Here is a 72,089-nt window from a genome sequence, read left to right as displayed (position 1 = left end):
GGATGAAGATGAGAGCCACTAATGCTTAGCAAATATCAGTTCCCTTTAAAAACAGGTGCACTTTAGAAAAGACGATTAAAGCAAATGACCTATTAAGGCAGACACACATTCCTATGAGAACTTAGCTCCTTCAAAGAAACACAAACCAGTTCATTGTCTTTAATGCCGTCTCCTGCCACTGTTGTCTAAAAGCTTGAGCTACATAGAGCACACATCTCAGCTCTCACTAACATCAAAAGGAAATTTAGGTTGCACATCATGCAGCAATGTACACAGCCTGGACCACTCACGCCTACCTAGAGCATAAGCCCGGCGTCCCCCTTTCAGATGGAACTGTATGGTTTGCAACACTTTAAGGGTCACTAAAGCCCAGAGAGCGAGTCAAATACGCTCAGACAAATGGAAAGCTTCTTTCATTGCCCGCCTAGCCATCACGGCATTACTGGAGATAACAATTATGATGTATGGTTTCCACAGAAAATATCAACATTTCAGAAATTACAACGGTGTCGAGATCCATAGTGGGCTCCGTCAAAAGTTTTTCTAGCCTGCTTCAGTTCTTCATTTGTAGTAAGTCTTTGACTCTAGCAAACTTCCTCGGGACCTTTTGAATCAAGAAGACAATGTCTTCCATTTGCACTTGACCTTGTCTTTCAATTGACATCGGCTTGTGAGCCATTTCAGTGATGAGCTCTATGACAAGATCTGGGAGAACATCCACTCATTTCAGGTCAAACCCGTACGTCGAATACAGTAATTCCTTTTGAGAAAAGTCTCATTTCTTTCCCATGTCCACCTGCTGCTCCTCACCCAATTTCTTCATTTTCCTCCTCTAAGGTGGGGTCTTCCTCCTCATCTGCCATCGTAGCTGCCCACTGGCCTCTGATCTAAAGAAATACTTCAGCAATTAAAATTACTTCTTGCTTTGTTGCTTGGGTTTTCCTATTTCTGTTTGCTTACAGTGAGCTCCTGCCAGAGCTACACAGAGAACCTGTCTTGAACTTACCTGCCCCCCAGCTTCCCCCAAAGGAAACAAAGGAAGAAAAGAAGGAAGCCAGGTGGTGGCTGGTAGCTGCAGTGGTGGCACAGGCCTTTAGTCCCAGAACTTAGGAGGCAGAGGCAGGGGGATCACTGAGTTCAAGGCCAGCCTGTTCTACAGAGCAAGGCCTAGAACAGTGAGGGCTACACAAAGAGAACCTGTCCCAAAAAAGCAAAATAGAGAGAGAAAGAGGGAGGGGGAAGAAAGAAAAATAGGTCCTATTTATTAACATTCCCAAATCATTCACAACCCACCCTTGCAGCGCTTCCTGTTACATGCCAAGTAGTGTGCTCTATGCACCAGGCTGTCTTCATACTCTAGAGATCTGTCATGACCCCTCCAGTGGAGTCTGTGTGACAAACACTGTTACACAACCTGAGGTGACAACCCCTGCCCAGGGAGAGCCTCCTGCAGTGGGTCTGATGTTCCTGCCAAGAGTAATTGATTGCAGCCTTTTTTTCTCATTGTGTTGGCATATTCTGTCTTTATTCTTTCTCCTAACCTTACTTCCACACCAGGACCCTTCAAACGTGATGATGTTTCCATGGAACGCCCTAACGTGGGACTGTAGCCAGGCACCGTTCAGGCCTTGAGTTCACTGCCAAGCTCTGCTGGTCTTCTCCACTTATTAAAAGAAATATGTCTAACAGTTATTCATTAGTTAATTATGTATATCATGACTTAGAAGGAAATAAAGTGTTTCACAAAGCTCCAGATAGTGGCGCTCAGATTTTAGAAAGGAGAACTAAGAAAGAACTGTCTTGGTTCCCACACACCCCAGCACACAGGTGCTGAGCAAAAGTTAAATTAGAGAACATTGACTCTTGACAAAGAGGGCACATGCGTACCGATATCAAGCCAATAACTTAAGAATGATGACGTCTGTCCCCGACCCGCGGGTTCAGTTATTCGTGGAGTGGCGAGGAGGGTTGTGACCTGTGAATAAAGAATGGACGAGAACAGAGGCATGGGCCCAGGAAAAACGTTGCTTATCGAGGGCCATTTATTGTAAGGGGGTATCCAAATTTAAAGTAAGCTTCTGAAAGGGCAGGGGGTGGGAAGGAATGCAGTGGAAAGTTACAAAATCTTCTGGGCCAGGCCCAAGGACAGCAGGTGTGGAGTGGGCGATTATTCAGAAGTCTCGATACACCGAATGTTCTCTTTCTCAAGGTCAGGCTGGATCTTTGTGGTAGCCAGGCAGAATAATTATCTCAAGTATGCAGACAGCTGTGGTTTTCAGCCAGCAGGGCCTCTCAGCCACTGGGGCAGGTCAGGCAAGGTCCTATGGCTCCTGACAGACGTCTTTACTTTGCATTCTGTACCCTGTATTGTTTCATTTCAAGCCAATAATTCAAAAAATGACAACACTATTACTTTGCGTTCTGTACTTTGTACTGTGTATGCCTGATTGTTTCACCGACTCCCTTGAATCTACTCCATGGAAAATGTAACCACAATACACTCCCTGTTTCAAAATGTGTATAAAAGTCTAGACTGCTTGCCTAGAAAATATACTCAGATTCAAACTACTTCTGAGTTTGTCTCTGTTTGTCACCTCGCCAAATCCTTGTGCACCGACACTTTGAGAACTCCCATTCCCAAAGACCTATATCGACTGAGATGGTCCATGACAGAGATCTGTCTTAATCTGCTCCCAAGTGATGCAAAGACAATTTCTTTGGAAGGATGGAAAACCTGCTGGATCCCTCAGCATCACCAGATGAGCCCACAGTCACACCAGCTGCAGTGGTTGCCATCTGGGACGTTAGGCCTGTCTGCCGGGTGCAGCAGCAGCTGAGCCAACTGTAGATGGTGCAGCTGCTGCTGAAGGCTGAGCTGCCATACTCTTTTGGGGGCAGCCCTCATCTGAGGTGCCTGGCTGGCTGCAAGGGCCACCCAGCAAGTGCGGCTTTGGTTCTCATGCACTGGTTCCCACCTGTTGGTAACCGCTGTCTTCAGGGATGACTAACTTCCTATGACTATATTTTATTTTGTCATTTAAAGACAGAAGGAAACACTTTACTTTAGGTTGCGTCTACCAATTTAGTGGCAAATTTACTCTGGGTGTCTGCAGATTACTCTGAGGGTATTAGATTCTTCACTCCAGTTTCAATTAGCAATGCAAATATTAATTAGGTTAATCTGTAGGGTAAAAATAATGATTGGCACTTTTTATTGCCTTGTATGTGTCCGTAGCTTTAAGCAGCTTTCACAGCTAAAGCCAGCAATCACTTCTGTTTGATTTTTTCCGTTTTAGATTCTTTGACAGTTTCATATATGAAATTTAGTTATATTCACTCTAGTTTCTTTCTCTCCTCTGATCCCTCACCTACAGGGAGCTTTATTCTTTCCAACATGCCCCCCTGACACTCATGTCCTCTTCTCACACGTGCCTCTCTGGGTTTAGTGGAAATGCTTGCACTAGTGTGGGTGGGAGGCCCTTCACTGGAGCACGGGCAGTGAAATAGTGGTTACGCTACGGGAGAAAATGGCGTCGCTTTCCCCCAACAACCATCAACAGCTAACTCCCAGTCCTTTGTCAGTTTGCATCATCCCCATCGCCTCAGCTTCCCAGCTCACCAGTGTTTATTCTTCCTTTATCAACTCTTAGGATCCACCCAATTATCAACACTGCAGAAATATCTTTAGTTTTCATTGCCTCTTCCATTAAATATTTTGTTTTTGTTTTTTGACACAGGGTTTTCTGTACCCCAGGCTGTCCTTGACCTTGCTGTCTGCCAAGGACGACCTTGAAGTTCTGATCTTCCCCCTTGTACCCCCACATGCTGGTAATCCACATCTGGAGTCCCCACATGTGGTTTTGGGGTACTGGGCAAGCGTCTTACAGACACCCTCATCCCTACATCTTAGTCTGGTGTTTGTACTGGGAATGGGCATCTCTTTTTTGAGGAGGGCTGAGCACTAGTAAGAGCAAAGGTCACTGTGAAGGACAAACAGCCCCTCCTGCCCTTCTCCCTCTCCACTCAGCTCCTCCCTGAGCCTTGTCAGCATGTAGGCACGGTTTTTATCTGTTTCTAGGTCTTCAGCACCCTAAGTGTCTTTCTCAGCAGTTTCTTGCTGTCAGTCCCTATGCCCCTCTGACTGCTCAGGATGGAAACATCTCATCAGAAGCGTTCGTGAGCTTCCTTTCTGGTATTTCATTTGTAATGATTTTATACAAGTTTTACATTTTAATTCACAGTATGTTTTTGTTGAAAAAGAAGCTTTCTTCATTAAATATTTAAGTAAGGATGCAATAGGTGGCGTCTGGATGGCTTTGGTAATAAGTGCAAGCTGCAGGGGCTGCTGAGGGCATAGCATTTAATACTGAGGACGCCAGGTAGGCACTGAGCAGCCACAATCTGGCGATTGCTGTTGATCTTACAAACAGGAGCCGGAGGCCCATCAACAAAGTGGCCAGGACTACGGAATGCCAGAGTCAGGACACAAACCCAGGCAGGACCCAGCTCTGGAGGAATCCGGTCTTCTGCCCCTATTTGTCTCCCTATCACCTCCTGTTCCCCTGCTGCTGCCCGCTTACTGGTGTGGTGTAGGTGGCCTCCATTGCTGAAGCTGGACCTAAGAACAAGGTTGCTGAGCCTGGGGAAGTGATGGCTGCTCCCCTCCTCAGCTGCACTCTCTGTCACCTGTCATCTGTGTGGATGTTCTAGCAAGCAAGGCAGGCGGACACTCTTGCCACCATGCCTCCTCTTCACTCCTGCACCACCCCGCCCACCCCCATGCCCATGCCTCCACCCCACCCCCCATCTCCCCACCCGAACTCTCCCCACTCCGTACAGCCAGCCAGCCTACCTGAGTCAGTCCCACTTGCCCTTTGCAATATCACACTTCTTACCTCAGTGACCCCCATGACTCAAGGAAACACGCACGTTTCAAAGTTTAGATTTTAGTGCATATGTCTAGACCCTAAACTCTCCAAGGGAGAGGACTGCCCAGCTCCTCTGCCCTACACACGGCACACACAGTGTTGTTTCTAGGTTTGAAGTAAAGAACGGGCAAAAGAAGGTGTCAGTCTTCTGGCTTATCACCTACACAGGCATACAGATTTGGAGTCTCCTGGTAGCCGTCTTGTTAACCCGAAGAAAACTGGAGGATAAAACTAAGCAGAGGCTGCAGGTTTCCAGTTATGTTATTTAACCATGCCTGAATAAAGCCGCACCGCGGGACTCCCCAGCTATGTAACACTCCCACATCTGCCGTCTGATGTTGGCTGGGCCAAATGAGTCCTGTGCGAGGTGGGAAGGTGCTGTTTTATCCTCCAGATCCCATTGGAATGGGGTTGGGATCCAGGCTGGATAATCTGTGAGTCCCATCTGCCCTCTAATATTCATTTATTAATTAAAAAGCTCATCCACTAATTCTGCTCTCATGCATTGCGTGTGCGTGCGATGCTAGGCATGGTTCTAGGTGTTAGAACTAGAGAGACAAGGCAGCTTTCTGATGCTCTTTTTCATTTTTTGCATTGTAGTGCTGGTAGGAGTGCTAATGAATAGATAATTGTGTGGCCTCATCAGCACAATTGCTGCCTGTCTCAATTTGTCCGGTAGGCTATCCACTGAGCCTCGATCACTACGACAGGGCATGACGCAGGAAAGAGGACAGCAGAGTATGCAAAGCAACTGCCACTGTCCTCCTGATGGTTCTCAGCATCCCTCCTCTGAGTCACCACATGACTTTTAGGTTCACTCACATCCTGACCAATGATCCTCAAAGCACAAGCCAGGTTGTCTGGTCCTGCAGAGGGACTGGATGACATGAAGAGTGAGACATGGAATTTTTCCCAGCAGCCCCAGTTTGGGAGTTTGGGGCTGGAGAGATGGCTCTGCAGTTGAGTACTCACTGCTCTTTGAGAGGACCTGGAAGTGGATGGCTAACAACCATTTATAACTGCAGGTCCCAGAGATCTAATGGCCTTTGAGGGTACCCACATGCACATGGCACACATGTGTATGCACACACACAGAGGCACATACACACACAGACAGACAGACAGACACACACACACAGAGGCACACACACACAAATATAGATAAATCTTAAAGGAAAAAGTAAAGCTAGCTATTTGGCTGAAACAGACACAGAGTGAGGATACAGTGTAGGCTGTGTAAGGATAACGGATTTTCAGGGGTGAAGAGTCAAAGGTCAGGCTCAGTGGTTGATGCTCTGAGGGCAGGGAAAGCAAAGGCACATTTAGGGAACCTATCAGTCCCAATAAATGCAAATGGCTGCCCGGTGAGAGGTCACTTGCTTCTCTTAATGGGTGGCACCTCAATTTCAGGATTCAGTCTCTAAGGCTGGTGAATCAGACCACCACCATCAGTGCCATCATCAGAGAGAGCAACTGTGGGGCCTCATGGAATAGCCACCATGCGTCTTAGCAGGGCTGTGTTGTTAACGGACCCATTGTTTCCCTGGGGTGAGGTCAGAGGCAGGCTGACTCCCACAGGCAACCTCAGGGCTTGCTCCTCAGCAGATGGCCTCTGACAGTGAGGTGAGGCAGAACCATCAGGAAAGCCTGTACTTCCTCCTCTAAGTTCACTCTCTCACGTTCCCAGAAATCTGTCTTTGATCTTGTAACCTGCAAAGCTTCCGCATAGTGATGAAGAGTCAAGCATATCGCAGTCCCCGGGGATCTGTGTGTGTTCTCACTGTGACTCCCTCATTCCCCTCCCTCGTCAACCTCCCAGGCCAAAGTGGCAGCTGTTTGGGTGTTGACCGTGCTCTGCCCTCCTGGAGCCTTGCTCCTTTCACCTCTCAGAGTGCTCCCTGGGTGAGGCTAGCAGTAAGTAGCAGGCCTATTCTTTGAAGCTATCCTTGCATCTTTTCTCCTGGTGGAAGAAAGGGTGTGGCAGAGTCATCATGCTTCGTTGTCATTACAGTGTCCCACGCCATCAGTACATGACAGACAAGGAAGACGAAAGTCGAAACCGCGCGCGCGCGCGCGCGCGCGTGTGTGTGTGTGTGTGTGTGTGTGTGTTTCTGTGTGGGACATACATGTCTGTGAGTATGCATTCATGTGCATGTCCATGCATGTAGTGGGCAGAGGTCAGTGTTTGGCGTCTTTTTCAGTTGCTCTCCATCTTTTTGAGAGAAGACCTCTCTCTGAGCTGGGAGATCAGCTAGCCCAGTGAGCCCCCAGGGATGGATTCTCTCTTCTGCCTCCCAGAGAGTAGAAGCACAGGTGCCTGTTGCTGTTCCTGACCTACACAGTGGGTGCTGGGATCTGAACTCGGGTCCTCATGCTTGCACAATAAACACTTACCTCCGGAACCACCTCCTCAGTCCCCAACCTCTGTTCTTAATTATTCAGATTACTTTCTCATTTCTCTGGCATTATTAAGAAATGCAGTTAATTATGTACATAAAAATGATCATTTTGGTGTCGTAACATCCCCAAATATGGCTGTGGGAGACCAGAGGATGCCACCTAACTTGATCTCATTAGCATATGGATTAATTTGAGCCGATTGTTTGGGGGAAGCAGTAGACTCTCAAGAAGTTCAAAGCCAGAAGTCACCCAGCTGTGAGAAAAATCTATGTCTTTAAAAGAAATCTTTATGAGTAAATTTGTCCTGTCTCTGCATTAGAAAGAGAAGTATCTTTACATCACTGAAAATTCTTGTCAGTGGGGAAGATAGACAGACCTGCGGTGTGGTGCTCACTTCACTGACCGAGCTTTTTCTGGGCCACTCCGCTGCTACCCCTACCTTTGCCAGCTAGGGCACAAAGACCCCTGCAGCTACCTACCCCTTTCCAGTGCTGTCCAGTGTGTGCCCGTGAGACCTACTGTTGTCAGCTCTGTCTGTGCTTTCTCTTGTTAGTCTGTCTTTTGCTATGTGGGTCTGTCCTGAGGAAGCACTGTGAAAGGAAGGGAGAAAAATCGTATTTTTTCCCTTCTTTTAAGTACAAGAACTTGTATGCGTTTGAGAAATTAAAAATATGTGGCCAAGAAACATGAAAAAACTGATTTTTTTTTTTAACAATGAAGAGGGATTTTTCAACTGCAACATGTGTTAGTTCTCAAGAAAGCCCAGTAGATATTAGTACTTTTTTGGGGGGGAGGCTTTTTTCACTCAGGGTTTATTGAAATATATTCAGCACCATAAAAGCCATTAGTAGTGGGGGTTTTGTTTTGTTTTGTTTTTATGGCTTTGTTTTGTTTTGTTTTTTGAAATAGGATCTATATGCAGACATGGCTGTCTTGGAACTTATATAGCCTAGGAGGCCTTGAACTCACAGAGATCCATTTGCCTCTGCTTCCTGAGTGCTGGAATTAAAAGGATGCTCCAGCATGCCAGGGGTTTTTGTGGCTTTTGAGGCAGGCTGACCTTGTCCTTGCTTTGTAGCTGAAGACCTTGGATTCCTGATTTGTCTGCCATCACCTCCCAAATGTGCCACCATGGCCAACTAATCGGCTTGTTGTATTTCTCTCTCTCTCTCTCTCTCTCTCTCTCTCTCTCTCTCTCTCTCCCTCTCTCTCTCCCCGCCTCCCCCTCTCAGTACTTTATAGTACTGGAGTTTGAACCCAGGGTCGCATACATACTAGGAAGTATTCTACCACCGAGCTATATCCATTGCTCCCAGATACTTTTTTTTTAGTTTAGAACTCGGCTTTAATACATAAAAATCTTCAGATTTACATGATACCTATCTTGTGTCAAATTGTTTGGTTCAATTAAACTCACCTATAACTACTAAACCGCTTTTCAGAGGAGAAGTCCTTGTGGGGAGGGGTAGTGCCCTGGCTTGCCCTTGAATGTAATAGCTGCTGGGTTTTGGAAATTCCCAATTGATTAGTTTTGGCCTTTAAAATTGTGTGTGTGTGTGTGTGTGTGTGTGTGTGTGTGTGTGTGTATACTATGTGAGAGCAGGTGCCTGTGGAGCCCATGAGAGAGTGTAGGATTCCCAGCAACTGAAGTTACAGGTGGTTGTGAGCCTCCTGATGTGGAGCTGAGAAACGAACTCAGGTACCCTTGAAAAGCAATATGTGCTCTTAACCACTGAGCCATCTCTCCAGCTTTTTACTCCTGACCTTTGCTCTCTAGTGTAATCACAGTTACTTTAGCTAGCACCACTGTGTGGTTTGCATGTTTGTGTCGGCTAAGTAGCATATTCAATCCTTTGGCTGTTAGGGTTTTCTCCTCTTCCTCTTTCCTTTTTCTCCTCTTCTTTCCCTCTTCTCCTCTGTCTCCTTCACCCTCTTCTTCCTCCTCCTTCTCTTTCATTCCTCCTCTTTGGTCTCCCTCTTTGACAGGGCTCATGGTGCATCTCAGGCCCTGCTGTCCTTGTCACTGTCTCCAGCCTTCCAACTGTGGGTGTCATAGGCTAGCACCGTCACACCTGGCTTCTTTATTTTTTCCATACTTCATTGATTTGACCGAATTTCACCACCTCCATGTTCCTCCCTCATTCAGACTGGCCTGGATCTGTATACTAGCAGGGCTCGCTGTAGGCCTTGGGTTTGGTAAATGCTTGTGACAGACCCAAGTTCCATGAGGGACTGCCCAGTTCTGACTCTAGTCCCTGCTGTTAACCCAACTCTGCCAAGATCCATGTTATCTGAAGGACTAGAGCCATGATCCACTGTTGAAACTGGGAACTACTTTGGGCAGCTAGGTTTTGAAGAGTCCACCTGCTGCCTTCCATCAGGAGGTGAGAGAGGGTGATGCATGACGGTGCACTTTGGAGGCAGATCTGCCCTTCCCCCACCGAGGAAAGAACCATTTAGTCATCTCAAAGTTAAGTGCACATGCTCCAGTCTGTGTCTCACAGCTTTCTAGAAATTCTAAGATGGCCAAGGGCACAGTGGACAGGAAATTAAATGCCCATCCCATTTGTCTAAATTAAATAGCCGTTCTATAACTTCTTCCAAAATATAGGGAATTTAAACCATGGTGCTTGGTAACACCCAGATGGGGTCTGTAGTAAGCTGTTACATCATAGCAGGAATACATGGGAGAGAGATAATACTGACACAACATCAGGAAACCGAGGAGACGTGGGGCCTAGAAACTAAGGCTAGAGAAGAGTTCGTTTAATGTGCAAGGCTGGGATAGGCTTTGGATATAAAACAAAACAACAATAAAAACCACCTGACTAAATCTCCTGCTCCCCCTCTGAAGGGGGTCAAGAGTCTCTGGAGGGGAAAATGTGGGTGACCTGTGCCCTGGAAGATTCTAGCTGTGCATTGTGGGAAGGTGTTCCTCAGAGGCTCAGGGCATTCGCCCAGGGTTCACCTTAGTTTGCAAGGCAAAGCTCACTAACGAGACCGTCGGCATTCAAAGAGGGACTCCCAGCAGTGTGGTGGTCACAGTACCAGCCGGAGGAGGAAAAGAGTCAGAAAATCAGGATGGGAGGACAACAGCTGGAGATCCAGAATAACTGAGCAAGGACCTGTGCCCAGGGCAAGGTTAGCACATCAGAGTACTGGGTTCTGCTTGTAGGCTTCTCGGACAGTTCTAGAAGAACCAGATGATGACTTGACAAGGAGTGACCTGTATAAGGCACCGAGGCTGAGGGCAGAGTGGGGACAGGCTCTTGGCCTCATCTTGGGTGCTTACTGTTTAGCCTTGCCTTCCTTCCATCTCTCCCCGTCTGCTTCCTTCGCCGACTTCATCTGGGAGCTCCCTGTCTGTCCTCCACCCTCAGCAGGTTCCAGTTCAGCGCTGAGGGCTGATGTGTCCACAGAGCTAAACACCGCTCTTCCTTCAGGGTTGTGTGAAGGCATCTGCCGCATGCATTTGCTCTGAGTGTGAGCGGACTGAAGTGGATCCCAGGAGGAAGCATGGGATCCCACTGTATCTATCTTTTTAGCTCTGTCCACTTAAGTTCACTTACCTTGAAAACGCAGAGAGAGTGACATCCATATCACTTAATGTGACAACTAACAACCTGCAGAATGCAACAGTGTCTGGAATACAATAAGTGCTCTAAAGAATGGATGGATCACATAATAAACTCAATGAAAATGCTCACACACTGTGGGTGGGGTGTACATTAGTATAATTACAATCACTTTGAAAATGACTGACTTGGTGGTACATAATACAACTCAGTCCATGATGGAGGATGACCCAACGATTCACTCCTAGGCATGTTCCCAGATAAGTAAGCTTGACTGGTAGTTATCTACAGAAATGTGGTTGGACTTTAGCAAGGGGACATGCTATGGTCACATTGGGCATCTAGCCATTCTATCATCCACAGAGGCACCTAAAATTACCCAACAATGATCAATAAACCTCAGGTTAAAGCTTTTATTATTGTATCATTGCTCTGAGTTGCTAGCTATTTCGTACCAGTATATGGTTTTTCTTTCCGTGAACAACCTGAGAGAGATTTCAGTGGGTTCTCTTGTGATTTTCCCATTGTCTCTTGTTCTTTTGGCATTTGGTCTCTTCCTCAAATTCTTGTCAGAACAACTGCATCATGCAAGGAACATTTAATTTTACCCTCAAATGTGTTAAGTGGCATATTGGATTAGAGGAAGACATGTTAGATTGAACTTGAGAACAGGTGGCAATGAGGACATGTGCATCTGAAAACCATGCTAATTTGTCCCTCAAAGTCATTTACTAATTTCAACCTGAAATTTGTTTACCAGAAGATTCCCAGTTCTGCTCCTGTTTCAGTTCCAAAAGTCCAGGTTCTAAGAGCAGAACCGGTCATTACAGCATCGGAGGACAAAAAGACGCCTTTGGTCTGACCACATTGCCAAGTCACTTTGACATGAGATCAACACTAAAGATACACTTGGCGGGTGTAAAACAACCCGAGGCTGCTGTTCCTTCTCCTTTCAGGCCTGTCGGGGGGTGGGGTGGGGGAGATGCAGAATATCGTTTCTCTCTTAGGCTCTTCTAGTGGGAGTCAGAACTTTACCCACCTGCCAGTACTATATAGTTTCTCTCAAATGGTATTGTACTAGGCATTTTAGTTGTAAATATTTTCAAAGACACATTGTACATTGGGTCTTTGTGAAGTATGTGTGTGTGTGTGTGTGTGTGTGTGTGTGTGTGTGTGTGAGAGAGAGAGAGAGAGAGAGAGAGAGAGAGAGAGAGAGAGAGAGAGAGAGAGAGAGAACATACATATATACCATTATAGTAAGTGATGAAAATAGAAATAAGGACAAAACATGGATGTGTCTAAGTGAAAACACCCTGGAGGTCTTCTGACAACTCAGAAATACATGTTCAGACTTCTGAATAAAACCTTGCATAGTTGTTTTAAGCATCTACTTTGTGATGTAGAGGCCTAAGCTGTCTCCTGACGAGCTTGGGGAGAGATGAAGAAAGAAATGTTACTTCCTTCTAGCCAGCTAACTTAGGGCTCCCATTTTGGATGCAGTTAAGTGGCAGAACCCCTCTTCCAATCACAGGAACTTTACAGGGAGCCACTAGAGATGCATCCACCAGGAGAATCCACCCATCTTTCCTTTCTGGTCTTTCAGAGGGCTCTGCTCACAGGCTTCACTGAGGTTGAGAGCAAACCCTCAGCGGCCACCAGACAGTGCACTCTTACTATCCCTTACCTACGCTGGTGCTAAGCAAAGAGTAGTGCCCCTTGGTTTTCATGGAGGTTGCCTCCTGGGCTCCATGGATACCAAGGTGTAGGATGCATAGGCTCCTCCTGTAAAAGGTAAGCTATATGCACGCTCACCTGTTATGCTACTTACAACATCCAATGAAATGTAAATGATATATAGATAACAGAATGGCATCATTTTAGTGAAAAATGCCAAGAGAAACAATACATATTCTCAGCACAGAGGCAAATGCTCGCCACTATATTTTATCCCTGTTTGTCAAATTTGCGGGTAAGAAACGCTCGGGTATGGAGGTCTCACTGTGTATGTTATGAGTTATTTCTTCCATACTTCTCCATCTGATAGGGTAAGTGCCATAAGTAACAACACAAGAGCTATCTCTTACGCTGTAGAGCCCATATCTTCCCTAAGTGCACATGAGTTATAGCTGAGAGCCACTATGCCCCCGATTCAACAAAGAAATGATAGTTTGAGAGAATTATTATTTTGGGGGGCCATAGGGCTAACCATAGTCAGTATATTTTCTAGTTTTTTGTTAAATTTGGAACCAGGAAAAAGGATCCCAGGTTACCGATTATCAATTCATGTGCTGTTACAGGTCACCAGATCTTGTAAGATTTCAAGGAAGCCTATAAATTCTCCACAATATCTCAAAAACATAATTAACTAGTCATTTTAAGAGCAACAATTAATGAGCCCCTCACAACTGCACGGAACTACTCCCAGAAACTTGTATAATTTGAGTCATGTGTTTCAATCCTTAACGTCCCCAGGAGCGGGACTGTCTTACAAAGGAGGAAACTGAGACTAGATCAGAGAACCTGAAGAACAACATCACACAGCTGGAAACATGGCCTCAGACTTTGAATGAAGCCAGGCTGTCCCCACGGCACATGCTTTACTGCTTTCCGGGACATCCTTCTGCAGCTGAGCATCTTCGGCCTTCTGCTCCTGGTGGTGCTGGGTGTACGGAAGGCGCCCATCTGGTCGCTCAGTATCAGATGTCTTTAGCCTGCCGTTTCATTGTTCTGTGCTTCTTGCCACAGCTCCCATGGCTTTCCCATGAAATTCCCAGGAATTTCTTGACTCACCACATCACTTTGATCTCCTTGCTTATTTATGTTTTTTAATAACAGCTTTATCAAGATAGAATTTATAAATATACAATTTACGTATTTAAAATGTACAATTCATCGGCTTTTGTATCTTCACAGAGTTGAACAACCATCACCACCATTAGTTCTGGACCATTTCTAACCACTCAGAAAAGAAACTTTATACCCATCACCCTTCCCTCTACAACTTCTGACAAGCACTCTTTCTGTGTCTACGTGATTTTTCTATCATCAATGTTTCGTATGAATAGAATCACATATGTGATCTTTTGTGTCTACCTTCTTACTTAGTATGATGCTTTCACACTTCATATTATCGTATGTCTCAGCATCTCTTTCCTTTTATGGTTTAATAAATGTTTCACTGTCTGAATCTACCACATATGATTCACGTGAGCATCTGTGTGCAAGTTTTTGAGTTTTCATTTCTCATAGGTATAAACTGTGTAGTTGCTTGGTTTCTGTTTAACTTTGTGAGGGCTTGCCACACTACTTTGCTCTTTGCTTGTTTTTTTTAAGCAATTTATTTTTATTTATGTGTATGTATGTCAGCATGCACACGTATGTGCAGGTGTCCCACGAGGCCACAGGAGAGAATCAGACCCCCTGGAACTGGCGTTAAGAGATGGTTGTAAGTTGCCCATGTGGGTGCTGGAGACTGAACTGGGGTCTTTGCAAGGGCAGCAAGCATTCTTAGCCTCTAAACCATCCCTCTAGCTTCCGGTTTTGTTTTGCTTTTGCTTACTGATTGTAAGCACTTTCTAGCCTGCAATAAAAATAAAATGGCCTTGATTCTCAGTAGGGCACCTTGACTTCAGACAGCAAAGCTACCAGATGTTATCTTCAACAGTCAGCATCTATTGGGCATGCACAGTGTCTTTCTGTAGTAGATACCTTACAGAGCTCTACCAGCGACGGAGTGTCAGCAGTCTTCTAATGAGTCTAGGAGGCAAATTTAATAAACAATGCTAACAATAACAGCTTATAGCCATTATAAACTGTACCTCTTCTAAGCAACCCATGAAGTAAAAATATTATTCAATTTCAGAACTCCTAAAATGGTTTAGAGTTTCTAGAGGCTGGTTCTAGAATTCTAGAACAGAAGTCTTTAAATACCACAAGACCTAATTCCAGATCAAGCTTGAATGAAGACAAACAAGCAAGCAAACAAGCAAATTAAACCTTGCCCAAGAAGAAAGCTTCCGAAGAAACGGTGGGTGCTGCCAGGAGTTGAGGCAACAGACGAGGCCATGGTCATTTCCTGGCTCTGTGGACTTCTGATACTAATATTTACATTTTCTATAGGTACACAGAACTTGCTGCCAAATAAAGCATGATAAGGCCAGTAAATATTACCAGAAAAGAGAACTGAAGAACTGTCCTATAACAACATTTTTATTGGGTTTGTTCAAGGCTCCCTGCTGCAGAGCGCCCAGCTGCTGGTGAGCATGACCATCAGTTTGAATGTTTGTCCACCAACTCACTTCAGAGACCAGCGAGGGGGAGACAGAGAACAGCCCAAAGCAAGAAACAGACCCGGTGTTGCATTTTGTTTGTGATATCTTCAAAACATAAATAGGCACATTTATATCCATCGTTGTAAATGATGGCCATTGTTTTTAAAGGATAATTATGATTCGTGTAGTAACGACCTTGCTTAATGTAAGAATTGTGTGTGCGTGTACGTGCACACATGCAGTCTCTTTTTTATAAGTAGAAACCAAACTGATCAGTTTGCTTAAGTAGAGTAGGTAAGAAAAAAAAAAATGAACGTTTAGCTAAACGGTGTATTTTACAATTCTGAGTGAAGGTGGCTTCTCATTTAGATTAAATTGTGAATAAATCATTAGGAAAAGCAAGGAATTGTTATTATTTTCAAGGAACTTTCAAATCACCCTCAGGACTGAAGGCCGGAGAAGGGTGTCTCAGACCCTGCTCGGTCTGTAGCGCCCGGCCATCAGTTGCTCACAACGTCTTCATCCCAGTGGAGAGACTCGACCTGCCGGTTTAGCAACCAACCCAGGAGCTGGATTTTACCACACTAACCACGTCTTCTTTCTCTGTATCATATTTGAACGTTTTCGGTCCTGAAAAGAAGTAAATGTACCCTGGAAGAGGGAAAGTTGAAATGGTCGTTACTGGAGTTAGCTTGTGGATCTCTAAGTGGGAAGGGTTATGATGTAACCGCGCCTGTCGTGACACGGTACCAGTGAGGGGTTGGGGCTGGTCAGCCGACAGTGAGCTTGTCCTCTGCAGGGCTGCGGCAAGCTCTAGACCCTGCCACCTCTAACTTCTCAGATCACTCTCCATCCTTTCCTATGTTCCAGACAGCGTTAGGGCTTCACTATGGTCTTGTGAAGGTGCCCGCACCACGCTTTGTGACTCTGCCACACTGGGCTCAATTTCACAGAAATCTGCCTGCCTCTGCCTCCCTGGGTGCTGGAGTTCAAGGCGTGTACCATCATACGCTGCCCAATTACTTAATTTTTAAAAAAGGACTTATTTTATTTATTATACACACAATGTTCTGCCTGCATATATGCCTGCACACCAGAAGAGGGCATCAGATCTCATTATAGATGGTTGTGAGCCACCATGTGGTTGCTGGGAATTGAACTCAGGACCTTCGGAAGAGTAAACAGTGCTCTAAACCTCTGAGCCATCTCTCCAGCCCCAATTATTTAATTTTTAATAAAAGATTTTTAAATAACTTCTCTTTCTAGTAGGTAATCTGGCTATTTAAATTTATGATATGACTTGGACCAAAAGTGACTCCATCAAGACCCATTTTGTTGTTGTTGTCGTCGAGTTAAAGCAGAGCCCAGATTTTCTGTAATCTCCCAGGAAGAGTTTTCAGTGGAGACACTCACCATTTAATTCCACAGCGGCATCTATTTGGCCACTCACTCCTGAAAATTCTTCCTCAGTGTTTTTCGGGTAGTCTTTTTCCATTTTCTTTTTTCTTTCATCATAGCTGGAAAACATTATTTTGTAAATAAGCGGCTGATGATCATTGACGACATTAAGGTGGTTAGGAATGTTATAAACCAAGGTTAACTTTGAACATATTTGAGTTCTCTGTCTCTCTTGGATGAATGTGTGAATAATCAGTACATTAGAACAAAAAAAAAAATCTGTAATAACTGAGTCTTTGAGTCTTTAAAAAATGGCGTTTGCTGACTTGGTTCCTTGACAATTTCAAACGTGCACACTTTGTATTCTGGGGACAGGAACCCTGCATCTTCTCCCATCCATTCCATCTTTTCATGTTGCCCCACCCTGCAGAACTCCTGGCTCCTGATGGATCCTGGAGGATGGATGGACAACCCTTGTCTAAAGAGCCCACTAGGCTCTAAGGGATAGTTCCCGCACTTGAGCCTCTTATCTTTCAAATCATGTCACCTGAATTCCACTGCTCTTTCCTGGAAAGATGTGATGGAGCAGATAGTAGGATCCTAGCTCTGACATCAGCTAATGTCTTCCTGTGACCCAAGTTATGCTTGTAAAAGCTTGTGACTGTGAGTCAGCCATACTGTGTGGACTCAGGCCAGGTGGTGACAGCTCTTGGTCTTCAGAGACTCCGCTTAGAGAACGGGAAAGTCCATTCCTCATGAGCATAGAGCCCCAGGCTGGGGCATTCCTATGTGCACACCTCACCAGTAGGTCAGATAAGTTTTTCCTGGGTTACTGGGTAGTTTCCCATGGCAGATTGTGCCCACCATCTCCTGAAATGTGCCTACGCCTACATGGGCCAGAGGGAAACAGCTGCCGAGATCTGAGCAGGAACCAAGCCTTCACAGAGAAGTGATCAGGCTGAAAGGGCTGCAGGCTGTGCTGTCCTCAGGAATGCTGTGGGCAGGAGGAGAGGTGAGCTCTCCCAACACCAGCAGGTTGACTAGGGCGTATTACTAGTCTACAGAGACCTTTTATGTAGACACAGGACCAGGGTTCTGCATCACTGACACAGTTATCTGCTTTTCTTTTCACCAACTAAGGACATCACCAACAAATTACCAGCTTACCACCTCTGTCCCTCATCACTATCGCTAGGGAAGGCAGGAAGGACATAGCTGGGAAGAAAAAAGAGTTCTTACTAATGACCTTCCTGGTGCTGACGAAGGATGCTCTTCCTTTTATGGTACGGGGCTGATGTTATCCCATCTGATGGGAGAGACAGAGTGAAGAAAACCTGGGAAACTATACTGCATGATTCCTGCCACATGATAATTCATCAAAATGACTATTGTCTGAATTTGAACATTTCAGAAACATTTTTCTTGCTAATCTACTACATGTTATAATCTGCTAAAATTGCTGCTGTATTTTTCTCATCACTAAAGTCTTGTCTATGAAGGCTGGGTACCAAATTACAAATCGTCCTCTGCAAGTATGATTCTTTTGTTCATGAACATTTGCCTTGTCTAATTTAATGAGGATTAAAGGATATAGCCACGAATTGTCAGTGACTTGGTGACACCATAGTACAGAGACATCTGATGTAGATTTTCAGATGGGCCCTTCCTCTCCACATTCGTGATTGAAGACTCATGTTGGCAAAACCCCTGAGCTTTCATCTAACTTAATGTAATACTTAAAGTGTGGGTTTGTCAAGGCTCCCGGTGCCTTGGCTTAGTTCTTCTGAGAGAGGGTTGTCACGGAGCCTAGGCTGGCCCTGAACTGCCTATGTAGCTGAACTTCTGCTGACTACAGTTTCTAGTGTGTGTGAGGTGGCATCTGTGGCTTGGTTCACCTCCATCAGTGATAGTGATGCAGCCATCTCATTTGCACATATTTGTTGAGGTCTATCCAGTCAGGTCCTTTTGTCGCACTGTACCTGGACGGTGTGCCTTCCTAGAGATAGGACTCTAAAACAGAAGTCATTTGTCAGATATGGGACCTGATCTTTTGATTTTCTGGGCTTCCTCATACTTTCTTGCTAGTGTTCTTTGAAGCAAAAAACTTTTTTTTTTTTTAACTCAATGAAGCTCAGAACCCAGTGTCAAATCCAAAGTAATTGAGCTTATATTTTTCTCTAAAAGTTTTTCTCATTTTAGCATTTATATGTGAGGTAATTAACCACTTTTGGCTTAAAATTTTCATGCTATGAAAAGTCCAGACCCATGTTTTTCTGGGTGGCTCTTTTCTCATTCTAATAGAATTTATTGAGAAAGCTATTGCTCCCCCTCCCTCCCCGCACCCCGAATGCCCACTGCAGCTCGTGAGACATAGGGGTCAAACTCTAGGCCTCACATTTCATCCCATTGATGTATACACCTGTCCTTACGATGGCCACACTTCTTTGCCTGCTGTTTCTTTGTTGTGAGTTTTGAGGTCAGGAAGAATGGACTGGACTGTATATATAAATGCTCCTCATTCTTTCTTCTTTCCCAAAGGTTTAGCTATTCAAAGGCCTATGAATTTCCATGTAAAACTTCAGGTCAGCCTGCCACTTTCTACATAGCAGCAGGGACACTCTGGTATTGCGCTTACACTGCAGATCAATTGAGAAGTCCTGGTGTCTTCAAGCTATGAGGGCTTGCAGCCCACAGACAGGTCGCGTAGTTCCAATTAGAGCTTGCGTGTACTTTTTTCAATAGTTCAGTTTTTAGATAACATGCTCTTCACCTTTTAAAGTTCATTTTTAAATATTTTTTAAATTAAAAAATTTAAAAATATTTTAAAAATATTTCTTTGATACTAAATTTCATGGTTCATTTTATTTTCTTTTCATCCTTGCAAATTTGTTGAATGCATTTGTTAGTTTTAATAGTTTTGCTTTGAATCTTAATTATGTTTTCTATTAAAGGATTTTATCACACACAAAAAGAAAGAGTTTGACTTCCTCCTCTGGAGACTTTCCTTTCATTTGTTCTTGCTTAAATTGCCCTGGCTGGCACCTCCTGTAAACACTTAACAGGCCTGGGAAGGGTGGGGATTTCTGTGTTGTTTCTGATCTTAGTGGCGACAGCATTAGTCATCACCGCCCAGTCTGCGGGCAGCTGTGGGTTTGGCACAGATCCCCTTGTTCTAGCCCAGGAAGTTTCTATTCTATTCTATTCTTTTCTTTTACTGTCATATTTTCTTTTTTTATGATAAAATGGTGCCAGGCTTCACCAATCCCCCTTTCTGTCTTGAGGAAGGCAATCTCGTGGTTTTTCTTTTCTTTCTTTCTTGTTTGTTTTGTTTTTCAAGACAGGGTTTCTCTGTGCATCCTTGGCTTTGCTAGACTCCCTTTGTAGACCAGGCTGGCCTTGAACTCACAGTCATCCGCCTGCCTCTGCCTCCCAAGTGCTGAGATTAAAGACATGTGCCACCACGCCCGGCCCCATGTTTTTTCTTAATCTACCAGCATAAAACATGCCTCTATCTGATTTCTGGATATTAGCATAATCTTACATCCCCATAAAATTCCTTCTTCACTTTTGTGTATAATTATTTTTAAATGCTTCCTGAGCACTTTTGGATTAGCAGTTACAAATAAATGTTGACTTGAAGTTTTATCTCCTGGTGACACATGGCCTGGCTCCATTTTGGAGTCAAGGACTTACTCATGCAGTAAACTAAGTGGTGGTCTCTTCCATGTGTTGGACAAGTCTGTGAAAATTTGGTATTAATTCTTCTTTAAACTTTTTGGTAGAAATCACTGGTGACCTAACTCTTCCAGAGAAATTCGAATGTTATGAAATTATTTGTTCAGTATTATTTCTGTTTGAAATATCTAGGGTAAATCTTGTTTTATAAGAATTTATAAAATTGTTCTTTTAAAATATTTTTTTATTTTTTATTTAAACACATGTGTGCCTATGGAACTTAGGAGAAGGCATCAGATGCCCTGCAGCTGGACTTATAGGAGCTTGTGGGCTGCGCATGTGGGTTTCCAGGTGTGGGGTGACAGGGACAAGAAGTACTATTAAGGAGCATTGGGTCTCCACAAAGACTGTCTGTTGTTTTCATAAGGCTAAAGAAGCATCACCAAAACCACAGGCACTAACAATGCCTCCAAATCTACATAATATACTCAGATTGCTGTGACGACAACTGCCAAGCCTGGTTAGTGATTGCTTAATATGTGAAGACAGGCTGAGGAAAAGTATAGGTGGCAAGAAATTGCCAAACAGGGCAATAGATACAAATTATCAATAATTAGAGCCTAGGGTGGTGGCACACGCCTTTAATCCCAGCACTTGAGAGGCAGAGGCAGGCGGGTCTTTGTGAGTTTGAGGCCAGCCTGGTCTACAAATCAAGTCCAGGACAGACAAGGCTACACAGAGAAACCCTGTCTCGAAAAAAACTCCATCAATCAACCAACCAACCAAACAAAAACAAAAAAAAAAAATACCAATAATTCAAAACTGTGGATAGATTTTGTTATAGTTGCTTTCAACTAAATGCTTTAAAAAAATTTAAATAAGGTACTAGCTGGGCATAGTGGCACATGCTTCTAACCCTATCACTCAGGAGGCTGAGGCAGGAGCATTGCTGAGTGTTTGAGGCTATTGTGACACACATAGAGAGACATTGTTTAAAAAAAAAAATAACCACCTCCTATAAACAAAGAAAGCAAACAATAAGCGAACTACTGTGTTCACTTGTCAGAAAATAAAGCAACAAAAAGATTGAAATGAATAAGTATAAAAAAATGTATGCTGTGCATGAACAGAAAAAGTGCCAAAGGAACAGCTCTAAGGGCAGAACAACAAAAGCCATCTGCCCCAAACAGGGACGAATCACGATGCTGAAAGACTCATACCATCCGCTGGATGTATTTGCCTGTAATCACAGCATAGCCTCCACAGTAAAAAGCAAAGGTTGATAGAACTATGAGAAAACAGAGCATGGAATTTAACATATCTCTGTTGAGAAGGGAGGAAAAAAAAATCAGAGGACAGAACATCTGAAAAAGAGCTGTTTACACCCATCTTCAGTTACAAAATGTTGTCTGTGATGGTCCCTTTGAGGTGCTGCGGGTTGAAGGCCAGGCCTCATCTGCTAGGCCAGTTTCCTCCCACTGAGCTACATCCCAGCTGAAAATGTCCTTTCTCACAAGGCATCGTTTGCTGTGCTTGCGCCACTAGGCAAGGCAGAACCAACGTCCAGTGATTGAGATGATGCAACGTATTCTCTTAGGTAAGACCTGACAAACTTCTCTTTATATTAGGAAATACACTTGAATAACTATCACAATGAAATTTTCTTAAAAAAAAAAAAAAATTTTTATACAGTATTCTGCCCACGTGTGTGCCTGCCCACCACAAGAAGGCACCAGAACTCATCACAGGTGGTTGCTGGGACTTGAACTCGGGACCTTCGGAAGAACAGCTGGTGCTCTTAAACCTTTGAGCCATCTCTACAGCCCTGAAATTTTCTTAACAAGTGGAGTGTGTTTCCCTGTGACAATCTATGAGACATGGTGGTATCCACTGGGACCTAGTCCCTCCCAGCAACTGAACTCCATAGAAAGCCAGCTGTCGGCAGGTTCAATAGTACACTGGAGGCCAAAATTTAAAATGAAGCAAAATTGTATATAACTTTTTAGCTAGACTAACAGTCTACAGTATGGTAATCTTTAGCTATTACAAAGGAAGTAGGGGCTGAAGAAAGATGGCTTAGTGGTTAAGAGCTCTGGCTTCCCATCCAGAGGACCTGGGTTCTATTCCCAGTACCCACAGAGAGGCTCACAGCCACCAGTAAGTAACTCCAGTCCCAGGGATCCAACGCCCTCCTCTGGCCTTCACAGGCACTGCATGCACGTGGTACACAAACAAGCAAGCAAAACAACCGTACACATAAAATACAACTAAATAAAAGAGAAAAAGAAGGAAGTAGCTGGGCATGGCAGCAAACACCTGCAGTTTCCGTTCTTTCAAGACAGCTCAGCTCAGCAGGCGAAGGCATCGCCCCAAGCCTCATAACTCGAGTTCGATATCCAGGACCCATGAGCTGACTCCTGCATTGTCCTCTGATCTCGGCATGCAGGCCGCCCCTCCAATAATTAAATAGATGTAAAATAAAAATAAATTAAAAAAATGTCCCTGGTAGACATCATGTAATTGGGTCTTCTAATCTGATAATCTGCCATACTTGGATTTAATATTGACGAAGTTAGCCTTTTGCTTGCTGTTTCATTTTTTGTTTTTGTTTTTTTTAAAACATATGTTATACTTTTTCCCCTCTATTCCTCCTTACTTGATTTTTAAAATTAGTAAAACATTTCTAAAGCAACATTTTATTTTTAAAACATTTTCTTAGCTTGTGTCATTAGTGGTTACTCATGGGCTTACCATGTGCATCTTTTTTTTTTTTTTTAGTCATTGAGAGTTTTTGTTTGTTTTGTTTTTATTTGAGACAGAGTCTCATTTAGGCCAGGCTGGCGTCATAGTCCCTATGCAGCTGTGGCTGGCCTTGAACTCTTGTCCTCTTGCCTCCACTTCTCTAGTGTGAGGATCACAGGCACGCTGTGTACTATGCTTAACTCCATGCATGTCTTCACCTTAAAAATTCAGCTTCCAGGCCTGAGACCATGGCTCACTTGGTGACAGGCTTGCCTTGCTCACCTAGGCATCCAAGGCCAGTCCACAGCATCCCTACAGAAAGCTGGTCATGGCGGCACACACTTATTATCCCAGTGCTAGGAAGGGAGAGACAGAACGGATCCCCTGCGGTTCTGCTTAGCAAGTCCCAGGCCAGGAAGGCAAGAAAAAGGTAGACCGTGTCAGAACAGCACTACTTAGGGCTGTCCTCTGGCCTCCACATGCACACACACCCGTGGACCTTAATTCAGTTGAGACTGAGATATGCCTCTCAGAAGCTCCCCTGGATTCCCGTTCTTTCTGTGTTCCTTTGATATATATTACAAGCTGTAAATCATTTTGTAGCTATAATTTTATATGGTTGCATGTGTTGTAATGATGCTGGGGGACAAGAACACAAGGACTATCTGCTTTTTTTTTTTTCCCCTGCCACACCAGCCGTCTTGTTTGACACTGTCTGCAAATGTGTGTTATCCTTTAGTGTCATTTCCGTAGCTCAAAACACCTTTTCTTCCACACCTGCAGTGGTGAATGTGTGTGTGTGTGTGTGTGTGTGTGTGTGTGTGTGTGTGTGTGTCGTAGTCCACAATATGATTATGTGCATGTATGTATATGTTAATTAAACTGATTCTCAAATAAGCTAAGAGAAGACGGAAGAGGAAGGACATTTATATTACTCTGTTATTACATAATTACATTTTCTGGTGCCATGTGAATGAGTGTATGTGTGTGAGTGTGTGTGTGCACATGTGGGTGTGTGAGTGTGTGTTGTATAGGATTACTTGCCCTCAGCATAAATAGCTTCATTATTTCTTGTAAGACAAGGCAGTGAGCCACAAATTCTCTCAGATTTGGTTTATTTGAGAATATTCTGTTTCTATCTATGTATCCATTGACCTCATATTTGTTTTAAAGAGGCTCTCTCTATGTATCTCTGGCTGGCATGGAACCTACTGTGTAAAGCAGGCTGACCTCAGACTCACAGACATCCCCTGCCCATTCCTCTCAAGGCTGGGACTAACAGAATGCACCGCCTTGCCTAGCCTCTCTTTGTGCTTAAACATTGCTTTGCTACATGTAACATTTTTGGTTGGGAATTACTTCTTTGAACACTTTGAATAGGCTTTCTGTGGCTTTGTGGCTTCTCGCCTTTGAATTTTAGTCATGTCACATTGCTGACAGAGTGATATTTCTATGTCACATGACATGGTGAGTTAACTGTTTATTTGAGGTATTTATTAATGCCCCCTTTTCTACAGAGTTGACATGGGGCTCTGCGGAAAGCCACAGGTCCTCCCGATGTGTTCTACCCTGCCTGTCTTGGACCTCTCCTCTCCTGTGGCTGAGTGACTCATTGGCGGTGACTTCCCCAGCACTCACCACCGCTTCTTACTGCCTGCCTTACTTCAGTTGCTTTCTCTGCCTGGAAGCCACCTGCCTCACCCACTCCTGCCTGGGAAACTCCCCCGCAGCTTCACACGGAAGCAGTCGTCAGTTCGCCTGGGGACTCTTTCCTGATACCTTTGCTAGATTGCCTGTTTCCTCTTTGATCTGGCTCCCTGGAAGCCACGCCTTCTCCACTGAGCGCCCTCTTACACCTGAACTTGTTAGTCAGTTATCTATAGAGTTACTATGGGCTGTTGGATGATTTGTGGGTACACATCAGGTGACAGGCATCTTTTTCTTTTTCAGTTTGGTGACTCTGTGAAGTTAAGTACAGTTTCTGCCTCTACTTTGCAAATAGAGAAACAGAGCAATTGTCTGACCATCGCCTGACCTATTACTTTCTGCAGAGACCCATGTCATCTATAGAAAAGGGGCATTAGTAAATATCTTAAACACTAGGGCTATCTTATTCCTGCTCATGTCTCTTTTTTGTCTTGTGTTTGCTACACTGGGGACTAAGGACCTTAACCTTGCTATAAGGATGCTGGCGGTTGAACTCAAGGGTTCAGACTTGATAAGGGAACACATTACTTCTGAGATATGTCCGCAGTCCTGCCGCGCTCACTCTTAGCTGGGAATGCTGTGCCTTCTTTTGAGCATCAAGATTTCAGTAGAGAGCCTGTGGGGTACTCATACCCAAAAACTAGGTTTATTGAAGTGATTTAACAATGAGCTTTGTCTTATTTTAAGACAAGTGACTTTAATTTCGCTTTAGTAATCTTACTTTTGCTATTTATTATTTGTTTCTCTATAGTAATTAACCATAAAAATCCTTAAATAAAAGCATCTTCCAGTCTCACAGCCATCCAGGAAGGAGAATGTGGCAGTGCCAACTCAGCCCACTTTATACACAGGCTGTGTCCTCATGACCAGGGCCAAAGGAAAGGAGAGGGGCCTGTGGATATGCAAATCACTCCACAGCAATTCAAAACCCTTGATCATAAGAAATGATGATGCAGACGGTGGCACTCCCACCCCATGAAAACCCTTTGGTACCATCATCCTGTTGCCATTGGTAGATAAAAGAGAGCACTGAAGGGGGCAGGGCAATTAGCCATTGATAATGGAAGGAAAAGAAGCTTTGTAAGAACTCATAAAGACCCTCCCCCCCCCCCCCGCGCTGGTGGGATGGCTCAGTGGATACATGCACCTACAGTCAGGCCTCACAGCAGGAGGTGAACTCTAGGACTCCCAAGGTGGAATGAGAGAAGCAAGCCTGGCAAGTCATCCTCTGACCTCCACGGGGTGCCCTGGTATGTGTGCCCCCCAATAACACAAGTAAATAAATGAACAAACGAATACACAAACAAAGATTCTTCCTTAACAGACAGTCACAGAGAGCCACCTTGAAAGACATGATGCTGACTTAGAGATCACTAAATCAGAGACGCTTCCTTCCTTAACCTCCAGTCCAGAGAGAATCTGAGACTTCTGCCCTCACCAGACTGCCATCCCGCTATACTAGTGGGTGGGGGACAGATTAGAGGGAAGAGAGACTGTGAGAGTGCAGGCAAGCCCTCCAGTGAGATCACACAACACTGAGAAACAGGCCGAACAATCCTCATGTGCACTTCTTCCCCCGGCCCCATGCTCATCCAAGGCATCTGTCCATCTGGTTTACTGAAACTCCCCCATGGGAGTCAGGTTGCTCAGCTGTCAGCCTGTCAGCCGCATTGGCACAGCATGTGTCTGCTGGTCTTAGAGAAAGTCTGAGGAGAGAACTATAGCCTGAAGATGCTGCTATGTCCTCTGATGAATTTCAGGAGTATGTTTTAGACAGAAAGTGTTGGGAGAAAAGAGCTGGCACAGTGGTTTATGCTGGACTTGCAGCCACGGTTCTCTCAGAAAGCTCTCCTCAGTGCTCTGAGCAATGTTACAGGGCTCTCTGGGGCCAGGGAGGCTCAGTAGGGCCAACATTTGTTTGGCATTTCATAAAATAATAGTAATCAAAACATCCTCTCCCTCCCTCCCCCATATATATATATATATTTCCTTTGAATGTGTTACTTTCTTTTGTCCAGATTGAAAATGAAAATATTAGTCAGGTGGGAGAAGATAGGAATTTTTTTGTCAATTTCTTTTGCAAATGGTTACTTAAGAGAGATGACACAAAGCAATGGCAGGAGTAGAGGTGCATACCTTTCATGCCAGCCCTTGGGAGGCAGAGGCAGGCAGATCTCTGAGTTTGAAGACAGCCTGTTCTACAGAGCGAGTTCGAGAACATCTAGGGTTACACAGAGAAACCTTGTCTCAACACACACACACACACACACACACACACACACACACACACACACACACACAGAGAGAGAGAGAGAGAGGGGGGAATAAAGTTAAATGAAAGCTTTCTCAACAAAGTTGGGTGCTCTGCTCCCTCGCTTTCCTCCAGGGCCCCACCATGGACACAAGGTGTTTGCCACAGCCACCTGCTTAAAAACCATTTTTGCTTCTTGTTTGATTTTAAGGAAAATGAACAACAGAAAGGAGAGAATGGAAGTGAGGGTGCAAGCTGAGGTGAGCATTGAGAGTACTTGGCAGAGAGCCTCACATCTCATAACAGTCATCTCAAGACAGAACCTTAGCAGGTAGCTGCCGTGCAGCCCTAAGTGTGCTGCCTGGATGCTGGGCCAGGCTTTATGCAGACTCCTGTCGGACAGCCATGGGGTTATAGACAGCTACCTCCATGTGAGTATTTATGTACTAATATATGTTGAATGACTTCTCCATAAGAATTTCCTTTAAGCAGAACTCTCTCCCCAAAAGGGCCACATTTGTCACCATCTTTATTTTTGCCCCAAATCAGAAGAATTTCTAAGATCTATTTTATGTAATGGTGGAGTCTGTCCAACTCAGGCATTTCTACCGGGTAGTTATGACTCCTGGGACATTATTTTCACTCTTTCAGGTCACTGGGCCCAGTTAATGAATTCACTGAGGTTTAGGATGTTGGTCCTACAGACAAGCAGGTGACCGACTGTATACTTCTGCATCTTAAAGACTTGCCTATGGCCAGAAGTCAGCAGGCCTGCTGTGAAGTTGCCTGTCTTAGGTTTTGCAAAAGATTTTTTTTTCCTTCCCATGAAGTACACGTCAAGAATAAAAGGGTGAAGCCGCACCTGTAGTATTCCTCTCCCACGAAGAAAAGAGTCTTCTGAGGCTTCTTGAGGTACACAGCAGCATCTATTCGCTGCACACGCCTTGGGAACCCGAAGTCGTAAATTGTCCGAGGAGGCCCTTGCATCTGGAATCCCCGTGTAATCCAGTAGTGGGGACCTGGAAACAGAGGTTGGAGTCTAGAGCAGCTCTGTAACACGCACCATACGTACACTTCAGTGCTCTGTAACACGCACCATACGTACACTTCAGTGGCTCTGTAACACACACCATACCTACACTTCAGCGGCTCTGTGACACGCACCATACGTACACTTCAGCGGCTCTGTAACACGCACCCTACGTACACTTCAGCGGCTCTGTAACACGCACCCTACGTACACTTCAGCGGCTCTGTAACACGCACCGTACGTACACTTCAGCGGCTCTGTAACACGCACCATACGTACACTTCAGCGGCTCTGTAACACGCACCTTACGTACACTTCAGCGGCTCTGTAACATGCACCATACGTTTTGCTCAGGAAGTGAGTGTGTTTACTCTATTCTGGACAGTTATGACTGGGGCTAGTTCATGTAGATGGAAGAATCTAGTTACTCAATTTGAATAGCAACAGGCCTCACATTTCCCTGGAGGCAAGCCTACAGTTATACCTTGAGAAAGCAGCAATATTAATATGATTGTGTGTAGAGGAATTTTCATCTAGCAACATGGCGACTCTGACAAGGGATCACAGCCAAAGACCTAGGTCTGTGTGATCCCACTGGAATGATACACCTTTTAATCTCCCTGGCTGGAATACAGACAGGCCCTTAGTACACACCTTCAATCCCATAAACTACAATGAAGGTAAAGTTAGTTGGTAGAAGGGACAACCCATGTTTGAAAATGAAGGGCAGACAAACTGACGAATCAGAGAAAGATTTGACAGAATAAGTCACAAAGAAGATTCTCCCAACTCTCATGAGAACAGAGAGGAAAGAGTTTTTGAATTGTGTTCTGTTTGTGCAGTTCATGTAGCGCAGGCCAGTAGAATACGAAGGAGTGTGCCACGCTGTTCTAAGAGAGAAGCCAGGGGCCTGTTTAAGCTCTCTAGCCCTGGCCATGCAGCACGGTGCCCACTAAACTCAAAGGCTGGTGCTGGGGATGGCTGATAGGCAGGGTCATTCCTTTCCATGGCTACATCAGCACTGAGTGACACCTAGTGCCCAAGCTGAGAAGGAGCAACTAAACCCTGCCCCAAGATCACTGAGGTGACAAAGGTGTGCCACCAAAGTCCTGGCATTTCCTTCCTCGAGGGATCTGTAGGTACCTTTGAAGAAGAAAGCAATGCCCCGCTCAGCCACCTCATAAGCTGCGTCCACGTTAGACATGAGCTGCGGGAAGGAGCTAGTGATGGTGCTGGGCCGAATCCCTGCTGCCAAGTGCACCTGCCTTCTCCAGAAAATCCTATTGGGTGGGGCCAAACAAAACAAAACAAAACAAAACAAAACAATATCAAGTATTGGTTGAGATCTTAAAGTGCACAAACTAAAAAGACACTGTAAGCGACACGGCAGAGAACATCGTGAAACCCCCTGTTCCGTTTGCTAGGTTTTAGAGAGTAACACATCATCATCATCACCACTACTATTTTTATTTTTATTATTTTGAGACAGGGTCTTATGAATTCCAGGCTGACTGTCAACTCACTCAGGATGACTGTTGGTCTCCGGTGTGTGGGTTTCCACCTCTTGTATCCTGGATTCCATGGTGTACTGCTGTCTGATTTTCATTTTTTTAAGCTTACAAAGAGTTTCTTCTTCTTTTTCATTGTATTAGCACCTTTGAGATTTTCTTCCATTTATTTGACAATATTCAAAACATGAATGGTAGAGTAGTGGGATATCCATTGAACACATCCTTTGGTCCCAAAGATCGCTACATACAGATTTCTCCTTCTTATTCCATTCTGATCTTTTAAAAATTAAGATCTCAAAAATAAACTGCAAACTGAACAAATGACTAGGCAAAAAAAAAAAAAAATTAAACTCTACTTGTCATCTGAAGTACTAGAACTCAGCAATGGTTAATAGGGCAGGCAGCCAACATGTTTCTGGAGATCTTCCCAGGTGTTAGGATCTTAATTTTCATGCTGGATCAATTTTGATTTAAACTATTGAAGATGTTGTGAGGACTAAACTGAAGCAGAGTCATCATTCTAATTCAAAATTTGTGCTCGTGGGGACACAAACTTTGATACTGTCTGATGACAGTGTTGGTTGTCATAGTTCAGTCTGGGAAGTGAGAGTAGCCGACGTAGTGGACTTAGCGTGGTGACACTGCTTTAAACAGTCCATGACAAGGTACATGTTCCATGCAGTGATATATTTTATATAGTGCTGTCTACTACGTAAATTATCACTATTTCCCAAAGGAATCTGTTATCTTGAAAACTTTTCATAAACTAGTGGGTATGAAAACATGTTTGATAGACAATAAGACAATAGAACATGGATTAAGTGGCAGATTGGAGCAAAAGATGAATTAAATTTGAACTAAGAATATAAAATGTAACCCCACCCCCCAAGTGAGGCTTGCTGGCAAAGGACAGGGCAGGACGTACAGGAATTATGTATTAAAGCAGATGGATGCCGGCAGTCTGTAACCTAATCTTTGATAAAGAAAGAAAAACAGTAGGACTTGATACGACCAACTAGCTGATATTTATCGCCACTGTTTCTCTTTGTGTGCCTGGTAGCTAATCCTGTGCAGCACAATCAAGATTTAATAGACATTAGTCAGCTAATGTTAGAGGGCTGAGCAGAATGTATTTGATCAAGGAATTTCAGTTTATGAAATTTCCATTTCCCATCACTAGAACGCTAACTAGTTCATTCAATTTGAGACTAACATACTGACAGCCTTCTCCTTGGCCTCTGTCTGTGCCTGTTCTGGTATTTTGAAGGCAGGATCACGGCTTACTAATCTTTTTATCCTGGGGTTTAGCATAGTGCCTGGCACATGTCTAACTTTTGTATGTGTGTGTGTGTGTATGTGTGTGTCGAGGCGGGGTGGGGCAGAATTGAGTTCTGGATCTTGCTGCGTGATAGAACTACCTCCCAGTCTGAATGTTTTCTTAAAAATTTCCTCAAGTATGACTCTTATTTTTGGGAAAATTTTAAGTCAGCTAGGTATATAGGCATATAAAATAACCATGTATATGATAAACGTTTATTGGTGATAAATCACAAAGAATTTTATCTTAATTTTAAGTTTATTTGGCAGAGATATATTTTTTTCTATCTCTCATTAATGAGGAAAACAAATAATGCCCTCCAATGAGCTGCTTGCTGTCTAACACAGAACAACCCAGAGATGCTTTAATTTGATACTTCCATAAGATGGATGGTGACCCTAGAAACATGTTTTTAAAAACCTTTGTTTTTCCATAAACTATTATAAAAGTAGAAAATGTTATACACACAATAATAACACAGAAATTCATAACAACGTCATACCCGGTGCAACCTGTGCATGTTGTGAGTTCAGAACTGAGACTGTGATGAAGTTGCACAGCACAGCACAGCACAGGGGAGCAGTGCCGGCCACACCAGGGACCCGGCACAGGGTGGAGTTTTAGCTGAATTGTTGGCCTCTGCCTGTTCAGAAACATTTCGCTGTTGGCAAGCTTTTGCTTTCTCTACATTCAGTTGCCTGCTCTATGGAGTATTGTGACCTTCCTTGTTCGAAGCCTGCCTAGGCAGATCCATGCCTTTCTCTCTCAGGAGACGCCCTCATCCCGTTTCTCAGATAGTGAGGACAGCTCAGCCCCAGCTGCACCAGAACTCACACCGTCTTCCTCCACATTAGCTGCACCTTCCTTGACTATGCTTCTCTGTCCTTTCCTGCTCCTCACGGAGGAAGAGGTGCCTTTCTCCTGTTCTGGATGCTTCTAGTTGCTCCTAGTTCTCTTGGGATCAGGCCGTGGGATACAAAGAGAGAAAAACAGGACACAGAAGACATGCAGACATGGCCGGCCAGGATCCCCAGGAACAAACCAGGAAAAGTTAGGTAACAGCTATCAGAGGACATAGGAGATGGTTCCAATTACAAAGTGAAATAGCGTAGAAGAGGGAAGAAAGTCCAGACTCCATCCCAGAGGGGTGGTGGTGCTTTGGGGAGCTCTCACGTTCCAGCTGCCTGCCAGACTGAGACCATGGCCTAAGACCTTTGAAAATCTGCTCTGACTTCCAGTAACAGACATTCTAAAGAGCAGAAAACCAGGGAGAAGAGAGTTAAAAGTTGTGCCCTGGCAGAGGAAGGGGAGATGCTAGGGCAACCTGGAACTGTGAATTCTTGAGACTGTAAAGGGCCAAAGTTTCAATGACTAGGTCCAAGGGATCCATGAAGCGGAAATGCCTCTTATCTATACGGCCTTGTCCAAGGACAGGCACTTTTCTGAAATGCTGGAGGCTATTGTTTACGGGAGATAATAAGCCCCAGGCTTTTTGCTTCCCTAAACAAGTTTGTTTGACCAACCACATTGGATGTGCCTGATTATGTGTGTGCCGGAGGGACACCGGGAGGAAGTACGTCAGCATCTACGCTTACCCCTCATTAGATGTACGTAGGAGGTACACAGGCCAGAGAGGAGCACATCAGGATTTGTGATTGCCTCTCTCTGGACCCGAAGGCAAATGCGGTGAATTGGGGGGGGGGTTGCCTTTTTATGCCGCTGCAAACTGTGACTCGGGGCCATTTTCTGGGAACCCAGGAATGGACCTGGCCGGAAAGTCCAGTACTTGCAAGTACTTAAATAAAGTTTGTCTTAAATTGAAGTACTGGTCTTTTTTTTTTAATTTGAAAAAATTTTTATTAATTTATTCTTGTTACATCTCAATGGTTATCCCATCCCTTGTATCCTCCCATTCTTCCCTCCCTCCCATTTTCCCCTTATTCCCTTCCCCTATGACTGTTCCTGAGGGGGATTATGTCCCCCGTATATGCTCATAGGGTATCAAGTCTCTTCTTGATAACCTGCTGTCCTTCCTCTGAGTGCCACCAGGTCTCCCCCTCCAGGGGACATGGTCAAATGTGAGGCACCAGAGTACGTGAGAAAGTCATATCCCACTCTCCACTCAACTGTGGAGAGGTACTGGTCTTACTCTCTGCCGATGGGATAAACAGGGACCCAGAGCAATCTCCACTGTACTGTGTGAGAAACCTGGCCGGCTAAATACCTCTAGACAAGCAGGGAGGAACTTGTGGTGACTGCCATAACATCTTCAGCGAGGTGGGGATCTAATCAGATGTACTGACAGCACAAGGTGGGAAGGATCGTCCACATGGATGGGACCAGAATTCTCAGCCTGGCCAGTGAAAGGCTGCCCAGAGGCGTGAACAGCATCTTCTATCAGACCTGGGGAACACCAGGGACTGGAGAGCTGGGATGGTTTTAGGATACCTGATTGCATCTCTGTACCACTTTTACTTTTCATCCACCTCCAGCCAGGGCTGCCTCATCTTCCCTGACCTTATCCTTTGTTCCCTTTCTCTCCCACCCGGCACTAATCACCAGCCGCATGCTGCCTTCTTCCCGTCTGCTCTCTAATTTCTCGGTGCACACGGTGTTATTGGCGCTCGTTCACTTTCTAAAATGATTGATGCTGAAGGAGCGACTGCACTTTACTTGATCTCTACTGCATCTTCAAAGTCAGGGTACCCTTTGATAATGATGGTTCTGTAAGAGCGGTTCACCCTCAGAGCAGCGCTGGGGCTGACTGAGCCTGCTGCCCAAAGCACACGGGCTGAGGGCTTAACCACTAAGGTGGCTCCCAGTCTAGCAGGGAAAAGTGATGACTTCAACATTACAACTAGCCCGACTTGAACAGCGGAAAAAGTGCTTTATAAAATCTCATATTTTATTAGCACTTCCAGGTACCCGCATAAAATTTAAAAAGGCATACTGTTAACTCTACAAGGCTATTAATTGATGGTATGTAAAATTTAAAAGATTTTCATGATCGGAAGAGAACCGAGAAAGTCTCTACATAAGTTTCAAACATACAGTTTACCAGTATGGGTGTGGTTCCTTCTAAATTTACTCCTGAAAACTTTGAGTTACATACCATCACATCATTGGCTGAGAAGACGTTCATTTTGAGGTTTACTAATCAGTTGCTTCACGGGTCAGGAAATCAACCAAAGTCCAGAAAGTGAAGCTTATAAAAGACAAAACCCAGGTGTGGGGAGTGGTGTGGGTTAAACATGGTCAAGAATGTGCACCACAGCTTTAATTCTACCCACACGAGGAGCAAGGGGGTTACGTCGTCAAAAGCCACAGCCCACAAAGACAAAGACGGACCCATCCTCACTCAGAAGAGAGAGCTTACAAGTGACAGACAGGCAGAGGTCTTGGCTCACCAACTGTCCTTTTGTCTGGATTGTTAATACATGAAAACCAGCGTAAACTAGCACACCACCACCTGTGCTCTTCTAAGGCAGCAGCCCTCATTGGAAAGACAGAGCTTGGGGCTGGAAAGATGGCTCAGTGGTGAAGAGCACTGGCTGCTCTTCTAGAGGATCAGGGTTCAATTCCCAGCTCCCACACAGAGGCTCACAGCCTTCCATTAACTCCTGTTTCAGTGGACGTGACACCCTCTTCTGGCCATCCTAGGGCCAGGCTTGCAAATGGTTGCACATATATACTATGAATAAAATTGAATAATCTTTTTTTTTTTAAAGAAAAGAAAAAGCAGAGCTCCAGACACAATATGCAGGCCGGTGGCTCTTTGATGGGTTAGGTGTGTCTTCCTCCATCCCATAGGATCATGGGAAACGTGATTTCACGTATATGATCTAATGCCTGCAGTTCTGAATTCTTCTCTCCTTTCTATTTTGTATTTCTTTTTCTCCACTGACACCTTGTCCTGTCTTCAAGCATCTTTGAAATTCTTTTTTGAGTCTGTTGCCAAAATTCTTACACTCTTAGCTCTCTAGCTACCCTTTCCATTTTACCCTGTGTACTCTTTGACAGCCACCATTGTCTCCTCCCCCTGCCTCAGCCTTCTGATGGGACTACATTCCCTCAGCCACCCTTCAACCTTGGGTCCCAGGCTGTCCCGCCCAGCCCTCACTATGCCCTGGGATCATTTCTTCCAATTTTACTAGGTTTACTTTTTTTTATAAAGTGAAAGCTGCCAAAGTCAAAAGTTCTTTATGGCAGGCTCAAAGCAAAGCAGAGCTGTGTGGTCATGAGGGAGGCCCTCTCAGACTGGTGTATCTGAGAGAAGAGCTACTTCAGAGACAGGCATGTTGCCTGTGATGGCCACAGTCTAGTACTCAAGAGAACTGTTTGCGCTCTGGAGTTTGGTACTGATCTGGACAACACAAAAATCCATCTAAAAAAAAAAAAAAAAAGCCAAATCAACAAAAACAGAACTACCTCAAGAATTATGGGGGTGAGCCCAGTGCCCTTATAAAAAGAGACACCAAGGTTGATGAAATGGCTCAGTGGGTAAAGATGCTTAACACCAAGCCTGCCAATCTGAGCTCAAGCCCCAAGCTCCTCACTGTGGAAGGACAGAGTCAACACCAAGCAGCCCTTTGATATCCACAGGCACGTCATGGCACGTATGCACCTACATATTAGAAATCAGTAAATAAGTGTAAAAGAGAGAGAACAAAAGAAGTCGGCAGCTGCCTGTACAAACCAAGAAAAGAGACTCCAGAGTGAAACTCCACTCCGAGGTTCCATCTTAACCCCTCAGAACTGTGAGAAACAGATTTTGTTGTAAGTAACCAAGTCCCTACCATGTTCTATGGCAGTCAGAGCACAGTGATTTATTTATTTGTTTGTTTGTTTGTTTTTTTGGTTTTTCGAGACAGGGATTCTCAGTGTAGCCTTGGCGGTCCTAGACTCACTTTGTAGACCAGGCTGGTCTCGAACTCACAGCGATCCACCTGTCTCTGCCTCCCGAGTGTTGGGACTAAAGATGTGCGCCACCATGCCCAGCTTTACAGTGTTGTATTGTGGACAGAAGGTTTCTGGGTACATTCTAATCCCTCTTTCTCTTTCCCCTGCAGGCTGACCTTGAACTCATGATCCTGTTGCCTAGCTCCTAAGTGATAAGGGACACATGCTACCACACCCCAGCCTCTCTTTCCTGAATAAACAAAAAGTATTCTTATAATAATCTCTTCCGAAACAAAGAGCACATCTCTCAGCTGTTGCCCCTTCAGGAACCCTCCATGGACCTCACTGCTCTTCCTTGGTTCCAAGCACAGCTTGGCCTCCTGGGAGCATCCTCACTCCTCACACAGTTCCAACACCTGAGGGTGCCCTTACTCCTGGGCTCAGCTCTCACTTCTGAGTTTCTGTCTTGCAATGATGAAAATAAAGAAAAATGCTTGAGCATTTTCCTGCAGCCTAGGCTGGCCTCAAAACTCTGTACAGACAAGGCTGACCTTGAATTTCTGTTCCTCCTGACTCTACCTCCCCAGGGCTAGGATTACAGATGTGTGCTACCATGCCCTGCTTATACAAGACTTGAGGTTTAAACCAGGTTGTATGGTAGCAACTGCTGTACAGACCTGCCCCTGAGGTGCATTTTGAATGTTGTGTCAAGGCAGATCTGCTTCTGTAATTTTGACACTATGACAATTCTTGGTACCCAATGTGGACCAAATGAGCACTTTTCCAATGAAGGAAAAAAAGTTGCAAATATATTCCTGAGGTCCTCTGTCTATCCTGGTACTATGACATCTCCTCCTCAGTAAAGAAAAGAATGTAGGTGAGTGTTGCTATGTTTCCATTTTCTTCCATGGAAGCACAGAGGTACCGTGAGGACAACTGTCAGCCTTTCTCAGAGGCCAGAGTCTGGGGACAAAAGATATCTACCATGACAGCTGACTGACATTGAAAAACCTGGAGGCCTTGAAACTCAGGAGTTTAGGAAGAGCTTTTCGTTAGAATTACCTACCTATGCGCAGACCTGTTCGATCGTCCATCCACCCCCACCATTAGCTTCCCATTCATGCATGCATGAATTCACCCATCTCTCATCTGTCTCATTGTGGTTAACCAACATCAATGAACTCTTGCTGCTCCTCTCACTAGGCACATGATAACCAACAGCTGCCCGATACACTTGGACTGGTGCCTAGAGGAGCCATATTGCTATTCTTTAACTACTTTCTTTCTTCATTTCTTCTCCACTGGGGCTTCTTTTCTTCTTCTTCTTCTTTTCTTCTTCTTCTTCTTTTCTTCTTCTTCTTCTTCTTCTTCTTCTTCTTCTTCTTCTTCTTCTTCTTCTTCTTCTTCTTCTTCTTCTTCTTCTTCTTCTTCTTCTTCTTCTTCTGCTTTTCAAGACAGGGTTTCTCCATGTAACATCTCTGGCTGTCCTGTACTCACTCTGTAGACCAGGCTGGCCTCAAACTCACAGAGATCTGCTTGCCTCTGCCTCCCAAGTGCTGAGATTAAAGGCGTGCGCCACCACTCCCTGCATGGATTCTAATCTCTACCGCCAAAGCAGCTGTTTGGTGAGCACTCAGCAAAGTGCCCAGACAAACCAGTACTCCACCCACAGTTATTTGCACAGTTGTGTATCTCCTAAGACCCCTCTGCTCACCCTACTGCCCCTCAAGATGGCAATAGCATTTCTGCACTATCTTTAGCCATTGAGGCAATGGTATTGGTTGGCAATGGGCTGAGGCCTGAGGGCTCCTTGGTCTTACCGGTCCTTGAAGAACAGAAGCTCCTTCCCCAACATTGTCACTGCATCGAAGGATGAGCTGGAGTCGCAGAGGTCGGGGATGGACGGCTTGTGAGATGGAATATGAGGAATGGTGGGCTTTCCTGGGAATGTTTTCCGGGGTCCTAGGATTCAAAGTGTAAAGTGATGCCAGCAACTCAGAGCATGTATGCTTCTACTCTTGAGAACTCTAGAAGCCTGCGCACACTCCCACTGCAAACACCAGCGTCTGGAGGAGATGGCTATCCATGGTAGGGAGACCTGGCTTTGAATCTCAGCATCTCTAGCTGTTAGTTGTGCGATATGAAACAGATAATTTAGTTTTTTTAAAGCCTTGGTTACATCAGTTGTAAATTGGGAAGGGTACTAGTAGGATCTACCTGTGACTATTGTGTGACACTTAAGTAACACCTTAAGTATAGTATTAAGTATACATGGCTAATAGTTAAGTTTCTTAACTATTAAAAGCTGATGCCTACTGGAAAGTCAATTTTGTCTATGGGTGTGGACTTTACTAAGCCAAATATTGCTCAGGCAATACAAATTGGACTTAGCGGGTTGTAAAATAAGGAGGCATGGAGTTGGGAGGAGTCTATGGGAGCCCATGAATCTGGGAGGAGAGAGCAGAGGTGTGAGAAGTTAATGTGATCAAAAGGCACTGTATATATGTGTGAAATTTTCAAATAATTAGTGAAACGTATTATGTAACAGGTGATTGCTATTTTTATTGTTACACATAATTAATTTGATAGCTAAAAATATCTTAGGATCCTTACTGCCTTTGCTCTTCAAAACTGTCACTTATGAACCGACCTTGCCATGAAAAGGGCATGGATGACAAGTATGACCACGTGTCATAAGCAGCAGATTGACTATATAGTCGAGGGGTAGATTATTAGCATCATTATTGCTACTTTTAGGGAGCTAAAGACTACTTATCTATAAAGAAGTAAGTGTGTGTGTGTGCTATAAAATATATTTACCACCTATCTTCCAATGCATAAATTTTAATTTGCTTTGGAAAATTAGGCACATGGACTATTTTCTTTGGCTTTTCACAGCCAGAATGCTCTGGAAGGGAGAGGTAAAGGCATCTTAGGAAAGATGCAATGTTCCTAAATGCTGCATAAGCTTTTTTCAAGCAGACAAGGCTGTGGCGGTCACTGGTCATCTTATCTAAGCAAGTAACTAGTGGAAAAATACACTTTTTCTAAGTTGGAGGCCAAATGCCCATCACTGTCAGGGTTAGAGATGGTGACGCGAGCGTACCGTATAATGCTTGGATCCCTTTCACGTCATCCTTGGGGAGATGGAACCGATAGGGGTTCTGGTACTTATAAGTTGGGTACATCAGTGCTGACGGGTCTGTAGAATGGCCCAGGCCCAGAGCATGGCCAAATTCATGAGCAGCAACGGTGAATAAGTTGAACCCTAAACCACATGAGAGAGAAAAGCATCAATGCAGGTTCCTGTTTTCATTCTCTTGTCTTACAGGAGAATGTGCCCACATCACGGCTCTCTCCCTTTCCCATGAATGGCTTCAGAGGTTGGTGCTGTCCTAGCAGCTGGATTTTCTGACCCCCATCTATTCTAGCTCCTTTGTCCTTGGGGTAATGGGGCAGACAGGTAAATGTGAACACTCCACTTCCCATTGTCAGCGATGCATGATAGAGGGGTAGCAAAGAGCCATGCAGTGGTGGCCACGACATTTATAATAATGCATAGATTTGGATTCTAAATACTTGAATCACATTCTGTTATTACAACCTACTTCCTTTTTTTTTACTATAAATTGGTTTTATTAAAAAACACTCAATAGAAATTGAACATAATACGAGATCAAATTCTCTTTTGCTATAGGTAGATTAAAGGCTCACACATAAAGCTGAATTCACTTATGAAAAGGTTAACTTACTGCTTCAAAATAAATAGCTTTCATATAGCTAACTGTTTTACACATTTGACGTGTTAATCAACACCATGAGGAAACTAAGTTCAGAGAGTTGAAATAATTTACCTATGCTTACAGTTAACAGCTGGTAGAACCAGGAATTGAGATTTTTAAATTTAATTGACATCAAAGTTAGAATTATAATGACTATATCCAAGTGTGCATGTGGAGGGACATGTACCAACCTCCTCTTTTCTTTCTTTCTTTCTTTTTTCTTTTTCTTTTTTTAGCTTTTTGAGACAGGGTTTCTCTATGTAGCCTTGGCTGTCCTGGACTCACTTTGTAGACCAGGCTGGCCTTGAACTCACAGAGATCTGCCTGCCTCTGCCTCCCCATGTGCCACCACACCCAGCTACAGCCTCCTCTTTTTCATTCATGTGTTTCACACTGAAGATGCCTAGATGACATGAATGTCATTCCGGAAAGTTTATACCACCCACCATTACACTCTTTAGGAGAGTACTAATTCATTTCTTGGGGGGTCATTTCTAAATACAGTCCATTTCCACATAGAGGCAAGGAGCACTAAATCTGGCGTGCCTGAAAAAGAAGCCAGCTGTGAATTGGGAGGGGCATGGCTCTCTAGTTTAACTGCTAAGAAGCAGAGAGCAGGCAAGTCTATAGCCTCATCTTGGGTGGGTCTTTTCCCCTGTGGTGTTCCCTTCTGGATTTTTGGCTTACTTGTTTTTCCTAGCCAGCCCCCCTAGTTAAAGGGTGGCTAGGGACGTTGAACCTCAAGGTTTCATGATGGAGGCCCAGAAGAAGGTACAATAGTTTCCAGGTTATGGTGAATTGTGCATATATACCATTCATTCCCATAGTCCACTTCTCAGCATTGTCGAAATGTGTGTCTCCTCCCAGGCCTTCTCCAGGTGCAAATGCGTGGGCCAGAGTCCCTCGCGGCCCATCAAATGGGTAGGAATCCCCATGATCTAGGCAGGAAATACCAAGTGGATCAAGGCCTACTCATTCCGGGGGGGGGGGGGAGGTCATAAAATGTGGGCAACATCCTTGACAGCATTGACTCTTAAATAAGATTTTCAATATTCATCTTTTAAAGATCCATTTTTAATTATGTGTATGTGTGTGTTTCTGTGGGAGTTTTGCACAAGGAGGTCATAAGAGGGCAGCATATCTCCCTGGAGCTGGAGTACAGCACAGCATGTGCTCTAATTGCCAAGCCTTAATATTCATTTAAAATGTATCTTATGTATTAATATTATCAATATATTAATTATATATTATCACATATAATATAAATATATTATATTATATGTGATAATACACAATACATTAATTATATATGAATATTAATTATCAATATATCTATGATATGCTTATAATTTATAATATAGGTTTAATATTAAATGTATTAATATTAATTATATTGTTGATATGTATTAATATAAGTATTATATAATAACATATAAATATTATATTAATAGCATATATGTTCATAGGTTAAGGAGTTGAAAAATAAAAAGGACTACTTTATATTTCAAATGAGGCATTGCAAACTCACCAAGTAGTACATGGTAGATTACCACACAGATTACAGAAGGAGAAAGAACTGAGGGACATTTGAGAGCAACATGCTATCTCATGCATGCTATACTCAGCAAACTGAGTAAACATGAACTTGTTGGCTGAAAGAGATTTCAAAATCTGATTCTTTTAAGAGGGTTTTAGTAAACTGAACGTGTGCTTTCTGTTTGTATTGAACAATATAATTTAAGTGTCAAAAAAATCAAATGAAAATGTCATTGTAATTCTGATACACCTGGGCATGTAAAGCCTCTGAAAGTAAAAGTAGTCAGGAAAATCTTAGTGCCTGGAGACGTCAGCGCTTTGTTCTATCATTTGTAGTTAGCAGTTTTATGAATTTAACAGAGAAGAGAAACATTTGAAGACTGTGACAGGAGCACTGTTCACGCTCTCTCAAAACTTCTGTGACAATGCCCAATTTTTTTGTTTACTTAAAATTGTATATTTCATTTTACTAATCCATTAATTAATTCTAAATTTATTTACTTTGTACATGTGCATGTGAGTGGTTGACTCACTCTTCCATGGAGATCAAAGACAACTCATGGGAGTTGGTTCTTTTCTCCCACCATGAAGGTCCCTGGGATCGAACTGGGGTAGCCAGGCTTGGCAGCAAGTGCTCTCCTGGCTGAGGCATCTCACTAGCCATTCATGGCTTTTAAAGCCAACACCCCAAATTCAATACGCTACTTCTCAGGCCAAAACAAATTGTGATGTCCTTTAATCAGGTCTGCATGTTCTGAGGACTTGAGGTGGCTGTTTGGTCTCTAGTCAGCCTTTGTGCTAGGGGACAGAATGCCAGCTTAAAAGAGAAAGTCAACTCCATGTCCCCTAAACCTGCCTTAGTTACAATGTCCAATGCCCTTGGATGCTTGCGGGAACAGGACCCATCAAGGGCCAGATTTCCGTTCAAGGCCATTTCTGACAGCTGTTCCAGGCTTCTCTTGATCTCCTCTTCCTTCCTCCCTTCAGCAATGTCAGATTAGAATACAGTCAAGCTCAGAATGTCACTCCTCTCAGCAACTCGATCTGGGCAGGGAGAAGCAGTGGTGCTCCACCTCACCTTGGAAGCTGAGGAGGAGCCAACTTTAGGGGACTCTGGTTTCAGCGACTTCCTGCATGTGTTTTTCTGCAAAGGGCTTAGAGCTTTACCAATTGCGCTCAAAGTCGTGCTGTGTTCCTTAAGCAGGTTTGTGCAGGAGAATGGAGAAGCAGACAGGTAGTGGCAAGCAACCCATGCACTTCTCAAAAGTTGTCTCCAAGCATGGTGGAGACCCAAATGCTGTTATTTTGTATGTGTTGGGGTGGGGCGGTGGGGGGTTGGCATCCAGAGGCTACCAAAGGGCCCCTGGGGAACTGATTTCCTCAGTGGGGACTCTGGGTGGGAGAATCTTGGGTAATACGGAACTAGATAATAGTGATGAACAGTCTATGGGGAAGAAAGCGTTGGTGTCAGTGGGCCCCCTAGCCAGTGGGAAAACTAAAGCTGACAGAACTTGCCCTCACATGGGACAGAGCTACAGTGAAAGTGCGTCTCAGTGAGTCTGTCCCCTGTTCCACCTTCTTTGCTGCAGCCTTTACCTCTGCCCCTCCTAATGCTGTGTGGTGGAGCCCTGTGCTGTCACCCCATAAGTCTGTCGAAGGAGCAAGGTTGGGGCAATTCTCCTTGGCATTAGAGATAGAACGCAAGAAATAGGACAATACCTCCAGTTTCAAAAGAGATCATGATATCTGCTTCGCCAGAGTTTATTCTAACGAAGCTCAGAGGGACAGCTGTACTCCAGGCACGGAGGGCCATCTCTACGGCCTTGTCCACCTCGGTGGGACTCATTGAAGGAGTGTACTTGGAGACCCTGGACAAAGAAAAAGCAGATGTTTATGTGTTAGTGACTGTTTTCGAACATGGGGTGGGGCGGGAAGGGGTCATTGCGCAGACACACGCAGGCCACAGCCCTCAGTCTCCAGGTTACAGTTCTTTCTCTGAGTCAGAAGCTCTTACTCTGTTTCGGAACATCTTGAGTTGGAGAGACCCAGAAGGCAGAGACAACCCAGGATTCTAAATGAAAATTTAGTTTTCATTGGTATTTGAGGTTTTGCTATAAATTCTTTATCAAAAGCCAATGGGATTTCCCCAGGGTTAGGAGTGGAGCATGCAAGTTTGCGTGGGGGTGGGGGGAGGGGAGAGAGAGAGAGAGAGAGACAGACAGACAGACAGACACAGAGACAGAGACAGAGACAGAGAGACAGACAGAGAGACAGAGAGATTTAAAATTTTACTTTAAAAGGGTTTATTTTATTCTATGGGTAATGGTGTTTTGCCCAAATGTTTTGTGTGTGCTCATGAAAGCCAGAGGAAAGGTGCATCCCCCTGGAACTAGAGCTACAGATGGCTGTGAGCTGTCTTGTGGTACTGAGAGTTGAACCTCTGCAAAAGCAGCCAGTGCTTTTAACTGCGGAGCCATCTCTCCAGCCCTGAGTGTGTTTTTCTTAAAGAGAAATAGAGTGCTCACTGGGGCTGGACAAGGGGTTGAGCACATCAGGGAGCCCCTGAGTGACAACATATTTGATTTTTTGGACACACAGTGTATGGAAATGGAGTTGGTGGGCCTTGGGGGTTCCTCCTGCTCTGAAGCACAGAGGTTTGGGTTCTGCTAGCAGGAAAAAAGGGCAAGGGGACTCTGGGCTGGGCTGGAATAAAGGCATGTGTTCAGGCAGGACTTTGGAGGCAGGGCTGAGGCCACGCCCTCTCTCTCTCCCTTTGGCTCCATTGTCTGACACAGATGAGGTGCTTGGCCAATGGAAGGACAAAGGCTAGCTGTTTAAGGATACTCACGGACCGTCAAGCTATAGGATCCACAACTGCCTAGCAAGCTTGAGTGTGTCATGAAACCTGTGTTAGCAAGTTATCTTCTGATTACTCTCATGCGGGTGATATGATTCCAACCAGCACATGTGGCCAACATCCCAGGGTCAAGAGAGAGAACGGGAAGTTGTTCAGTTCTGGACTATTTGATGATTTCAAAATACGGCCTACTCCTTTGTCACAAAAACAAAGCTAAGATGGAGAGCCAGGTTAGACAGTACGTGTCTTGTCACTCCTTCTATTATAGGCAGACCAACAGTATTCTGACCCAGGATCTACAGATTAAAAAAAAAAAAAACCCATGCACTAATGGTAATCATAGGCACCGTTCTTTGAAGATGCTGGGGTTCCAGCACTGTTTGATGTGGTGTGCTACCTAGCCTTCACAATCCCGAGGAGGCTGGCCATGATGACTATCAAGGCCTGCAGCTGGTGGTCAGCCCAGTTCTGTGGCCACACGAGTGTCCTGCTGTGCTTTTTCATTTGTACTCATCTGGTGTTTGTTACAAGATGTTATCCTCACAGCCAGAGACTTTATAGTGTCAAGACAGCCTCCAGGATCCTGGAGAGGTGAGCTCCTGCTGGGGTGGGGCTTGTTGAGTTTTGGGGTTGTGTTACTTATCACAGAATGTTGCACATCTCCAAGTGTCATGCTACACGCAACCTGAAATTGTAGGACACAGCTGAAAAAAAATGAGGAAAAGCCTTCACAAAATTGCATTTTTAAAGGTCTTAACTCTAATTGTTTCTCAGACTATGGTTAAGTTTTTACAGGCTGCCCTGTGTTTGGATTTCTTTGTTCTGAGTGGTACCTTGTGGACATAGGGTCACAAGCAGTTAGTAGGTGCTCAGCCAAATTCTCCTTTCACAGTGTTGGCCAGAACAGTTACCAACCAGCTTCACAAGGGAACATATCGCCGTGGCCTGTAAGGCTTACTGGCTTCTGTACTGTAAATAGTGACCTACTATGAGGGACGCTGCATTGACGCCACTCAAGAAGGCGCTGTGGAAAGTAAGTAGGTAAAAAAGAAATGAAATAGAAATAGTGTGGGTAAGCTTTTGAGTCTGTCAATAAAATGTAAAAGCAGGAAGTAATAGTTTTGCTTATATTTGTTTTAAAATATAATTTAATTGTGAATTTACATCATCGAACGTAGTCATTTCTTATCAACAAGCACACAAAGTTCTTGGAAACACAATAACAGACCCCAGAATTCCTGTCGTTGTAGTTTGCTCCTGGGCGTGGCTAGGAGGCTGCTCTGCTCCAACCCTCTGACGTTTGCAACAGCTTAGACCTCCCTCATCTCCACATGGCATCCAGATGCGCTGGTCCTGGAAGGGTAACCCATCCAGGCTTTCTGGGTAGCACTTCTTCCTGTTCAGGCTGTCTTCCAGCTCAATTCCCAGCCCTCCCCTTGCTGTGCCCTCCACTCCGGTTTCAGTAAGTGTACATCACTCAACACGACAGCCCATGCCACTCAGCTTGGCTGGTGTGGTTTCTGCTTGGAACTGGCCTAGCTTCTCCAAAACCCTGGCATGGAGCCCCAAAGCTATGCCCACTGGTCCGATGTGAGGCTAGAACATGGCCGCCTCAGCCATCTGCATCCAGCCCACTGAGGCTGAGGAGTATAGGCGTCTTGGTGATGTACGTTAGACTGGGCTAACCCATGCATGAACTCTGGGAGTGGACCAAGGAAGCCAGAGCCCAAAGGGCAACAGTTCTGCCAGGCAGGTCTCCTTGGTCTAAACAGGAAGATGCCAGAAGATGAGGACTGCGGTAAGGCGACAGGGGCTTGGAGCTGTGACAGCCTTCAGATGAGGATCAGGTGATACCGCTCTATGACTGGCCATCCTGATAGCTCTCGTCACTGCTGCCTCAGAGGCCATCGTAGGGTCACCTCTCTCTCCCTGTTTGTATGTTGGTTTTCCCTTAAAGACTAGAAAGAGAGAAAGGAGTGGCTCACCTTTATACTCTATAAACTGAGTGCTTACACTAGTCAAATCATCAGCAAATGATTTGCGGAATCAGGGAATGAATTTTATTAAAGAATCTTTTTCAGTGTATAAGTGTGTGAGCTTGTGTGAATGTGTAAGTCTGTGTGTGTGTGTGTGTGTGTGTGTGTGTGTGTGTGCACTTGCAACCGTGCACACTTGAGTGTGTGCATGTATGTAGGCCAGAGGCCAACTTTGAGCATTGTTCCAAAGGAGACCTCCATCTTGTTTTTGTGAGATGGTCTCTCATCTGGCTTAGAGCTGGTTGCCAGCTAGCCAGACTAAAAGGTTCTCAATCCTACCTGGGTCACTTCACTTTAAACTAATACTGAGTTCTCCCTAGCTGGTCAGGCCTGTAAGGTGGACAGTTATCCCAGCATGATAGTTTTTAAACAAAAAGCTAGAGAGCTCCTATTCTTTTTTATGGCTGTTGGAGATTCTGCCTTTCATCCAAATTAAGAGAAGAGGATCTTGGAAAGAAAAGAAGAGGGGGCAGTGTGTCTTTCTCTTTGAATTGGGAAAGACTCAATCTTATTACCTGTATGTCAAAATATTTTTTTTCCATTTGGGTTCACCTGGGAAGAGGCGGTAGTTAGCCACATCCGGAACTCCGCAGCGAGGCCTCTTGATCACATCCATTGTTTTCTGGTCCAACTTCCCAGTGACTTGGAGGCCAAAGAAAGTCTGTAGCTCCTTAATCTTCCTGAGAGTGGGCGTGCCTTCTCTTGCCACCATCTCGCCTGCCTGGGGGCCTCCCTTCTTTGTATAGTACTTGTCAAGATATGCCTGAAAGGAAGAGGAAGGCTGACACATCCACACTGTGGCTGGAGAGCACTCATACTCAGCTAAGATAGGGGACAATATTCTTGGTATAATAATAAGATATCTATATTTTTAAAAGAAAACGTAAGTGGGGTGTGGTGGCACATGCCTTTAACACCAGAACTAGAGGAGGCAGAGGCAGGCATATCTCTGTGAGTTCGAGGCTAGCCTGGTCTATAAAGTGAGTCCAAGACAGCCAAGGGTACACAGAGAAACCCTGTCTCAAAAAACAAAGCAAAACAACAACAACAACAACAACCACAACAACAACAACAACAAAAAAAAAAAAAAAAGAAAGAAAGAAAGAAAAAAGAAAGAAGCAGAATCCAAACAGGAGCAGGGTGAAACAGTGTCTTCTGGACTCATCAGAACCACTGCTCATGACAGCTGTGACTGCACAAAGTCAACACTGCAGCATGGTTGCAGAAGCATGGAGCCTCTTCCCTAGCTGAGGCATGGGCCAGTGATGGCTGCTAAAGGAGTGAGGGTCAGGTGACCATGCTCCAGTGGGTGGCCCTGTGCCTCTGTGCATATGGGTAATACCAATTAGGGGAAAAAAAAAAAAAAAGGAAAAGAAGAGGCCTGAAGCTGGGAGTTAGATTGGGCAAGGACCCAAGAGGAATTGGAGGTGGCGGTGGGGGATCAATATGGCCCAATACGTTGTATACATGTATGAAATCCTCAAGGAACAGGTAGAAAAATATTAGCCCTTTCCCCAAATGATCAGGATTCATCTTCACATACAGATCTCAATGCCCTTAGGATACCTTGCTCACCACTGTTGTGGATGTTCGGTTGCGATCACGGTGACCTGAGCTGCACAGGGCTGCACAAATGCAAGCATGAGGCCCATGTGTGGCCCAGGAATTTCCCCTGTCCAATTTATCTTAGGAAAATGACCGAAGAGCATCTAGAGATTTGGATATACCATAGTTTAGAGTTGATTACTTATTATATGTAAATTATATTATTTGTCTCTACATTAGCCATAGATTTATTAATCCATAAATTATGCCTATTATATATTACATAAAGATTGGTATGATATATATATATATATATATATATATATATATATATATATATACATATACATACATGTACGTGTAAAAGTTGGAGGCAAGATCAATGCTTTACAACAGGGGGTTTGCTTCTTTTTGTTGTGCTGGTGAGTGAACATGGAGGCGTTGGCTTGCTGAGCAAGTGTACTACTACTGAGCTACACCCCACCTACAACAGGAGACTTGCTAGAAATATTATTATGTATCCATGTGGCACAAAATGAGATCTATATGAAGATGGTATTTTTGAGAGATAAATATTTAATGGCACAGAGACTGTTCTCAATGGAACAGCAACACAGTGTAAAACAGGAGAGAAATCTCTACCAGATTATAGCAATTTCAGAAGTAAAGAATGCACTAAGTGATAAAAGAGGTGGGGATGTCTGGCTGCTAGTGTTGCTGCTGTGGGTGGGGTGACGCAGTGACCAGTACGATTCTCTTTTATGCTCTTGTTCCCACTCATTTTCTGCAATAGGGTCAGCTGTTTTGTTGTTCGTGCTCTAATTACCAATTCTCTGTCCTGCCTGCAAGACAAGTTCCCTTTGTTGGTGATCGCCCCTTCAGAAGGTTCAGCAGAGGGTCTAGAGGGATGGTTCAATAATTAGAATTGCTTGTAGCTCTTCCAGAGACCTGAGTTTGGTTCCCAGCACCCAGGTTAGGTGGCTCACAGCTGCCTGTAATACCAGGTTCAGGAGATCTGACACCCTCTTTGGGCCTGTGTGAGAACACACATATATGATATACACTCATACAAACAGATGCACAAAAATAAAAATAAGGAAGTTTAGCTAGGATGAGTGTCTATGAGGAAAGAGGACAGGCCTTCCACCTTGGTGGAGGGGATCTGCTGCCTGGGGATTCTGGCTCCACCTCCATCTTTGCTGAGGAGTTTTTATGTGTTTGTTTTAGGCTGAAGCTGTTTGAGGGCTTCTGGGTTATGCTGGGGCAGCTCGAAGTGATGTCTCCATTTTGCTCCTTGGAGAATAGAGGACTGCATCTAAGACCGGACACTGTATTTCTGAGATGGTTTCAGTTTCAAATAGTTTTTTTTTCCTTGCTGACAAATGTGCTATACTCAACATTCTGATGTCTGCTTCACGAGATGTGATCATAGAAGGGAGGTGCACATGATAATTTAGGCAAAGACCATATTTACTGCTACTGTTAAAGTGACATAGTCACAAACAAGGGACTTGGGGAAGCCAGTGAGAGGCTTGCTAAGGACTCAAGAATCAAGATAAATAACACATTTTTTACAAACACTGGGCAACCTCCCCCAAATCAATGCAAAAGCCTCACCACAGCTCAAACTTTTCCGTGATAGCAGGATACAATGGGGGGAGGTACAAGATGCCCCCACCCCCACACTCCTACACCCATAACAGAGGAGGGGGAGTCAGTGCTCCTAGTGATGCAGTCCCTGGCAGGTTGACCATGGACCCACAAATGCATGGATGGCACTAAAGGACTCAGTGGGCTACTTATTAAAAAAGAAAGAATGTGAGATTGGGGTGGGGGATGTGGACAGTTTCTGGGAGGAGTCAGAGGTTGGGATGAATATGCTTGAAATATATTGCTTGCATGCAAACAAACCTCAAAACCAAAGCCAGGCCCGTGCCTGCTTTGTCCAAAGTCTTGCCCCATGTAATGGTAGTTACAGACTAAAGCATTAACAGTGTTTGCACGCTGATAACGGAACTTGGGGCATTTTGATTTTGACAATAGTTTATATAAGCTTTTTTTTTATGACTCCCGACCATTTTTACAATAAAGTGTTTTTCTTTTTTCTTTCTTTCTTTTTTAAAAAAATATGCATGGGATACCAAACCTATAGCTTAAAAAGTTTAAGGTGGAACTTAGTAGACAGGAGTAAACAGTCAATTGTAAGGAGATAGAACAGAAGTTATTCTTACTTAGTAAGAAACAAAAACTTGTCAGTACAGTGACATAAAGGAGATGGAGATGTAGTGATTTCCTTACACATATGAAAACATGACTTTTTAGCCAGGCACAGTGGCGCACGCCTGTGATTCCAGCACTCAGGGAGGCAGAGGCAGGTGGATCTCTGTGACTATAAGGCCAGCCTGGTCTACAAAGCAAGCCCAGAACAGGCAGGGCTACACAGAGAGACCCTGTCTCTAAATAACAACAACAAAAAACTCAAACAAACAACAAAAAAGGACAACACACCTCTTTAGTGCTGTCTCTTGGTCAGAAGTTTCCAGGCTCATTGCAGTCTGCCCAGTTGCCCTGTACCTCCTGTGTCTCCCTGCTATTAAAGCCAGCAAGCCTCAGCATTTTCTCCAAGCTGAACTTCCACCGGGTTCTTTTCCAGTGTTTGATGGATAAGAGGACCTGTTTCTGCTTGGCTGGGGGGTCCCATCTCTTTGCCACTATCTTAGGGCATCTAGAAATATCCTCCTGAGTGTAACTGGTCTAAGGGATGGTCATTTCCTCTAAGAGTCTAAGAGTCACTGAAAGAGATTTGCATAGACTTTGATGCTGTCTGAAAAAAAATCATAGGTTCAAGTGCAGGCTGCTCCACAAACATGCTGGTACATTCTTTGAATTTCTCTTAATTTGGCTATCTTGCCAGCTTTAGCCTTCTCACCTGTTCTATCTACTGATCTCACCAGTGTGAGGATAACAATGTGTTTCTTTAACAAAAGCAGTGGGCAAGGAAGTGCTAGCTTACACATATTCAGAAACACGTGTGACTTTTTGTTCATTAATATATTTTGAATAGATATGTATATAAACTATTTTATGTGTACGTGTGTGTTACTGAGTGAATGTGTGTGTGCCGTGTGCATGCAGGGGCCTGTAGAAGCCATAAGAAGGCTGTCTTTGCAGGAGAATTGTGAGTCCCCAAGTGGATGTTGGGAACTGAACTCTGAGCCATCTCTTTAGCCCCTATTTGTGCCTCCTTAAAAATAAAGTCATTTCCAAAAAAAATAAAAGAATAAAAATAAAGTCATGGCAATAGTGTAAAAGACAAAATACTTTTATCAGATAATACTAGTGAGAAAAGTAGAAGCTAATGTCTAAAGATAATATAATTAAAAATTCTTTATCACAGAAGACAAGCCACTACCAACAGTTTCCAGAGTGCAGGAGTTCCATTGGACGGTTTAATATTTCATAGCTATAGGTAAATGAGAACTTTTACTACTTTAAGAGGCAACTTAGAAGCTTGTTTTAAAGGTTGTATCAACACCACCAGGTGGCTCCCACGTTACAATAGGCCACCTGACTGAAGTTGGACTTTATGTTGGTATGAAAGTGATGTGTTCAGTACAAACCACAGTACAAAATTTGCCTCTGGTCTTTCCAAAGCTCGGAGTGCATAGTGAGGCTCTCTCACCTGAGCCTTAGCCACGACCCACAGCCCCTAGCTACACAGTAACAAGCGGCTGTGCCACTAAACAATGGCTTTTGGTAAGGTGTTTGACTCATGAGACTTTGAACCTATGATGAGGTCATCAAGATACAAACCATCGTAAACCATCGTAAACCAAGAAACATCTGCACCATTTAAAAAGCAAGCAATGCTCCTAAAAACAAAACTTTGACTGTAGGAAGAGGCAGGCATTTGGTCATCATTCCGTAGTTTTCTGTGAGTGCGCACGTGTGCGTGCGCATGTGTGAGTGCGCGTGTGTGCGTGCGCGTGTGTGTCATGTTAGAAAAGTGCCCTGCTATTGATCTATATTCCCAGCTCTATTCATGCTCTATCTACACCCATTCTATCACTTCCAAAGCCCCAGTGCATGTTAACAAATCAGAATTTAAGCACACAACTGAACATTAGATGCATTAAGTAAGAACTGTTTAAGTTCTCAAGTGCAGATGTTTATGTCTGTGGGTTTGGGCACAGAGGTGTCTGGAGTTATTATTTCTTAGCTAATGATTTAGAAAGAAAGGAGCAGTGTGGAAGACACCTCCTAGTCGCCCGTGACCTAGTGACCTCTTCCATGGTCTCTTAGCTCTAGCCACAAGATGACTGTACCCCACACTCCTTTATGCTGGAGTCCAGCACTAGATGATGCTTTTTCAGCCTGCCCTGTCTCCAGGAGTTTATAGGGCAAGCTCTTTCTACAATCCAGGTTCACCCCTGATATGACTGTCTCCGAGAGGCTTCTCTGACAGCACACAGTCCCCACTGACCCTCCCACCTGCCTTGTCACCATCCCATCAGTGCCATGAGAGCAGAGACTGCCTTGCTCTCTTCACAGTGCTGCTTGCAAGGTGACCAGCAACAGATTATAACTGCTTGTTTGCATTTGAGATTCTCCAAGCTCACAAGGCTTGTGGATGCCAAGGCTGGTAGCTCACGAGTTATGAGATGGGACATAAATTGTTTCTATATTCTGAACAGGAGAGCTCTGTCTTCATCTTCGTAGCCTCCTAGGGGAAATGCTCTTTCCAGAGCTGGTGCCAGGGACCACTGCAGCAGGACCTTCTCTGTCCCACCACGTGACAAGGAATGGACAAGTTTTCATGATCGCAAGGGAACACCCGAGACCAAAGAGGGCTGACTTAGAGAGCAAGAAATGAAGATGTTCTGACATGCCCCAGCTTCCCAGCCACAGCATTCTTTTGAAATGGGCCCCCACCCCCAGCTGAACCCTGACTGGTCAGACTAGCAAAGATGGCTTCACCAAAACTTCTTTACCCTAATTCTATTTAGAATTGGACCTTCTTATTCTCTCTGTAGAGAGCTGTGGTCAACATTTTTGGTTTTGCAGACCTTAGTTAGCCGTTATAAGCACAAGACCCTGTAATCCAATGGTCTGGCCGGGACTGGTTGGTAGAATGATTTCGCCCAAACCCTGGATCAGGATCAGAGCCCCACGCTGGCTCAGATCTACTCTGGCTGAGCACCAGCCTGCAGTGTGTGTGTCAGGAAGAGGGCATCACAAAAACTTTATAGTTTCTGAATTAGAGGAACAGGAGTCTGGAAGGGGCTATTACATTTGGAGAGAAAGGTCCCATGAGGGCACCAGTAAAACACAATTTATAACTTTAGTACCTGGAACTACTTAGAATTGAGTTCATGTATGCATGGGCTCTGGTCAAAGAAAGCTTGACTCAAGTGGGCATCTACTGTTGATACAGGCATCTTCTGTGGAAGTGGGCATCTTGTTTTCACCTGAACTTGTTTATGTACATGCAGGACTGCTATTGAAAATGCTCCCTGACTTTGTAAAAGAAACTTGGTCAGCTGAAATGCATGAGTGGCAAAGCAATTGGAGGGGACAGTCCAACTGCATGGGTGACAGATATCTAGTCCTTGGGCCCAGGCTGGCCATGGGTGCAGCTGGGCAGGGGAACAGCAGCCCCAGGCAGAGATGGAATCACATGTATGCTGTAGTTTCTCCAGACTCTTGGTCCCAGTTGGCACATCTACAAACACCTTTCAGATTGTTGGCAATTAGGTCATCAGAAATCCAGGGCAAGCACCACTATCTTTCTTCAATTGACTTCTTTGTATTTGGTGTGATTTTCAGCCATGAAATCCTTACAAAATTCTCACATGATTGGTTGTACCAGTTCCTTCATATCACAGGCAGATGGGAGAAACCATAACGCAGAGAGCGAAGTTGAGGTAAGGGTTGTGGAGAGACACAGACTAGAGAGGAAAGCTCTCAAACAAGAAGGAAGCTTGGCCTGTCTTAAATTCTCACCACGGTTACCTAGAGCACCAAAGCCAGTTTTCAAAATGTGAACAGAAGAAACCTTCCCCTTGTGGCTGCTAAGCACTCACTATTAAATCCCAGCCACCCCAGTCTTTATATTTCGAATCTTATTTTTCCTCAAATACTTGTTTTTGAGTTTTGTATGTTATAACCCCACTCAAGTTCTGTATAACGCAAGACGCATACACAGATATCCAACCAACGATATATCACATGCCTCTAATAAGCGCCACACATTAATCTCAGATGGCATTGCCCACTGGGCTTCTGTGGAGTTGTAAATTGATTTTTAAAAATAATAAATTTTTGTTTATTTTCTCATCATGCCCTGTTAGGTGTTCTGTGTTAGGAAAGGGAAGACAGAGTGCGGCAGAGAGTCACAAACCTGTGCGAGGTGGTAGTTGCTCCTGAAGGTCTTAGGGGTGGCTGCAAATAGGTTGGGGGCTGCAGTGGCAAACTTTAAAGCCGTGACAAGGACAGCAAGGCCAGAGGCAGGTAGCACCTTCATCTCCTCTTGGTGGCGTGGTGATTATATCAGCCCAGGGGATGGCAGACGGTGCACATTTGCACCTGCATCCCGAGCTCCTTTTATAGAGTCGCACAGGTCTGGGCCCTGCAAATGATGATTCATGTCTCAAGTGGTAATTACACAGCTCACTTCTCCACCTGATGACCGGGTAACAGCCGAGCACAGGGCTCAGGGAAAGTTTCATTCTTTGTGACTGACCAAATCATAAAAGGAGAGAAATGGTCAGTTTCAGTGGAGCTTGTTAGCTCTGGACAAAAAGTGGAGTGAGCTTGATTTACTTGAATCCCATCCATTTGGTTAGCCCTATCTTCAAGACTCCTTTTCCATTCCGATTGCAGAAAAAGTAGGGTCCGGTGTCACGGCCCAGTGCACCTTTACTGACCTCTGCTTGTACCTGCAGGACCTACAGGCTGGTAAGAGAGCAAGGACGTTTACAAGTTCCCTTCTGGATTCTACATGGCAGTCGTGGCACCTTCTGCATGTCGCTATAAACAAACAAACAACAAACAACCAGATGCAGTTTTTAAAAAGTAAAAAGCTAAATGGTTATAACATGGTTGGATTATACTGTATTTTTCGGACCATAAGACACACTTTTTCCTCCCAAAAGTGTATGGGGGTAATTAGGGTGTGCCTTATGGTCTGATTGCTGTTTTCACTGTTTTTCTTGTTTTACTGCTCTAAAAACTAGATGCAGCCGGGCGTGGTGGCGCATGCCTTTAATCCCAGCACTCGGGAGGCAGAGGCAGGTGGATCGATGTGAGTTCGAGGCCAACCTGGACTACAAAGCGAGTCCAGGACAGCCAAGGCTACACAGAGAGACCCTGTCTCAAAAAACAAAACAAAACAACAACAACAACAACAAAAAACTGGATGCATCTTATGGTCCAAAAAGTACGGTAATACAACTGATCTGCCTATACATTCAAGCCACTCTTTATCATTCTGTATCTGCATTTCCCTCTGTGTTTCTCAGGAAATTCTGCTGGTGCTGCTGCTGGTGGCTCTAAGACACACATCTCAAGGCAGCTTTACACGATACCATACTGCTGAGGGTGGAGAGTGAACCATAACTTCTAGAAGGCTTGGCAATGAGATAACACTAGGGCTATGTCTGTTAACCAGAATAGTAGTCAAAACTGCCCGTTTTCAGTGCATTCTAGTGCGTTCAGAGTCATGTTTGTGTGTGTGTTTTCATGTGTGTGCATGTGTGTAGAGGCCAGAGGACAACTTTCATCTTGAGACAAGGCTTCTCCCTGGCTTGCAGCTCGTAAATAAGCTAAGGTGTGGTCCCAAGATCAGCACTGGGGTGGCAAACACACGCTGCCGTGCTTGGCTTTTGCTCGTTTGTTTTGGGGAAGGTTCAAAACTCTTTATTCAGAGGCTTGGGCAAGGTCTCAAGAGGGCTACACAATCACTGAGGCCACCCTGCTGCTAAGAGCCATGCCTGGCTTTTTAGCATGGATTCTGTGGGTGGAACCCAGGTCCTCATCATCTGAACTGTCTCCCGAGCATCATATTCTTTAATATGACTCCAATTTTGAGATAAACATAACACGGAGCAAGGTTAGCAGGCCAGAAATTGTACAGTTTGTAAGGTGCTTGCTAGCAGCATGAGTTCAGAAAAAGTATTTAATCTCTAGGGCATCACACAGCACTCTTCCACTTGTGAGACCGCTCAACATCACAGGCAGCACTGGCTACAGCACAGTATCTGCAGGTGCCCCTCGGCACCCAGTATTCCAGGTCTCAGAAATTGATAAAGTTACTCTTAGTCAGAGTAAGAGTCATTAAAGGCCAGGACCATATGAGGAATGGAAACTCGGGGAGTTTCCCTTGTGATTAGAGGAGACTAGGCGCAGCGGACAGCTCAAATAGAGAGTGTGGGAGCTTTACCAGGCCTGCAGGGTCCACAGAACACCCACGGTTTGCTAGACACTGAACGTCGTATTGATTGTACATTCTGGGATGAATAAAACACACCTCAAAAGAAAAAAAAATAAAAGAAAACAGATCAATTACCCTCACTCAGCTAACTAAATTACAAGCTTCTCGATTGTTCGACAGTGAAAACAAACCACCTACATTTGTTTAAAGAATGAACAACATACAGACTAAGTGTCACCTTTTGGTTTCAGGAAGGTAAAAGACAGAATTGTAAGCCCTTGTGCCCTCTGCAGGCCCCCACCCATGGACCTTCAAAGCAGCTCCAAATATGAATGGGCAGGCGGTCTCGACACTTCCTGGCAGTTGTTCATGTCGTTCTCCCATTTCCTCCCCTACGAACGGTCTACTTATTGACCCTGACGGCCCCAACGCAAAGGAACATGGAGAGGCCAGGGCTCGCTCTTTACTTTCCCTTCCCATGAAAAGCTGCCTAGCAAAATCAGTATAGAGGAGGAAGGGTTTGATCGGCTACAGCTTTTAGCAGCTGCTGGAAGCTAAAGCAAGAACTCAAAGCAGGGACTTGAGGCAGGAAGTGAGGCAGAGACTACAGAGGATGGCAGATCGGCTGGGCTAGTGCTTGATGGCCTCTGGGCACTTTCTTATGTACCCACATGCCTGAGGGCGGCACCACCCGAGCAGACTGACCTCATCGATGTTAATCAAACAGAAAAAGCTCCATAGATGTGGCCACAGGCCTCAGCGGAGACCTCTTCTCCCTAGGGGACTCCAGTTGTGTCAAGCTGACAAAAGTTAACCAGGGCTGCTGTGGAGGGCGATACCTGAACTTCTGAGGACAAGAGAGAGCAACAGTGTTCTCACCTCTAGCATGTGAAAAAGTAACTTTCACTTTGGAATGAAATTGGAGTAAAGTGATGTAAATATGTTTAAGGTTCTGAGACCCACTATTCTATCTCTTGCCCTGTGTGTTCCTGTGAATGTGTGTGTGTGTGTGTGTGTCATGTGTCCTGTGTGTGTATGTGTATGTGTGAGGCATGTGTCCCCTGTGTGTGTGTGAGATGTGTGTCCTGTGTGTGTGTGATGTGTGTATATGTGAGGCATGTGTCCTCTGTGTGTGTGTGTGTGTGTGTGTGTGTGTGTGTGCGCGCGCTCACATATGTGAGGTATGTGTCCTGTATGAGTGTGTGTTTGTGTGTGGCATGTGCCCTGTGTGTGTGTATGTAAGGCATGTGTCCTGTGTGTGTGTGTGTGTGAGGCATGTGTCCTGTGTGTGTGTATGTGAGGCATGTGTCCTGTGTGTGTGTGTGAGGCATGTGTCCTGTGTGTGTGTATGTGAAGCATGTGTCCTGTGTGTGTGTATGTGAGGCATGTGTCCTGTGTGTGTGTATGTGAGGCATATGTCCTGTGTGTGTGTATGTGAAGCATGTGTCCTGTGTGTGAGTATGTGAGGCATGTGTCCTGTGTGTGTATATATGAGGCATGTGTCCTGTGTGTGTGTATGTGAGGCATGTGTCCTGTGTGTGTGTATCTGAGGCATATGTCCTGTGTGTGTGTATGTGAAGCATGTGTCCTGTGTGTGTGTATGTGAAGCATGTGTCCTGTGTGTGAGTATGTGAGGCATGTGTCCTGTGTGTGTGTATATGACGCATGTGTCCTGTGTGTGTGTATGTGAAGCATGTGTCCTGTGTGTGTGTATGTGAGGCATGTGTCCTGTGTGTGTGTATATGAGGCATGTGTCCTGTGTGTGTGTATGTGAGGCATGTGTCCTGTGTGTGTGTATATGAGGCATGTGTCCTGTGTGTGTGTATGTGAGGCATGTGTCCTGTGTGTGTGTATATGAGGCATGTGTCCTGTGTGTGTGTATGTAAGGCATGTGTCCTGTGTGTGTGTATATGAGGCATATGTCCTGTGTGTGTGTATGTGAAGCATGAGTCCTGTGTGTGAGTATGTGAGGCATGTGTCCTGTGTGTGTGTATATGAGGCATGTGTCGTGTGTGTGTGTATGTGAAGCATGTGTCCTGTGTGTGTGTATATGAGGCATGTGTCCTGTGTGTGTGTATGTGAGGCATGAGTCCTGTGTGTGTGTGTGTGTGAGGCATGTGTCCTGTGTGTGTGTATATGAGGCATGTGTCCTGTGTGTGTGTATGTGAGGCATGTGTCCTGTGTGTGTGTGTGTGAGGCATGTGTCCTGTGTGTGTGTATGTGAAGCATGTGTCCTGTGTGTGTGTATCTGAGGCATGTGTCCTGTGTGTGTGTATGTGAGGCATGTGTCGTGTGTGTGTATATGTGAGGCATGTGTCCTGTGTGTGTGTATGTGAGGCATGTGTCGTGTGTGTGTGTATGTGAGGCATGTGTCCTGTGTGTGTGTATATGAGGCATGTGTCCTGTGTGTGTGTATGTGAGGCATGTGTCCTGTGTATGTGTATGTGAAGCATGTGCCCTGTGTGTGTGTATGTAAGGCATGTGTCCTGTGTGTGTGTGTGTATGTGAGGCATGTGTCCTGTCTGTGTGTATGTGAGGCATGTGTCCTGTGTGTGTGTATGTGAGGCATGTGTCCTGTGTGTGTGTATGTGAAGAATGTGTCCTGTGTGTGTGTATGTGAAGCATGTGTCCTGTGTGTGTGTATGTGAGGCATGTGCCCTGTGTGTGTATGTAAGGCATGTGTCCTGTGTGTGTGTGTGTATGTGAGGCATGTGTCCTGTCTGTGTGTATGTGAGGCATGTGTCCTGTGTGTGTGTGTGTGAGGCATGTGTCCTGTGTGTGTGTATGTGAAGCATGTGTCCTGTGTGTGTGTATGTGAGGCATGTGTCCTGTGTGTGTGTATGTGAAGCATGTGTCCTGTGTGTGTGTATGTGAGGCATGTGTCCTGTGTGTGTGTATGTGAAGCATGTGTCCTGTGTGTGTGTATGTGAAGCATGTGTCCTGTGTGTGTGTATGTGAGGCATGTGTCCTGTGTGTGTGTATGTGAGGCATGTGTCCTGTGTGTGTGTATGTGAGGCATGTGTCCTGTGTGTGTGTATGTGAGGCATGTGTCCTGTGTGTGTGTATGTGAGGCATGTGTCCTGTGTGTGTGTATGTGAGGCATGTGTCCTGTGTGTGTGTGTGTGTGTGTGTGAGAGAGAGAGAGAGAGAGAGAGACATGTGTCCTGTGTGTGTGTGTATGTAAGACATGTGTCCCTTTTGTATGTGTGCCTATGTGTGCCTCTGTGCCCCGTGAGCACTGAGAGGCCTGAGGACGAATGTCTTTCCTCTCCTATTTGGTTTGTAGCAGGGCTGACTTCTTTGTTGTTTCCTGCCGGCTTCCAGGAATCCTCCTGTTTCTGCTGGGATTACAGATGCTCAACTGCACCTGGCTTTCCGTAGGTTCTAGTAGGTTCTAGAGATTTGAGCTCAGATGCCCATCCTTGCACAGCAGACACTGCCCCACTGAGCTGTCGCACCCCCCACCCCCTCAGGGCAGTTCTAATGCAGGGAGGCCATTAACTCCAGCAGCCCCAACAAGAACGTTCAACTCTTCAGTGCAGATGCCCTCAGGAAGGGAGCAGTTGGCTTAGGTAACTATGTCATTTTTAGTTAACTTGATTAAAGTTGACTTCAGATGCAACACCTTTGATCTTTCCAATGGGTGAGGCTTAAATGCCTGGCCTTTTTTTCTTCAATTTTCTCTCTTCACCAGGAAGTAAAAGGCTGTTTTACCTCATTTTTACATATAAAAGATCACATTAAAGCAAGTCAGTGACTAAAAGGAGTGAAATATGTGATTGCATCAGAGAAATGTAGAAAACATAGAATATAAGGAATAATATTGGAGTATTCAATAAACTGGATGTTAAAAGTAATATATTTGGAGGAAGAGGTTAGAAACCTCCAGGCTGGGTCATGTTTGGGGTTTCCCACACATTTTGTAGAAGGTTTAAATAGAAACCAACTTCCCACGTCCACAAATCTGAGGAGACGAGGGTTTTCAATAGAATGAAGCAGACCGGGCTAGAAGCTCAGCAGGCAGCCCTGACCCTCACCTTTCCTAGTCCATTTCCGATCCCATTTTCTCTCTCACGTGGGCTCCTCATCTCTGTAAAACATGGCCAGCCTCTGATTTGATGGCGTTTTGCTCTCTCCTTATTGTGTCTCCCTGCCACCTGTTATTTGCTATTTTACCTTGATAAACCCCCTCCTACAAAGCCAGAAGCTCAGCTCTCCTATATCAACCTCCATGTCCTACAGAACAGCCGACAAACTATGTATTCTCTGTTAAATGTCTGCATTTCACCACGACATTATAAACTTTACAAAAACACCAGAACTCTATACACTCTGTTTGCAAGAGGCAATGAGCAATGAGACACCAGTTCCCTTGCAGGACCCTCTTCCAAGCCGTTCAGTAAATAAGCGCCACACTGAAGGCCAGATTACATGCGTTAGGGAGCAATCGAGGTGGCTCAGTGGATAAGGTGCTAGATAGGCATGTTCAGGTGTCTTGGGCTGGGTGCAGCCCCATGGGTGCAGCTCTGTGGGTGCAGCTCTGTGGGTGCAGCTCCATGGTAAAGCACCTGGTAGCATGTGTGAGGCTGTGGGTTCAACTGATGGAAGGAAAGAAACCAGAGCAAATAGAAAGCAGAAATCTTTAGACACAGGTGGAAGGCAAAAAGGACTAAGCAGGCCTCTGCCTACGGACACGGTCAGCTATCAGGACATCATCCTGATCAAAAGCCTTTCTGCCTGCCCAGGTATGGGTTGTGTGTACAGAATTCACATGGACTCCAAACTCCGTTCATACATATAATTGATTTACATAATTATGTTATTTGTTCATATAGTTATATTATATGTATTATTTATAATTTTGCACTGAGAAACCTCTGAGATTTTCTTCTCTAGGAATGACATGATAATAAGAATACTATTTCGTTTTTCATGAGAAGTCTCACTATGTAGCCCTGGTTGGTCTGAAATTCAGAGAGCCATCTGCCTCTGCCTCTTGAGTGCTGGGATTAAAGATGTGTTCCACTGTACCTTGGAAAATATTTCTTCTTATTTTTGTATTCAAAATATTTGTTGGGTGTCAATTGTTTTTGGCATAACTATGAGACCAGTTTTTGTACCTCAGGAGCTTAGTGTTTAGGACATTAAGAAGATATTGACTGTGGCAAAGATGTTAGCTAAAAATTGAATCTTTGTCACACACACACACACACACACACACACACACACACCTTTGCCGCCTTCCCGTCACTCATGCCAATAATGAAATTATATTTGGGTGTTATATTCTGCTCTTAAGAACTTTTGCTACGATAACAATTAATACAAAGCAAAACTTTTATCTTATGCCCCGAGTGAAAGCTAGGTAGTGACCCCAGTGGAGTCTCTCAGTGATCACACCCCGAAATGATTAGCAATCTGTCTAAAATAAGTATAAGCAGAAAGCAATGGAAAGAACAGAGAACGATGACAACAGTGGGGTCATGGTGGTAGGCTTTTCTAACTAACACTTCTATATTTTCCTTTAGCAAAATCTACATATTTTTAAAAAACAGTAAGTGAATTTTTGGAAGATTCTAGGAGTGAGTGCACCACACTCTTATCTGTGAAAACAGATTAAGTTTACAATGGGCTCCGTGGCCCATTTGGCCATTGGCTGTTTACCCACGTCTTATCTATCCACTCAGTCTCACACTCTTTCCTGGCTTCCATCTGCCGGAAACCAGGTTCAGTGCTGGAGGCACAAGGTGAAGGTAATTAAAATCTGTTCATCCCATGTCCTAGATTGTCATGGGAGAGAGATTGGGATAACAACGCAGTGTAGGCTACAGTGTGATTAGGGCAGCATTAGTGAGAGTGGAAGGTCTAAATGAAAGCAGGAGAGGGAAAATCCATCTCTACGTGGACAGCAGATGCTGAGATGGAGAAAGGCAGATTCAGGGTGGGCTGTCTGTAAGATGGAGAGGACATTGAGAGATGGCTACTGGAAGCGAGGAAGGAGGACTTTCAAGAGGAGGGCATTGCGGAGTGAGGCAATGCCCCAAAACATCTGCTTTGCAGGAGCTGAAGTTATATCTCTACTAAAGGTGGGGCAGCAGCAGGCAACGTGGTGGGGACAGAGAGCAGAGACCTGCTGGGGCATCACTCACCCACAAATCCAGCCATTGCAATAGGAAGAAAGAGGCCAGGAGTGAGTCGCAGGGTGAATTTTGACTAAAGGTGAAAGCCAGGGTGGGGAAGCCTTAGTCTTGTCTGTAAATCCAGTGAGGCTCCAGGGCATGGGCTAGGACAGAGGTGAAAGACAAAGAAGGCAACAGGTGTCAGGATGGCAGGCTCAGCAGCAGGAAGTGTTCATCTAAAGGACCTGGGAAGGGTGGCTGAGCAACGTCATGGCATCTTGTGTTCTCAGACACTTATGGTGTGTGATGGAAAACCAATGGAGCTTCTGGGAAAATGACACGACAGGTGAAAGGACCCTATGGCCTGGATTGGAAGACTGTAGGATGGAGGCCAAGGCCAACAGAGTTGTGGGATGATGGGAGGGCTGGTCAAATAGTTGAAAGTATGTTTTTCTTACATCCTAAATGGAGAGACCCAAGCGTTTGTCTTCATAGAAGCCTTGGCCTAGGAGGCAGAAATCATCTACCTGAGGGCCGTTGGTTGGGTCAGAAATGTGCTGATAGCTGCCTGTGAGGAGTACAGGATGCCAGAAGTCTGACTGGAGCTCACTCACCTTTGCCCAAACATTTTAGTGAGTCAGTTCAAATTATAGACCTATTTAGGTATGAGAATCAGCAATTTCTGGAAGCTGTGGTTTGCTTTTCAGCCTCCTTTGAAAGTGTCCTTGGAAGGCTAGCAGATCTGGACTGTGGTGGGGACCTACACAAACTGCTGCACTAACCAAGGACAGACAACACACGCAGTAAATGTAGACCCTCTATTCAGATCTAGCCAATCAACAGCTCATTCTCCATGGTTGTGTGGAGAGCAGGGACTGCCTTTGACATGAACTCTGGTGCCCCCAATTTTCCCAATTCCCCTTGGTGGGAAGGACCAGTGGCACACAAAGGAAGGGAAGCAGGCTATCTGGATAAGACCTGATAGGCTGTGGTCATATGGTGGGCGAGGAGGTCCAATTTTGTCAGAGGTCTAGGGGAGGGCAATAGAGAAAAAGAGGGAGGGAGGAGGGCAGAACAAGAAGATACAAGTGAGGGAATAATAATCAGGAAGTAATCAGTACAATTATTAAAAAAGAAAGAAAGAAACTGTCCTCCTGCCTCTGATCTAACCATTATGAAGCATCACCATTGTGATGGCGAGTCTGTCTGTCCGTCCAGAAGCCCCATGTTGAAACTCTGACTGCCAGGGTGACACAGTTAAGACATAGGGACCTTGGGAATGGATTTGGTCACAAGGGCAGAGCCATTGTGAGTGGAATTAGAGACTTTATCAAAGAGGCCCAGAGAGAAGCTCTTCCTCCATTGTCACGTGATGAAGAATCAGAAAGTTGCAGTCTGTGAATCAAGAAACGCCTCTTGATCTTAGTCTTACTAGGTGCAGACTTGAGAAGTGGCTTTCTGGTGTTGATAAGCTGCCCAGGTTGTGATGTTTTGTTATAGCATCTTGCACAGACAGAGCAACCTGAATGATCTCATATAATGCCAGGTAGGGAAGGGAGCACTTAGTGAATGATGAAAGCGTGGCCAAGGGATGCGTACCAACCCACGCAAGCTCTCTCTGGTCCAATTTTGGACACTTGAGGTATCAAAATATGTAATAATATCGGATTGCAGTTCACTGAATACAATATTAACTTAGAAATGTGCAGTTACAAATAGACAAACAAAAATGGGGGAAGAGACAGCCTTGAAGATGGCAGAAGGCCAGTGGGTGAATATTTGTGGAAAATAAGAATCCAGAGACCATCATAGTAACAGCTGAGTCAGACGAATGCGGAAAACACAGGTGCCACTGGATGTGTTGAGAAAAGAAATTTTTTTGTCATATTTTGTACAAAAATGCAAAAGCTGAGCTTACTCCTGAGATCATGGCACAGAAAACAACTGTGCTGTTTTAAAATTATCAAGTAATGAAAGGAGAATGGAGACTTTTCAAATTCTCAGGAAAATTACAATAGACAGAAATGCAGTATTACTGCAGCTACCATCCAGATCTGGAATATTAAATAAAGGATCCAGGGCTATGTGGATTTATGAATATCTAAACAGTGCTAGCATTAGGCAATAAAAACAAACAAGCAATGATATTTTAAAAAATCTAGTGTGTTTAAACTATGATGGTTTAAACTTTTAGCATGTGCATGTGTGCACTGAGATAAATTCTGTTGTCTGAGGTGGCAGCAGCTGGATGTTCTAGCACAGCATTGACTCCACCTACAGATTTGATGCTTTAGCTGCCTGGGGCTCCAGTAACCCTGTGGAACAGTGAAGGTCCATTTCTCAAGACTCTTCCAGGCTCCTGTAGGTTGGAAGGAAACACAGAGGAAGCCAAGGGCACACAGCCAGCCTTTCCACTGGGCTCCAGGGAGGCACAATAGGAACAGCAAAAATTCTTCCACCAGCAATCAGCTGAGCTCTTGGCCTTTCTTAGAGAGCTCTCTGAAGATAGAGCCCCAGGAGCTAGCTACCCATGACGTTTACCAAAATCCGGCTGGACAAGAATACTGTGAGATGATTTCTGTGAGCGAGACCAGAGCTCCACGAAGCACACACTGTGAACCTAGCTAAAGAGGAAGTAGGAGGGGCTGGGATGCAGCTCTGCTGGTAGGTGCTTGCGTAGCGTGCAGGAAGCCATGCGTCCCACCCTTAGTACTGCGTAAGCCAGGTATGGTGGAACAGCTGCCTTCTCAGCCCTTAGGAAGTGGACACAGGAGGAGTAGGAGTTCAAGGTTCTCTTTCCCGAACAGTGAGTTGGAGGGCAGCCTGGGCTCCATGAGCCTCTGTCTCAACCAACCAACAACCAACCAACCAACAAAGAAGTGTATGTAGTCATCTCATGCCATGCAGTTGTAACCATTCATGAGCACACGATGAGGTAACCATGGGGCTTCCTACCCATTTTCTCCAGCAAACAAAAATGTGTTTGCCATTCATCACACTTCTTACACAATTTTAATTTTTGTGAGAGTGGAACCATAGAACTACTTAGTCTATAATCTTCAAGTAATTATATCAATAAATCTCAAGATTCAAATAACGGGTAGCTAAAACTGGTTTTATGCTGTAACCTATAGCTTTTTTTCTGATAATTTAAAACAAATTTAAAGGAATCACTTTACCTGAATTTAAACTAATGCAATATTCCATTTGGGATAGAAATGATTGGTGTGTGTTTGAGGTGTAGGTGATGTTTATATCAGCGGTTTTTGGCAACCGCTTTCTTGAGTGTGCACATCATGATTTAAGTGGATTGAGTTTCCTATCCCTTTGACTACTTATACACACAAGCAAAACAGACACTGCGCCCATGCCATCTCAGGTAGCTGCTTGGCCTTCCTAAACTTCAGTTTCTTCCTTTGTGAAATGAGGGTGCTAAAATCTACTCTACCAAGTCACGAGACTGTGTGTGTGCAAATGCTTAGCACACAGTCTGGAACATAGAAACCAATGGAGAGATTATTGTGATTATTGTATGAAATTATGTTCATATAACATAAAATTATAATTCAACATTGGAGGGCTCCAGCATGCCTGAGCATGGCAAACATGGCTCCGTCGGGTTTTGCTGTTTACCTTTCTTACTGGGCTGTTAGATTACTTTCTAAAGCCCAAGGTCTTTCCCCTCATTTGGCTACTGACTCATTCCTGAGACAAAAACATCAATGTCCAACCATCAAAATTCACTAGTTGGATAATATGGCCAATCAGGATTTACAACTCACCCTAGCACAGACGCACCTCTTTCCCTTAAAGAAATCCCCTCCGGCAGAAACACCTGCTGTTGCTTGCTTGCCTGTTTGCTGCTGCTGCCTTTGTAGCCCCCAGCCCCCTTTGTGCTGAGAATTTGGTGTCTGTGTGTGTCTTATTCTAATTCCAGGGGCCAACCTACCTTACAAACATTGTATTAATCATCACAACCACAAGGTGTAGTTCATCCAGTGCCTTTGCCTTTTCACCTGACTCTCACTGAATATGCTTAGTTAACAAGTGTGTTAACGGGGTGTTTCTAACAGTTCCTTCTGTCTTTTTCTTCATGCTTTTCTCTTTTCCAGCTATTATTGATGTAAATTTATCTGATCTTGGCTAGAACCCAACCATTCCTATCAAAGGACATTTTGTTTTAAGGACACAGGGGTCCCTCCCTTCCTGCCTTCTGTTCATCTCTCCTCCATTTCTTCTTCTTTTTCTTTCTTTCTTCTTCTTTTTCTTCTTCCTCTCCTCCCCCTCCTCCTCTTCTTCTCCCTTACAGCCACAAGAGAAACAAACACTATGGCCCTATACTTTCACTCCTTTCTGACTCTTCACACCCACAAGACAATATCAACTTCAGAGAGGGAATAGCAAATATTCTTTCTAGCAAAGGAATGAGAGTAGTAACAATATTAACCTGGAAGCAAAGGTCATGTTTTGCAATCAGAGTATTTTATGCCCACCCCCCAAAACCCTGGATTTTTTGGAAAATGCTAATTTGCTGCTTCAAGCTGTTTAGGTGAAAAATACAAGCAACTTCAGCAAAAGAGATGAAGCAGGTACTTTTAGAGATGATAATTACACGTGGGCTGTTTTTATTATAGTTCTGCAGGTTTAGGCTTGCTCTTGAGTCCACAAAATGTCCTAGAGGCAGGACTGGAAAGGGTGCATGCCTTCAGTCATGCTGTCTAAGGAGACGAGACTCAAAACCTTCGCAAACACGTGCTACCCTGTAGTTTTCTTTTAAAATACCCAGGAAAGAAAGGACGCATACAGGTCCAAACAGTTTTCTATTAAAGCAGTAATAAGCCTGTTTGTGGTTGTGGCTCGACAATCTGGTGCGTCTCTTTTCCATTTTTTCCCTTTTTATGATATTTTTCTTTCTTGTGTCTTTTTTTCCCCTCTTTTATAAACACCGCCTTTGACTTCTTACCTTTGTATTAGGCAGAACAATCCAGAGACTCATGTGCGCACATGAGTGTGTGTGTGTGTGTGTGTAAGTACGTTTGTGTTTATGAACATGAATATATGTAGGTGTGGGCATATTGTGTGGAGGCGTCATTCCATAGGAACCATTCACCTTGATTTTGTTTTTGTTGTTTAAGAAAAAAATAGTTTATTGAGTATTTTGTAACACAGCAGCTGGCTAAGCAGTCCTCTTCCTCTTCCTCTTCCCCTTCCCCTTCCCCTTCTTCTTCTTCTTCTTCTTCTTCTTCTTCTTCTTCTTCTTCTTCTTCTTCTTCTTCTTCTTCTTCTTCTTCATACAGGTGCTCAACATGAAATTTTGGCCAGCCTGAAACTTGTGTAGGCCAGCTGGCCTCAAGCTCATATCCAGTCACATGCCTCTGTTTTCAGGGTCCTGAGATTAAAGGTGTGTGCCACCACATCCTGCTGGTTCACCTTGACTTTTTTTGAAACCTGATATTTCTGGAATCCCCTGTTGGACCAGGCTATTCAGCCAGGAATCCTTCAGTTCTCAGCTCTCTCTAGAGCTAGGATTGCGAGTTTGTGGCACCACATGTGGCTTTTACATGGGTGCTGACACGCTTGAGCTGCACACACCGCACTTGTAGGATGCGGGCAGGTCTCATTCCTGACTAGAATATTAACAAACATAATGTTTTCATCCCTAGCCAACTTGTGAGTGAGATTCCTCATCATTACATTTTCATACACTTGTGGAGAGTAATGACTCCTGTTTTTATTTTTATTTTTTTCACTATAGTGAGTATATCCTAGAAACATAACCTAAACTTTGTTTTCTTTCTTTTTAGTCCTCTGTTCAGGCCAGCACCTATCATCTGAGGTTAGACCCAGAACTAATTACAGTGTTCTAAAAAAGTAAGGCCAGTCCAGATTGTAGCATTTATGGATTGTTGGGAGTGCTGGTGAGTCAGTTCCCAGAGCTCCCCAGGTGCACAGCAAACCGCACTTTGGCACTGTTATGAGCACTGCCACCAATATTGTCTTGGAGTCCATGTCTTCCTCCAGTCATACTGTCCTCCTTGTGGCTGTTCTTTTGTGACTCTTCAGCGAGAAGGATTCTGTAGGTTAGAACAGTGCGCGGCAGCGGCTCTCTAATGGGGCGGCTTTCCTAGCCTTCTGCCACGATAAGGATTTGATAAGCGTGGTGACAGAAGAACCACACAAAAGGGCTCAAGGAGCGGCAAGGGAGGGCAACCAGGTGACTTGAGGCGGTGCAGGCTTTTCAGAAGATAGAACATTTACACAGCATTCTAAAGCTAGAGCAGAAGATGAGGATGCAAAGAGAGGAAGGTTCTAGAATAAGGAATTATATGCAAAGGTTGCAGGTGAGGAGACTGTGGCCATGTTTGGACTAGTTAGCCCAGGCTAAATTTATGTTAGGTACTTTTTTCCTTGTTGTAACACTATGCCTGAGAAAGCGACTTAAGGGGGAAAAGGTGCAGTCCAGGAGGGAGTGGCAGCAGGACTTTGTGGTGGCTGGCCACACCTCATGTAGTCAAGCAGCAAAAAGAGGGGAATGCTGTCAGTCTAGACCCGTAGTCTACGAGGTAGTGCTGCATGGGCACAGAGTGGACTTTCATTCTATGCTGCCCCTCTCTAGACATTCCTGCACAGCCATGGCCAGAGGTGTATCTCCTATGTCATTCCAAGTCTATGTAAGCTGACAGTGAAGAGTGACCATTACACCATGTAAGTCTGAAAAACAAACAAACAAATAAACAAACTCTTTTGTTTTGCTTAAAAAAAACAGAACTTAATTTATTCTTTGACAATTTTATGCGTGTGTGTATAATTCTGGCCCCGCTCAATACCCGCTTTCTCTTCCTCTCCCTGCAAATGTCCTTTAAGAAGTCTGATAATGAGAAAAAGTACATAAGTGCTTTAAGAAAGTGACACTATTATTAATTTCTTAAGAGACGGTACTTTAGCCTGGTGTGAAAATTCCAGAAAATACTGGGATTCCAGTAGCTGGCTGTAGAGATAAACCATTAGAAAGGGCATGGGGCGGGCTAAAGAGGAGAATGGATGAGCAGCATAAGCAAGGAGGAATGCACACGGGATGGAATTCCCTCTGCTTGCATCATGCTCACAATGACAATACGGACCAAGACTCCACTGTGAGTGGTGCAGGTGTAGGAAGCACATGAGGGAGGGGCCCTTGGCTCTCTGACTCGCAGTTGGCCTCAGAGTGAGGACTATCTATGAAGTGGAGAGACTAGTCCTTGGGGTGTGACAGTCTGGCCATGTGTGGGTTCTGGAATCCACCAGGGTTTCTGTAGGAGACCAGTCTCAGCACAGACCCCTATGTGACTGGCATGTGATCTAGCATGTGACCAGCATGTGACCAGTGCGTGCTTTGAATGGGTCATAGCTAGTGTCTGTATGGAGAAGAATCAGAGTCTGAGCACTCAGTGTGAGCCTGTCTCAAAAATCCAAAGGACAACGAAACCGAACAAAACCCAACACAACAAAATTAAAGCCAGAACGAATCAACTAACAAACCAACTTGCAGACAAGTGGCCAATCAAACAGAACAGCACAAAAAAAAAAAAAAAAAAAAAAAAAAAAAAAAAAAAAAAAAAAAAAAAAGAAAGGGAGAGACACTGGAACCATACTATACAAGGAAGGCATGACACAGGGAAGGAGACTTAGAGGTGAAAGGACTTGAGCTGGGGCACATAATAGGTCCCTTAGACTTGCCTTCTGTCACTATGGAGCACTCAGTGGTGTCTCTGCAGCGCAGAGACCAGCAGTTGAACTGCAAGAGCAAAGGATTGCTCACTCCCACTCGAGACTAGTACATAACGCAATGCACTTCCACAATCTTACATAAACAGCATAGCACAACCCTGGCCTCGCACTCAGGGAGCACAGACATTAACCGCTCTAGGTGGACACCTAACTGTTTCACTGCTAGGCAATCAGCTTGGAGAAGTGAGAAGGCCTGTGTGCCAGCAGATACTAAATGGTAGAACTTGAATTGGATTTTGGATTTCTTACAGGCCAACTTCTCAATCTATTTCTGTTGTTTAAATGCTGTTTCTAATTGCCAGAGAAATTACAGTCCATTTAGTGTTAAACAATAGTTTAGCAGGAATTTCTGTTTTTAATTATTTTTGTGTTCATTTTCCTTTTATTAAGCATATTTTTCTCATACAATATAATCTGTTTCCTCTCCCTTACTCCTCCCAATTCCTCCCCAATCTGGATCAACGCCTTTCTGTCTTGTTAGGAGATAAAACAAAACATAACAAAATACTAAAAGATAATAAGACAAAATAAAAAACACCACATAAAACTTGGACACACCAAGCCAACAGGAAAACAAACAAACAAACAAACAAACAAACAAACAAACAAACAAACCAGGCACTAGAATGAGAGACCCACTCACTCACACCCAGGAGTTCCATGAAAGTACTAAACTGATGGCTACAGTCTATCTGCAGAGGACCTGGCGCAGCCCTGTGTGGGCCTCTGCTGCAGCTTCAGTCTCGGTGAGGTATATGAGCTTCACTCAGGTGTGTTAGAGGGCCTCTTCTCCTGGTGTCCTGCATCCCTTCAGCCTTCTCGTTTGAGGGGTTCCCTGAGCTCTGCCTTGAGGAGGGAGGGATTTGGCAGAGACATTCCGTTTAGAGCTATGTGTTCCAAGGTCTCCACCTCTACCTCTGCGTGTGTTCCCATCAGCTGCAGGAGGAACGGCTCTCTGCTGACGGCTGAGCAGGGCACAGAATATTGCTAAGAGTCATTTTGCTGCGACTTTTAACTTTTAAGGCCAATAGTATTTGGTTTTATCCTATGTCTCCGGGCTATCTAGTCTCTGGTTCTTGGTCACCCAAGCAGTGTCAGATATGGGCTCCATCTCATAGAGTGGGTTTCAAGTCAAGTCAGACACTGGTCGGTTACTCCCATAAAATTTGTGCCTCCATTGCCCTAGCATATTCTGCAGGCAGGACAGATTGTCAAAGGGTTTGTGGTGTGACGTTTGTTTTTTATTAGCTTTTGTCAGGGACTTCTAATCCTCAGAGTTCTAACTCTCCTTGTTGTGTGTGTGTGTGTGTGTGTGTGTGTGTGTGTGTGTGTGTGTGTGTGTTGTCTGGATCTCTATGTGTGTCTGTATTTATGTGTCTGTGTGTGTATATATATGTCTTTGTGTGTGTGTGCCTCTGTGTGTCTGAGTGTATGAGTGTGTCTGTGAATATTCATGTCTGTGTGTATATGTATGTGATATTATATATATTGTGTATTTGTGTGTGTCTTCTCTTTGTGTATGTGTGTGTGCAATACCCACTTCTTTTTAGTCCATGAAAGTTATCGAAATCTTTTTTGTGTCATTTAGTATCGACGGAAGCAGTTATTTTCCTGTGGGATTGTCCTGTGCCTCCTTGAGAAACCCGTGTGCATTTGTAACTGGAACATAAATTCCCAGCACCTACTTTGCTGATACCTTGGAAATATAAGTAAAGGGTATATAGATACCTAACCTAATATTAACCAAGAATCAAGGCGAACAAACATGCAGACAGCCTTTCTTCAGCCTCCTGGACGGCATCTTTGCCATGTTATCTCTAAGGTACTTGAATCCTTGCTTGAAAGGTATATTTTAAAATGAAAACACAGTTATTATGTCTCATTTTCTGCCTCTCTTACTCCAGGCCCTCTAGTTAAAGTTAGGGTTCAGGTACTTACTTCTATTGAAACTGTAAATTCCAATTCTTTTTCCCTTTCTTATTTTTCTGCAAGTAGAACTTATTACCATATACTACAGCTGCCTTATTTTTTCTCAAAGTAAGGACTTTGTTTTAAAGACAGCAGCTGGAATATCAGAGGCAGCTATCTTTGAATGGGGTACAAGGGTCCTTCATGACCACTGTAATTTTTCCTTTGTGCTTTTCCATATTTTGTAATTACAGTGATATCGCTGAGGCCAGGTTTTTTTGTTTTTGTTTTTTGTTTTGTTTTTTTAAATAATGGAGTGTGTACCAAGTTTTATCTCAATCTTTCATTTTCTAAGACAGGCTTTCTCTGTGTAGTTCTGGAATTCATTCTGTAGACCAGGTTG

At 44.5% G+C, this 72,089-nt stretch overlaps 1 protein-coding gene and 1 pseudogene across 1 annotated transcript; both read right to left on the bottom strand.

The window, feature by feature from the left end:
* Positions 1–491: 491 nt before the first annotated feature.
* LOC127198705 (transcription initiation factor TFIID subunit 13-like) lies at positions 492–863 on the bottom strand (annotated as a pseudogene).
* Positions 864–15,724: 14,861 nt separating this feature from the next.
* Positions 15,725–53,984, bottom strand: Mmp20 (matrix metallopeptidase 20). Its single transcript, XM_051155755.1, has 10 exons — positions 53,862–53,984; positions 46,432–46,679; positions 42,743–42,891; positions 40,300–40,425; positions 38,812–38,973; positions 37,526–37,667; positions 29,121–29,257; positions 27,810–27,966; positions 16,588–16,691; positions 15,725–15,825 (listed from the first exon to the last, which is right to left on the bottom strand). Exons 1-10 carry the CDS (start codon positions 53,982–53,984, stop codon positions 15,725–15,727), a joined length of 1,449 nt encoding a protein of 482 aa, XP_051011712.1.
* Between the last annotated feature and the right edge of the window lie 18,105 nt (positions 53,985–72,089).

Source organism: Acomys russatus, chromosome 14 (genome assembly GCF_903995435.1).
Source record: "Acomys russatus chromosome 14, mAcoRus1.1, whole genome shotgun sequence".
Taxonomy (NCBI): domain Eukaryota; kingdom Metazoa; phylum Chordata; class Mammalia; order Rodentia; family Muridae; genus Acomys; species Acomys russatus.
Note: the sequence above shows the minus strand (reverse complement) of the source record. Positions and strands in the feature narration are given on the sequence as shown.

What these genes read in the sequence shown, in the direction of transcription:
- Mmp20 (XM_051155755.1), bottom strand. Translation starts at nt 53,984, where the DNA reads ATGAAGGTGCTACCTGCCTCTGGCCTTGCTGTCCTTGTCACGGCTTTA. An exon ending in GCAACTACCACCTCGCACAG is followed by an intron (nt 46,680 to 53,861) that starts GTTTGTGACTCT and finishes TCTTCCTTTCAG; the next exon opens with GCATATCTTGACAAGTACTA. An exon ending in GATCTCTTTTGAAACTGGAG is followed by an intron (nt 40,426 to 42,742) that starts GTATTGTCCTAT and finishes TTTCCTGCCTAG; the next exon opens with ATCATGGGGATTCCTACCCA.